This window comes from Artibeus jamaicensis, unplaced genomic scaffold (assembly GCF_021234435.1).
Source record: "Artibeus jamaicensis isolate MK-2021 breed Jamaican fruit bat unplaced genomic scaffold, CSHL_Jam_final scaffold_369, whole genome shotgun sequence".
NCBI classification, from domain to species: Eukaryota; Metazoa; Chordata; class Mammalia; order Chiroptera; family Phyllostomidae; genus Artibeus; species Artibeus jamaicensis.
Window position 1 is genome coordinate 13415202 of NW_026522042.1, and position 52263 is coordinate 13467464.

A 52263-nucleotide genomic window follows, 5' to 3' on the forward strand; every position below is an offset into this window, starting at 1 on the left:
ACAGGGTAGAAATTTAGCTTAATAAAGAAGCTTAGACTCAAATAATTTTTAAATTATCATTCATTTCATCAAATTAAGGAGTAACAATCCTATTTATTTTATAGTCATTTTTCTTCTAGTAATATTGAGTTTGAAAAAAAGGGACTATAAGATGAAAATCAAAGATTAAATAAGTAGGTGATATTTCATTGTTTTCCTGATTTGTTCTCTCTCTCTCTTTTTTTTGTTTGTTTGTTTGTTTGTTTGATTGGTTTTCACTGAGTGTTGACACTAAAAATTTGCACCCAAAGTCTAATTGTAACTTTGCTACCACCTTCTGGCAAAACAATGAACAGCTTATGATTTTTGAGGAGAATGAGTTTCCACCGTTTTTTGAATGTCCTGTTGTGCACATTCGAGCTGCATCTGCTGTGGCTAAAAACAAAGGCCGGGAAAGGACAAAGACGGCAAAGTAGGAGCACAGTCCCCTTTCTGCAGTACCTGAAGAAATCATTCTTTTAACATTCGTAACGCCCAATATTCAGCAGTGACAATAAAATAGCAAAATGGCAGCCAAGAAAATAAGCAGAAAATCTGGAAGGAAAATTTCTAAGTGAAAACCCATATTGTCGGTGTACAGAGTAATGAAGGGAAAGCAATGCCCAGCCATCCAACTGCCATTCCAAGGGAGCCAGACAAGTGGGTCCCAGACTACACAAGTGCCTCTTCTCCAAGGACTCTAATCCTACTGGATCAGGGCCCCACCCTTATGACCTCACTTAACCCTACTTGCTTCCTTAGAAGCCTCATCTCCAGGCACAGCCACCCTGGGGGTCAAGGGCTTTGACATGTGGATTTGGGGAGGACACCTTCAGTCCATAGCAGTGAGGCCAGCTCGTGGATGGAGTTCTATGGACTCCAGCCCATGAATATGCCTCATCCCATTCCTCAAATTCCCCCACCTCTGCCCACCTCCAGGGAGAAGAGAGAAGTTGAATCAATCACCAATGGTCAGTGGTTTGATCAATCTGATCTACAGTAATGAAGACTTCATTTTAAAAAATATATAAATTTTTTTTAAAAAAACCTTAACTGAAAGAGTATGGAGAGCTTCCGGGTCAACGAGCAGGTGGTACAGGTGCTGGGAGGGCTGCGCACCTGGAGAGCACACGGAAGCTCCAGGGCCCTTTCCCCACACCTTGCCCTGCGCATCTCTTGCATCTGACTGCTCCCTGGCTGCATCCTTTTCTAATACACTGATCATCTGCTAAAGAGTTTCCCAAGTTCTGTGAGTCATTTCAGCAGATTACTGAACCTCTGGTTTCTAGCCAGTCTGAAAGAAGCACAGGTGACCACCCAGACTTGCCTGCACCTGGGATGGGCGGTTAGTCCTGGGGGACGAAGCCCTTACTTAACCTGTGGTATCTGATGCTACCACAGGTTACCATGGGTAGCAGGCTGCTCTGGGTAGTGTCGGCATTGAACTGAGCAATATGACACCTAGTTGGCATTCGCAGAGAACTGGAGCAGTGCTTGGTGTGTGTGTGTGGGGGGGGGCGGTGGGGGGGGGGCGGTGGGCGGGAAGCCACCCGTCCGGAGACCACAGCGCTGTGTGTAGAGAAGGAAAACAGGAGAGTTTTTCCTCCCAGTCCTCTTTACAGCTGCGCCGGTCAAAGTGTGCTAGGGCCCAAAATGAGTTTCTCACGGAAACTGAGGGCAGGTATCTAGGGACACCTGCGGTGACCTGACACTGGCACAACATCCAAGCACGGGGTCTGTTCCGAACTGCACGGTCCGTTCGGGTGCCGGCCCTGTCTCCCGGTACCTGCCGCCAGGGGGAGTCGCGAACAGCAGGGCCTCCCCGCAACTCGCACTGTTGAGCATTTCTCGGTCAGCTGTGACCTAAAGCGCATAGGAATCTTAGAAAACGTAAGCCTTTCTTTTTATAGCCTGTAATTTTCACATTTATTTTAATTCTTAATCAAGTTGCTTTTTCTGACTTATGGTTTTATACGACCAGCTAAAGTACAGAAGTAATTTATATTATTTGTTTATTTTTTCTGTATTGAAGTATTTAATAAAGTTCACAATCATGATAGTGGACAGAGCTTTCGGCAGTTTGGTGACTTCCCAGTGGAATATTCATCTACTTTTACTTTTTCTTCTTTTTAGTTTGAAATAACTTCAAACTTTCAGAAGAGTTGCAAGGATAGTACAAAGAATCCTTATATGTCCTTTACCAAAATTCACCCATTTTTAACATTTCACCAGTTTGCTTTATAATTTTGTCTGTCTGTGTGTGTCTATATACGTATATACACTTACACACAGTTTCCCCTAAGTCGCTGGAGATCAACACCTCTTTATCTCTTATCCTCTTATATGTCCCTTGCAAACCAATGCAATATACTCCTCCCTTTATTGAGAAGGTCTTCCTATTTTTTTTAGAGTTGGATGATCATAATGTTTATTGGCTTACTGACATAACAAATATTGTGAGTGACATGACAGCTAATGCTTTGACATCAAGAATATTCCTCTAGCCCTGGCTGGCATAGCTCAGTGGGTTGAGCACGGGCCTGTGAAACAAAGGATCGCGGTTCGATTCCCAGTCAGAGCACATGCCTGTGTTGCAGGCCAGTTCCCAGGAGGGGACACATGAGAGGCAACCATACATTGATATTTCTCTCTCCTTCCCTTCCCCTCTAAAGATAAATAAATAAATTAAAAAAATAATATTCCTCTAATATGCACTAATAGAGAAGCTGATCATAAACAACCAGTCTTGCATTCTCCATTGCATGTTAAGAATGTTTGAAATCAGGAACAAACTCTTGGTTTAAAAGTTGGTTCCTCTTTTGCACTGTTGGTGGGAATGCAGACTAGTGCAGCCATTATGGAAAGCAGTATGGAAATACGTCAAAAAATTAAAAATAGATCTGCCTGTTGACCCAGCAATCTTACTTCTGTGGATATGTCCGAAAGAACCCAAAATACTAATTCGAAAGAACATAAGTACCCCTATGCTCATTGCAGCATTATTTACAATCGCCAAGATATGGAAGCAGCCCAAGTATCCATCAATAGATGAGTGGATAAAACAACTGTGGGACATTTATGCAATGCAATTCTCCCCAGGCCATAAAAAAAAAAAAAGAATAAAATTTTACCCTTTGCAACAGTATGGATGGACCTGGACAACACTGTACTAAATGAAATAAGCCAGTCAGAGAAAGACAAATACCATGTAATTTCACTCATATGTGGAACCTAATGAACTAACTAAACTAACAAGCAAAACAGACACAGACTCATAGATGGAGAGCAGATGGCAGCTAGTGGCGGGGGAAGGTTACGGTGTGGACGGATTGAGCAAAAGAGAAAAGGACTCGCGGACATGGACAGCGGCGTGGTGATTGCTGGGGGGGAGGGAGAATAAGGGGACCAAATGGTAATGAAAAAAGCAATAAAGATTATATATTTAAGGGGAAAGTTGGTTCCTACTTTTTAGAGATGTTACTTAAACAATTGTATATTCTCCAATGGCAAATAAGATCTAAGGGCAAAAACAAAGTTATAATTTGGGAAGACACAATTTATACATGTAGACTGTAATAAAAGTTACCATAATTACCAATACTTTCAATATAAGATAGAATGTTTTGAATTTTATTTTCTATCAAAACATGGGGATGGATCTGAAATTCACTTCTTTTATCAAAAGATCATTTAACTATAACAATACAAGATAAATGGTTAGAATTGACTACTTCCGAAAGATGAAAGATGACTTTTGAAAATATAACCCCACTTGCTTAGTTCTGAATGAAAATTTAATAATACTGAATGTGCCAAGATTGCTTTAAACTGTCTTTTTTCTCCTCCGCTACTAGGCCTCTGTGAGCTGGTTTCTCTACTCTGCATGTTATTAAAACAAGACATTATCCCTTCTGAGTGACATTTTCATTAACCCAATCAATATCAGGTGTTTTAACAAGCAAGAAGTTTGTTTATCACATTTAAAACGTAAATTTTTACATAATTTAAGTGTTGGTACGTATTTGTACAAATATTTGGTACAAGACTTAAATATTGGTACATGTGGTGTTTGTTGAAAACTGTGTTTAGGCATTTAATATCAGGAAACAGCTTTTTCACTCTAACTTTTCCTTGAGTGTTGTTTACACTTGCAATGAACGATGGGCAGTTTTTATTTCTTTTTCCCTACAGGTTGTTCTGATTATATTTATTAAAATATTATTCTTTGTCCGATGAACCTAATAATAAAATTGAGACTTATATTTCAGGTGTATTTATTACATAATTTTTCTAATAATTGTTTGGTGTATGTTACAAAAATATTGGTCTACCATCCTTCAGAAACAACATGTCTTTGACCACAGTTTGAGCAGCACTGCTGCTCCCTAGATGGCCAGCAGGTGGTGCCCAAGGATGCTCTCCTGGATTTTGCAAGACTTTGGAATGGCATCTCCATTTGAGAGTAAGGCACTTCCTACTCTACAAATTTTTTAGAGTAGTCTGGCAGAACCGTCATACCTTTCCTATTTGTCAAGCCCACAGAGAAGGCGATTCAGTCTCCCTTGTATGAGACATTTGTAAATACTGAAGTTGATTTATACAAATGAAGATGTTTTGCTAATTGTTGATGGGTTTCCCCCATGAATGGAGGCATAGCTCTACTCCAGAGCCGTTAGCACTGCTGCCATCAAGGAGATTGTGTGAGATCCTTTCCCAATAATAACAACAGGAACCAACTTCATCCAGACCAAAGTACAAAGGAAGTCAAAAGTCCCTTTCAATCTGGCCCACATCTCCCAGAACCTGCAGGGCAGTGAAATGGTGGGATAGAGTTCTGAAAACTGGCAGAAATCCGTCCATAGAACAGACTCAATCTGTTCTGTGGTGCCTTGTAAGGACCTCTGCGTGAGACCCACAGCTAACAGAAAGACCGTCTCCCCAGGCTAACATGACTGGTTTCGGAGGCCACACAGCACGAGAAGAGCAAGCACACTAAATAGCTGAGCAGAGTTCTTCGCAAGGCCAAAGGCAGGTCAGAAGACACACTCAGTTGATGTTCCTTTGACTTTAATTTTTAAGGCCAGGTAAAGGTTTCTCATCCCAATGATAGTTCTCTGCTAATCCTACTTGCTCATTACTAGTCAGGTCCCCAATTTGAAAAGACATACTCAGATTAAGCTAACTCAAAGAGTATGTTTATTAAAATAGATTTACAACAAGGTGAGTGAAAGCTTAGGCAAACCAAAGAGCAACCATGCTATAACCCTGGGGTAGCAACGGTGGAAGAACTGTTACCACCCCACAGCCCAAAGGCAACGGGAAGGAGCAGGTACTAGAACCCCAAAGAAGGAATTTACACAGAAGTCTCCTTGCCTGGAGCGGAGATGAGAAACACAGCCAGCCTGACTTGACCCCGGTCCGCCTCACTCTCTGCCAACCATGGACCGAACCCAGAAACATGAGCGCACAGCCCAAGGATACAATCCACATGTGCCAGGCTCCCAGGACGCTGTGTGATGGATCTGGAGGGATAGACAGAGTATATACAAGGCACCCAAGCCTTTTTGCATTCAGCATCTTCTCTCCTCTGAAGGGCTGAGTCCCCATCACAGGGTGGGCATGAAGTTCTATCACCCACCATGGCATTGCAAGTTGCTATCAATTTTCTCACACTCTCACCTAAGCCTAAAAACTTAGCCAACATCAGTGTTATCCATATAACTTATTTCAAAGAAAACAGAGGGAGACAAGAAACAATTACGTTACATAAACACGGCCGTGACCTCTGGGGGGTTGGTGCTGGTTGCTGTGCCTGCCTTTTCCCACTGCCCATCCCCCGCCCCTGACTGTCTCCAGCACATTGGCTGGACCAAGGCTCTTTACCAGATGGCAGTCCAAAGTCTTCTTGTCTTCTTCGTGAGCTGCTGTAGTTTCTCACTCACCAGGACAACTGATCAAGGGAGTAAAGGAGACCTCCAGTAAACCCCCTGGTTCCTGAACATGCTTCTCCACAGCCCAGGCTCCTGTGGACAATCCAGATCGATCATCCCCGTCCACAGAGAAACCCTGCCTGGCGGCTCAGTGGCCTAAGAAGTCCAAGGTGGCCAAAGGGCCATCTCCACTGCAGATTCATTGGGACCACTCTTCTCTTCCATCCTGGGTCCCAAAAACTTACATGCTTTTCCAAGAATTAAATGTAAAGGGTGAGGGAAGGTGTCTTTAAAATGGAGAGATCTGGCAATCACCACCTGCCGGGGTCCAGCCTCGGCAGGGTTCAGGGTCCCTGAAGGATGGACAGCACAGGCGACAAATGATGAGTCAGACACCCAATTGGATGCTGGAGAACAGCCAGCCTCTGTGGGTCTGACCAAACTCATAGAGTTTGATTTAAGCTTTATTTTTATAGAGATTGTTATATAACATTAAAGGAACAGGTGCATGGTGTGATCAGTTAAGCAGATAAAACCAATACAGAGGTAACCAGGAAAAGTACGAGAATTTCCATAGTTTCAGTTATGTTAAACAAAAGTTGTTTTGACCAGGAGAACCATTAATCAGACAATTTGAAATAGCTCTATGTACAGAGTTTTAAATGTCTTATTGTTTATTAAAGGTCTTAGAATTTGACATGGGGCAAAAGACCAAGCAGAGATTAGGAAATTCATTATAAGGCCTTTGTGATATCTAACTTAACTATCTATCTTTCTGTCTAAAATGTTTATGTACTTTGGACTCTAACTCCTTGGTAATTGTTTCAAATGCTTAGTTTGTAGTATCTAACCAGCTTCTCCCATTTCTTTGCCTGTCTAATTCCATTAATATATATTCCTGTCCAAGGTAGAGGAGGGGCTGTTACTCCAACAACTTTTAGACATTCAGGGGCTACTTCATTAGGGGGGAACTTTGTTCTCTGGCAAGAAATCATTTTGTACAACATCATTGGAATTATTTGGATCATTGGACCTGAAATGCAGCTGTCTAAAAATCCCACCACCTATGAATCACAAAGACAAACATGCAGGGAGAGATAGACAGGAAATCCAGCCACAGCTGCCTCTGCTGTGCAGATGCATCTCATCCATCCCGACTGTGTCAAGGAACGGCTGCTGCTGAGCTCCGGACAACCACCTTAGCTAACCTAGTGATCAAACGCAATGAAGCGGCCTGGCCTGATGTGCCCCATGGCGTCGTGCAATAAGAACCTCACCTCCGGCCGTGGCCGGTGTGGCTCAGTTCGTTGAAGTGCCATCCCATTCACAGAAAGGTTGCAGGTTTGATTCCCCATCAGGGCACATACCTAGGTTACAGGTTCAATCCCTGGGCTGGGTGCATAAGATCCCTGGTATGTGCAGGTACAAAAGTCAACCAATTGATGTTTCTCTCTCACGTCAGTGTGTGTGTGTGTGTGTGTGTGTGTGTGTGTGTGTGTGTCTTTCTCTTCTCCACTCCCTCCCCCCATCTCCCCTCTCTAAAAACAATGAAAGAAATGTCCTAGGGTGAGAATTTATTTTTTAATTAAAAGAATAAAGCGCACCTCTACAGTAATTCTTTCATGTAACCTGAACTGAGCCATGAAGAAACAGGCAAACCCAGAACGTGGGACACAGAGCTGGGCTTGGACTCCTATAAAAAAGTCAGTGTTATGAGAAACAAAAATAGTAACCATTTTAGATGAAAAGAGACGAATAACCAAATGAAGGGCACGGACCTTGATCAGATACTGTATCAGGGAAAGAAACAAAAGACATTTAGGGGAACAATTGGGGAACTTGAAATATGAACTGAATATTAGGAAAAATGACTCGGTTTTTCTCCCATTGCGATCATTGTGAAGTTAGGTAGGAGAAAGTCTTCACTCCTGGGAAAGGCACACTGAATTTCAACGGCTGCCTCAGGAAAAGCATAAGCACAGCTGTTTGGGGCTGTGAACGAACTATCGCATTCTTCCACCAAATGCCATTTTTACCTGTAGGAACGATGGGCAAACTATGGACACGTGGATTTGGCAGGCATTTCTCAAAAAGGGACAAACCAGCCCTGGCCGGCATAGCTCAGAGGATTGAGTGCAGGCTGCGAACCAAAATGTCTCTGGTTCAATTCCCAGTCAGGGCACATTCCTGGGTTGCTGGCCAAGTCCCCACTTGGGGGCACATAAGAGGCAACCACACACTGATGTTTCTCTCCTTCCCTTCCTCTATCTCTCAATATAAATAAAGATAAAATCTTAAAAAAAGAAAAGAAACAAACAAACCGAGCCTGTCACTCCAGGAAGACAACTGACAACTCGTTGTCGGTGGTGGAATTCTACCTTTCGAGCAAGTTACAGGGCAACTAATCCTTAAGAAACTATCACTTGTCAAGTTTTGTGGTTGTTATGAAAAAATAACCACGATTATCTGAGAAGCCTATTTTAAAACACTCCTCCCATTTCTAACTAAATGTTCCTGTGAGGCTGTTTTCTAAAATAGGTCCTTCAAAAAGTTTTATATGCCCTGGCTGGTGTAGCTCAGTGGATTGAGCTCGGGCCTGCAAACCAGAGGATCGCGGTTCGATTCCCAGTCAGGGCACATGCCTGGGTTGCAGGCCAGTTCCCAGCAGGGGACGCACGAGGGGCAACTGTACGTTGATATTTCTCTCCCTTTCTCCTTCCCTTCCCCTCTAAAAATAAATAAATAAAATCTAAAAAAAGTTTTGTATATTATGTACATAGGTGTGAATGTTTATATATATGTATGTACATATGTGTATATGTATGTATGTATCTGTAATTTACTTTCAAACAGTTCAGCAAAAAAAAACACAGAATGTTGTAAAATAATAGGTAAAAGATATAAGGGTGTTCCTTTCACTATTCAACTTTTCTGTAGATTTGGAATTTCTCAGAATAAAACATGTGGTGGGGAAAATCAAGTTAAAGGTCACTGAGACGGAATGTAAACATTCTTCAAGTGGTTACCAGATTGGGAGGCCATGCCCATCTCTGACCCCATTGGTCTGACACACTTAGGAGCTCCTCCCACAAATGTTCTCCAGGCTCCTCCAAGAGGTTGGAGAAGTCCTAAAATCCCATCCTTTGTTTATAGGCTCTCCTCTTGGAAGCCTGCTGGCACCCTGACAGGAAACGTTGGGATCTCATTCTGGTCATGGAACTGAAGGCCATAGGGAGAGGCATGGCTTGCCTCTGCAAGCAGTGGAGGTCCAGGGAAATGCGGAAGTTCAAGTTCTCTGTCTAAGTGTCATCACACCCTTCCTCAACTAGCACCCTCAGAGATCTAGCGGGACTGAGCATTTAACTGGTGCTATAACTGTGCAGCCCTCACAACCCATCACGGGCTTGTCCCAGAACTGCCGTGACCACAGATGAGACCCCATGGAAGCTGCGATGGAAGCCGCAGAGGAAGCTCTCTAGCTCTGTCTTTCTTCTACGGTGATAGCTTTTACTTTCTTTCCCCACCCACCTTCCCTCTCCAGGCTGTCAGAGGAAGGTCTGGTAAACCTTTAATCACAACTTGCCGTAATGATGAAGTGCCACAGCCCATTGGTCTTTCAAAGGCTTGACCTTCAACTGTACTTCATGCCATGCTGCTGCACTCTTAAGGACTTCTGGCACCGCTGTCTACCAGTTTACTCACGTGCCATTGCCCCCACACTGGCATTAGCCCCGTCCTCTCCAAATATGTGCCACCTAACCCCGGAACACAACCTTCAGGGCGGCTTTCCTGGGGCTGTTTCTGGTTCCTATTGCTGTAGGGTTCACAGTGCCAACAGGAAGCAGACGGCATACTCATCATAATTTGAGGAGGGTTTAATAAAGACCACTTACAATATATGAGTGTAGGAAAAGCACACGGACAGTTAGTTAGCCCCCTCGGCCCAAAGGGACAAGGTTAAGGGAATGACCACTGGAAAGCAGGAGAAAACTGGGAAGAGGGGCCCTAAGAGGCCACCTTTAGTTGAGCAACACAGAGCCAGGCCAAGGTGACCTTCAAGGGAGAGAGGGAGCCAGAGGAATAAGTATCTGACCTCTGTTCTTCCTCACTGTCCAATTTGCTAGCAGGGCTCTGCATGGCCAAACCCAGGGAGGAGGAGCCAGAGAGCAGAGGAGCCTGCAGCTGCATCCCTGCCGCCCTCCCAGACCCGAGGGTGGGGCGTCGTAGACCTGGAGGGGCCCAAGGGACCCCACGTCCAGCACACTCTCGACACCGAGTATCAGGAGACACTTGTCCAGTTCGAACTTCAGTACACCTTTAAAAAGTTGGGAAGAGGGATGGTCAGATTTTATATAATTCTTTTTTCCCAGTATTATCTTCATTACTAGTTAAGTTTTCCTTACACAATCACAAGGCCCACCCATGGCGCCTGGAAATTGGTAGAGATTAGGCCAAAAGGAAATCTTAGTCCCTACAGCCAAGAATAAATCAACCTGCCCCGGCAGGTGTGGCTCAGGGGATTGAGTGCCAGCCTGCGAACGGAAAGGTCGCCAGTCCCATTCCCAGTCAGGCCACCTGTCTGGATCGCTGGCCAGGTCCCCAGATGGGGGCATGAGGGAGGCAACCACACATCGATATTACTCTCCCGCTCTTTCTACCTCTCTCCCCCTCTCTGAAAAGAAAGAAAGAAAAAGAAAGAAAGAAAGAAAGAAAGAAAGAAAGAAAGAAAGAAAGAAAGAAAGAAAGAAAGAAAGAAAGAAAGAAAGAAAGAAAGGAAGGAAGGAAGGAAGGAAGGAAGGAAGGAAGGAAGGAAGGAAGAAAGAAAGAAAGAAAGAAAGGAAGGAAGAAAGGAAGGAAGAAAGGAAGAAAGAAAGGAAGAAGAAAGAAAGAAAGAAAGAAAGAAAGAAAGAAAGAAAGAAAGAAAGAAAGAAAGAAAGAAAGAAAGAAAGAAAGAAAAGAAAAGAAAAGAAAAGAAAAGAAAAGAAAAGAAAAGAAAAGAAAAGAAAAGAAAAGAAAAGAAAAGTGAAATAAGTCAACCTCTCTCTTTCAGGAGTTTTGGCCAGTGGCTCAAACTCAAACTGGTAAAACCAGCACAGACAGAGTTGAGCCTTGACTGAAGGGTTTGGCAGTCACTGACACTAGCACGCAGCCATGTGCTGGGGACTCGAAGTGGGAACCACTGCCCCCCCCCACTGCTGCTGGGAACGGGGTGAAATGGTTTTAGGAAATTCTGAACGAGAGGCACTGGGTCAGACACGAGTCCTAGCTTATGATGCCAGTGAAAATCAGGGTGAGGAATACTTCCACGGAGTCCATTGCTTAATGAACCGAAACCGTCCACCAAGTCAGCATCATGGGCACACACTAGGTGAGGTCACTATGGTCTCAGGGTTTGAAGTTGGCCAGATGTGGATTCTGATTCTGCTTCTGCTGCTCGTCCTGCTGCAACCAAGTCAACTACTCTGTGGGAACATCCATTTTCCACCTGTGAAGTATGAATGATGGGAGCGCCTTCTCGTGGAACTTGCAGCAGAGTGCTTCTGCCTTTCCTAAGACAAAAAAATCCCCAAAGATGAAGAGTGTAACCCAAGTTCTTTTCAATACTTACAGGAGAGCTGTAAGTACTTGAGTTTTTCCTCTTGCAGAGTGCTCGAGTTGAAAAGGTTGCAAAACCAATTTCGGGGTATTTTTAAATCTTTTAAAGGTGCCACGCCGATCACCCTTTTTCTAATGGCTTGCTGCCAACACGGCTTTGAATACCTGTTAGAACAGTAGCTTCCCTTCTACTTTGAAACCCAAGAACCCGTGTTACAGGACTTCAGTGTTTTAGAAACATTCTCAACTGTCCCTAAGTGCTCACTGTGCGTGCCAGTTAATGACTCTGCGGTAAGAAGCCTCCCCCACACTCGGAAAAAGTCGCAGATCAGAAAGAGCTATTCATGAGTGCTTGGATACCAAGACGTTTGTTTCTGAATCAAGAATTTTAAGGAAAATCATAAGGTTTCTGAAATTATTTTTCAGTTAATATAAAGGGTCAGTCTTCAAACCTGGAAGCCAGATAAATTTTGATCCTAGACTGAGGCTAACATCCGCAAATTCTTCAAAAATCTTCAGACTTCTGCTACAGATCTTTTCACTACCTTTACTCCTTTTGTGTCACTTAAGTGTAGATAAATAAAAATGTTCTTTCTCCTTTTCATCTTCCAAGGCCAATAGTGAGCAGGAAACAGGGCTCATGCCTCAAAAAATAAACCGGAGGCTCATGGCTGGCCTTGCACACGCATGCACAGCTGCCCACACGCACTGCTGGACTACTCTCCATGGTCTCACCTCGAGAAGCTCAACTGTAGGAGGGAAAAGTGGTTTGAGAACCAGTGATCCAATTCTTGATGTTACAATGAAGTAGGTACATTATTTTTTCTTAATCATCAGAAGTACTCCTAGTTCCAGGGACACTTAGAAGTCACCAGAAAGCAAAAGTGGGAAGTGACTGAAACTGTAGCGAACACCAAGGTCAATTGAAATAGGTACCAAACACAGCCAAATTTGCGCTGTTACTGAGACGTTGCACACTGCGTTGAAAACACACCCTCCGGTCCAGGGACCCAACGTCCCTCCATAGCTACCACCTCCTTCCTCTTTATCCTCCACAACCAAGCTACTGAGTCTCCACTCCGCAGGCAGACTCTGCCGTCCCCACCCATCAACATCACCAGTGACTTATGTACGAATCGCTGAACTTTAGAAATGTGAAGGTTGTAAAAGTCAAGGGAAAACTGACAACCTGTGTCAGACGAAGACTAGGGACATCACAATCAAATGGGCTGCAAGCTTCTGCTCTAGTCACCGTTGGAACAACCGGCAGTTTGAACGGAGCCTCTGGGTGAAGAAATGCATGCGAGTTCTCTGTACCATTCTAGCAACAGCTAATCATTTATAAGGGTAAAATTAAAAACCAGAGCGGGAGCTATCAGAGGACTCGGGCAAAAAACACAAGTGGAACTTGACATCCCTTTCCGAGACGCGTGAGCTACCACCTACACAGCTCTAGGTGAGGTCTGACCTCAGTGGCAGCAGAAGCACTCTGTGTAGTGTTTTCCATACTCGGAAAGGTTGTAATAGTTACAATATCCAAATGTTGGAATTCAGGGTAAGTGGTTTATTTTCTGGCAGTTACAAAACAGAAGTGGCCTACATCACTTCCAACCTAAAGTTAGTGATCCAGCAGAACAATTTAAAATCCTCAAAAGCCAGAGTGAAATAAGATGTGTTTCACCTTGTTCAGAAAGAGCAGGTCACTGCTAACCTAGGACTAAAACGGCTGCAAAGCATGTCTGGGAAGGCTGAAACTCTTAACTTTTATCTAAAGCAGTTGGGCAGCGGGGGGAGTCAAGAGTCTCTTTATGCAGACGGACATTAAGTCTTGGGTGAACTGTTGTACAGTAAATATATAAACTTTTAAATGCTTCATGCTTTTAAAATGCCTTTTCTAGACCCATTACACCGGTGGGCTATACTATAAAATTGTAAAGTCGGTGCGTTGGAGTACTTTTTTTTACTGGATTTTTGAGTCGTTTCCCAGTTCAGTGGGTGGGGCAAAATAAAACTTGTAAGTGGTGCTCCACTGATCTTTCTAATCCTGCGTAAGTTCCCCTGAACAGGTATTTAAGCAGTAAGCCCTGGCTGGTGTGGCTCAGTGGGCTGAGTGACAGCCTACAAACGGAAAGGATGCTGATTCAATTCACCATCAGGGTACAAGCCTGGGTTGCAGGCCAGGTCCCCAGTTGGGGGCTTTCAGAGGCAACCAATCCATGTGTCTCCCGCACATCAATGTTTCCCTCTTTTTCCCTCCCTTCTCCTCTAAAACCTTTAAAAAAATGAAATTCAAACAGTAAGAGATCTCAATATATAACTAAGCAAAAGCACTAATCAAGAAAGGGAAAACAGACACTTTATAAATGTGAATGGAGAAATACACAGAGAAGTCCATTATACAATTAAGTACAACACCAAGGAGTAGTCACGCTGCAAATCATTCGCAGGGGGAAAAAGCAGGCTGTGTACACCCTTAGTATTTGCATTTTCCATGTGGATGGGGTGGGCCATCCAGCACCAGAGATGCTCAGAAGACTCCACACGCTGAGGCTAAGTCCACTCCCAAAGCGCTCGCACAGAAAGGCATCCTATTGTGAATGAAGCCCCTTCGACAGGTAACTCTGCCGTTCATCTTCAGGTTTGTGAAACTGGGATGACACAGAGAGCACATTTCTTATCTTTTATTTCGACATTTAAAAGATTCACAGGTGGAGTATTGTAGTCATCGACGTCTCCATGGAAGACGTACCAAACAAAGCATACAGGTATCCACAATTACAGAATTACGTATTTGTGACTGTGTAAGTGTCTAACCCCTAGAATTATCTGGAAAACCGCCACTTAAAAAAAAACACACACACACCCCCCAAAAAACTTTTGAGTATTTCACTGAATTAATTTCCATAAAAAGTGAATAGCAAGGAATAGCAGGAGAAATATTAGCCAGCACTTCAATGTCAAGCTTGTAGTATTCGGCTAACATACCCATGTCAGGAACATTTAATTCTTGGTTATTTTTCTTTTCCTCTCAATAGCCAAGGCCAAGATGTACCTACTTTTAATTTTCAGTCTTTTTTCCAAAAGCATTATGTGGAATAGGCTGACCATCACAGAATCTTGACTAGCTAATGAGGTAGGAACAGTCTTCACAAGTTCTTCAGCATTTATGAAGCAAAACAAAACAGAATAATCAAATTATATACAGTATTTGTTCAGAGGTTGGTTGTTCTTTTACTAAAATGCCAAGAACATTGGGAATTGGTCAAATGCTGCTTGTACTTTAAAAGACAAAGAGTAAAACCCCACGAGAAAGGCCCCGCGGCCTTGAACAGGCAAGGGCTGGCACTACCTCAGTCCGCTCTGGCAGGCCATGCAAGGAGGTGGCTGCCCCAGAGTGCCGAGCTTTCTGCCTGGAGAAATCTCACCAAGAAGGGAAAGTTAAAACAGGGGGGGAAGTACTCTTTTCTTTTGGTACAAGCTAATTTGGCTATTATTTTAACCCAATTTTCACCCTTCCCTACACACAAAAAAAGATTAATAACTTCTATATATTGCATATCCAGTAACATTATTTAAATGAATTTCGTAGTCAATGCACCAAATTCTGCCAGAAAAACATTCCTTATAGGAAGGGTTTAAGCTCAACAGCTAGAAAATGCCTAGGGAATAAAAGACTTAAGTACCATCTCTTTATTAGCAGATTGTTTCAAAATGCATACACCCCCTTAAATTCATATAAACCTAGGAAATTCAACCATTACTCCCTCTCTATCTACAGCAAAATCAATGTTCTGTGTTCTAACTACCCTTTTTGTATATATATAGGGAATACTTTACAATCTACCCAATTAAGCCAATAGGACACACGCTTCCAAAAATGGGGAAAGTTATCAATAAAAAAGTTATTTACACACTTTAATACCTATTATTTGATGAAGGTCAAAATACCAGAAGAGAATTTATTACCCCAATTACACAACAATTATGGTCACTGCTAAAAACACTTTTTTAAAAAACCCAAAAATGCAAAAAAATATTCAAAATAGAATAGCTGCCAGATCACTGGTAACTACACAGGGCCTGGCAGACGGTTTTGAAATCAAATCTTTGATAATTCTATAAAATGTTCTAGACACAGCAAACTTGGTATAATAGTACAACTCTCTGATACAGCAGTAACCACTTTAAATTTTATTTTAGCTTCCAAAAATAACTTGTCAACAAGGAATTTTTAATGTCTAGTCTAAACTTTTCTTTTTATTATTCTATCTAGGATTGTGTCCTATTGGAGTGATCAAAATATCATTTAGCTTGAAGAGGACTGCGTCGCCTTCACTGCCTTCTTTAACTGCAGTGACAGTCCCCTCACACCCTTTCCTAAGGCCACACCATGCCCCGTTTATTGCTGCCAAGCCCCTGAAATCTATGCTTCTATCTGTGTCTGCTTTGTCATCACGGTTCATTGAAAACTGTATCAGACCACCTGCTAAAACTTGGTAACATTTAAGTCCAGTAGATTAACTGCAAAAGCACTAAGGCTACTGTAGCGTAGGCCGAAAACCACAAGTATATACTTTCCCCTAAAAACTGATCACATTACCTACTATTAACAGTAAAAGCTCAGTGGTATCTCAGCTATATATAGTCCATACTCAATGTTGTAAAATAAAATGTTAGGCCAGTAAGCTTTCACAATCTTTATTAAATCCTAGTCTAATTTAACAATTTCTGGTTCTATAGACATCATCCTATGGTGAACATGTTCAGTAAGTGAAAATAAATCAGACACCTAAGAAGCCATCATCCTCTGCAGACTAAAGAGTAAGATAACTATCACACAGAACAATACAGGTAATGACACACACTTGCTCAGAGTTTTCATACAAGCCATGGTGTTTATCAAACTATATCTCCTAATATTTAATACAGTAGAATTAGTGATTGTAGTTTCCATATAGCATTTTAATTACAAGTACCTTATTGAGATAGATAACTAACATTTCGAGTTTCACTGACTTTCCAGATTAGCATAATATATTCAAGAACAAAAAAGGTGAAAATTGAACACAAGTTATTCAAAGAAAATGAAGATAAAAAAGGACAGTGAAGAGTCAATGGACATTTGTGTAGAAGAAAACACAGCAACTGTGGATTCACAAATCAAAAGTTTATAAATTCAATACAATACAAATCCTTTTGAATGTAAAAGGTTGAAATTCAAAGGTCTATAACCTTTTGGCCTTAATTAAACTGTACCAATTCTTCTGATCAAAGAAGGGCACAACAGTTAAGACTGTATTCCTTGATTTTATTTTACACTAGTTGTGGGCACAAAGCCATCCTCCTCAATGAAGTTGACAAGGAGCTTCATTCAGATCGTTTTTAATAATGCACATTAAAAAAACATATTCTTACAAATTGTTTTGCAATCCAAATATACAACAGCTTGGGCGGGGGGACGTTTAGAAAACAAAAGCCAATGTAAAAAGACAGATTAAAACAACTAGACCAGTTACAAGTTTTCTATGGCTCTGATTTTACAGTTTTCTTACTGCATCATCAATGTCAGAAATCTGTTCCTTCAGCTGGCTCCACTGCTCAGGATTTAAAGAAATACCTAAAATAAAGTTTCAAAAACAAAACACTGAGAATCGATTTAAGCTTTCTTGAGGATTTTTATACTTTCAACTAAAATTCTGTTCTATCAAAATGACCGTTTCTGAATGGTACAATGGTATAGTATTGATATAAAATACTCAAGTTGTTAATTAGAGTCATCACGATCACCCGAGGTCAAGTTTATGTCCAGTTTCACTACCAGACACAGCATCCTAGCTGACACTGGTACATTCTCCCCCAGTGAGAACAATGATCTCCGGCCGCGTCTCACAAACGGGTGCAAATGAGCAGCCAGTGGCCAGGCCTGGATTCGATGTGTGACGCCTACGTGCTACATCCGCTTGGTCCCAGCTTTTGCTCGATTTCCACAGGAACTCAAGGTGCATGCCTTCTGTCCTGGGCTCTTCCAGGAGCATATGCATCTCCCTTTGGGAAATCCCTGGGATCCCATCCACACAGGGCTTCTTGGAACACACATTCGGAAATCATGCCATCACAGGGTTCGAATCCCAGCCTCACTAGCACTAACTTTAAGACCTTAAAACAATTACATTACCTCTGAGCTTCAGTTTCCTCACCATTTAAATGGTTCTTATACATCCAAGGGTTGTTGTGAATGATTAAATTAGCTAACCTGAATTAAAAGCTTAGCAGATCACTGGGCACAAGTAAACACTTAAAAGGTTAGCTTAATGACACTGTCCTATGTAAGTCACAAAACTATGACTGGAAAGAACTTTGTACTTTAAATTTTCAATATTCTTTTTTTTTTAATCTTTTTTAAAAGATTTTATTTATTTATTATTTATCTTTAGAGGGGAAGGAGAGAGGGAGAGAAACATTAATGTATGGTTGCCTTTCGTGCGTCCCCTCCTGGGAATTGGCATGCAGGGAACTGGCCTGCAACCCAGGCCTGTGCCCTAACTGGGAATTGAACCGCGATCCTCTGGTCCGCAGGCCTGTGCTCAGTCCACTGAGCTACACCAGCCAGGGCTACACTTTCAATATTGTAATGCCTGACCCAACAAACCAACAAACTAAACTGAAGAATTAACACATCTCAGAAAACTGCTGGGAGGCCCCGAAACTGAGAGGACGGGAATGCACTGGGTCAGCCCCTAGGAAGGGCTGTAAGGAACTCATCCCACTGCTGCAGTGCACCTGTGCAGGAACGGGAAAGAAATCTGGCATCAGCCACCGTGAACAACTGGGGTGGCCGCTCCAGAAGGAGGCTGAACAAGAAAGTACAGATTATAAAAACACAGAGGGTTAAGTTTAACAAACCTAAAAAATACATGAAGCAAACTGCCTTTCAAAACTGCATGCAGGCAGAGTAGAAGAAAATAAGGAGGTAATTTTTCATCAGCTAAGGATTAACCTAAACCAGTTAACTACTCAGTATATAAAATTTATGTTGGTGCACAATGCTCTCTAGCTACTGGGTGAATTAATCAAGTTTGCTTCTGTGGTGCTAGATGAAGCGAAAAGACATAAACCCATTTAAATAATACCACCCTAAAGACTATCCAAAAGGAAACTGTGTGAACCAGGATTTTCCATTCCTGATTTGACAACTTCCCAGATAGTGCCCACTCTACTTCAGAATTAATGTTTTAAAAATTTTTTAAGTTACATTCAAGTAAATTAGCAGCCAACTGAAGTGATATTAAGGGACCAATTGTCGTACCCAACAGACTACAGAAGATAATGCATCAACCAGACGAGGATCTCTCCCCAGTACACTGCAAACATCATTTCCATTTCCACCGAGATGGGTCACTTAGATCATTTCTGACTCAGTCCAGTATCAGGACCAAATTCAAGAAATTAAGTCTCACCTTTTCTTCCTGGTTTCATTTCACCTTCTGGATCCATCCAATATTCTCTAATATCAATAAGGACTTTTCCTTTGAAGTCCCGAACACTGACGTACCTCATTTTTCCAATCTGCAAAGAAACAAAACGTAAGAAGGTATTCGCTTCTACGGTCCATATTTATATTCTAACTTACTGCACACTCACTCTTTTTAATCACAAAAACAACTACTACTCTCAGTATCAAACGATAACCAAAGGAAGTATCGCTATTAAAAAGAAATCTTTCTACAAAGATGGAACTAAACAAGTACAGTTCACATTTCCGATCATTTCGTATTAGAAGAATCATTAGTAAAACAGTGCAACTGCTACGGAACATAGCACGGAGGGTCCTCAAAAAGCAGAGCGTATGACCCAACAGCGATCGGAGGCCCCGCCCCACTTCTGGGCATGTGTCTGGAAGAATTAAAGCAGGAGCTTAAGATAATTATTTGCACACCCATAACTCAGATAAGAGTTACTCACAATAACCAAAACATGGGGCAAGCAAAATGCCCATCTTGGAATAAGTGAATAAACAAAATGTAATATATACATATAGTGGAATATTATTCAGCCTTAAAAAAGGACTTTCTGGCATAGGCTACAACATGGATGAGCCTGAGGCCATTATGCTAAGTGAAACAAGGCAGTCACAGAAAGACACATACTGTATGACTCCACTCACACGAAGCCTAGAGCAGTCAGACTCAGAGACAAAATACAGAATGGGGACAGGGGGCGGGGGATGAGGGGTGGGGCTGGGGAAGGGACAGAAAGCTGAGTTATGTTTACCTGTGTAACAGTTCTGCAAGATGAAAAAGTTCTGGAAATTTGTTTCGCAATAGTGTGAACATATGATCAAGGCAGTAAATTTTTATGTTGCATTTTTTTACCAAAAAAAAAATCATTAGAAACCAAACTCTTGCAGTATAAACTACCATCAAGGAAACCACAGACCTTTGCTTTAGCAACCATTCTGAATGTAAGACTCCAGGGACCATAATAACATGAGAAGGCTTTCCCCTTAGACATTCACTTCAAATTAACATCTTTTAATACACTTCACTCACAGTCTGAGAACTTAATCCTACTACCTACAGGAAACGTTTTTTCAAACTTTCTTAAACACAAACTACAAAGTCCAAAGGAATGGAAAACGCTTTACTCCACAAAGTACAGTGAACACGCTCCACGCAGTCCTTCACTAGTGTAACGTGCTGTCTAGCACTTCGGCTACAAAATCACACTTTCTGATGAACACCTCAATACCTCTACCTCTTACTCATTCTAAACCTACTCTTCTTCACTCCTACTGACTTAAACTAGCTGTGGCTATTGTGCTTAAAACACACCGGCATGTGACAGTTCTGTGTCTGGCTGGATCCAGTCATTAAATCCTCCCCTTTATCAGGCTGCCACAGGAGTTAGAGCTGCGCAGTGACACAAGCACACGTTCATGACCTCCACCTTGCCCTCGTCCCCTTAGATGCTTTTGTCTCAGTTTGGTCTCATTCATTTTCCTTTAGCTTCCCATCTCAAGTAAGTTTCTTGTCCTGCTGGTGTGTCCCCTACTTCCAGGATATGCCCCGTGCTTCATGGAGAAAATAAAGTCCACTAGGTACGAGGCACAGATAAGTGCCTTCAAATCTTTTTTCTATTTACCCACATCATTATCAATTCTTAAATTCTTTACCTTCCATAACCCATTTCTTGTGTGTGCATTCTTTCCCTTTCCGATGGCTCTTATCCACCACTTCCAAACATGCCTCTCCTCTCTTTATAAAGCACTTTATAACTTTCCCCATGCTTCCTTTTTCCCTTTAGGGCTAAATTCTGAAAGAAGCAAACTTCTGTTTCCACCAATTAAATTCCCACAGCCTACTCTAAAGTCACCTGTGATTTTATTGTCAGTTTTATAACTTTTTAGAAGATTTTATTTATTTATTTCTAGAGAGGAGAAGAGAAGGAAAAAGAGAGGGAGAAAACCATCAGTGTGTGGTTACCCCTCATGTGCTCCCTACGAGGGACCTGGCCCAGGACCCAGGCATGTGCCCTGGACTCAGAATCAAACCGGCAGTGACTTTTAGGTTCGCAGGCCAGCACTCCATCCACTGAACCACACCCACCAGGACTACTGTTAGTTGTACCAGCTCATTTTTCACTCAGTCTTCTTTGTGTCCCCTTAAGCCTATCATACTGGGTTCCCAGTAAATGAATTAAGTTCAAAATAACTGTCACAGTGAAACTGTCGATAGTGACTTATAATATTGATTTAATATTTTTTTTAATTTAAGTTATCTTAAACAGCTATAGCACTGCACTGCACATTTTCATTTTGGTTTTTACAATAAGCGCAAAAGCCTGTTGAGCAGATAAAATATATTAAAAACCTACTAAAATAATATTGACTATATAAGTCAAGTTTAACGTGGGCTTGAGGAAATGAAAGAAACTTTAGGTGGTGAAATTTGACCTTGAAAAACGACTAAGCATTAGTTAAGTAAAAGGGAGAGCACGGTGACAAAGACGCAGAACAGAGAAGCAGGAAGACACGGCACTGACGTTCAAAGACAGGCCCAAGGGACTGAGCTTTCCCGAAGAGGACTTGGAGTACGGGAAGAGAATTCGGGAACCTTTGTAGGTTCCTGAGCAAGAACAAAAAAACAAAACAAACAAACAGAAAAACCAAGCACACGACTACCGCTGCTGCTGCTTGTCTTCTGCAAGATTCGTACTCCTGAGAAATCTGAAAACAGGATTAAATCTTTAAAACTCTCACTAGAAAAAGTTCAAAAATCAAGACTAAAGGGAAACCTATTTTAAAGAGACAAGCACACTGTAAGTGTATTAATGCACATTTTACCAATCTTCAATTAGAAACAGCAAGTACTCGATTTATGTAAAGTGCACAATGCAACACACTAAACACAAGAAAATCAGCTACTTTAATCTCTGCCCTTGCTCTCTAGAAACGTCTCAAAAGTGCCCTCATCCACAATGTCAATGAAGTGTGTTTAAACATTTCTGTCTACTGCAGGTTAACACAGTATGAGGCATTTTCTTTCTCCCAAACATGGCTGACCATCTATGTATTCAAAACTTTGTGGTCCCTAATCACTTTCAAATGACTTGTGTCTGATACATAGTAAACAAGGAACTACTCAAAGTAGAGAAAAGGTATAGGTTGGTAAAATTTTACCTACACTAAAATTTGCTAACATTTCACAGACTAGCTGTGGGTTCAGAAGGAAAAATCTCGACACACAAACTGCTGCTCCATCAAAATCTGAGTCACTTATAAACTAAAACTTACTGTGCACTTTGCACACTGTCCCTCAATATATCAGTGTTCACTTTAACATAAAAAGCTTTCATGCAGTAGATTGAGTGCAGGCTGCAGACCAAAGGTTTGCCATTTGAGATTCCCAGTCAGGGCACAGGCCTGGGTTACCGGCCAGGTCCCTGGTAGGGGGCGCGTGAGAGGCAACCACACATTGATGTTTCTCTTCCTGTCTTTCTCCTTCCCTTCCTCTCTCTCTAAAAACAAAGAAATACCTGGCTGGTATAGCTCAGTGGATTGAGCAAGGGCCTGCGAACCAAAAGATTGCAGTTCAATTCCCCGTCAGGGCACATGCCTGGGTTGCAAGCCAGTTCCCAGCAGGGGCCAGTTCCCAGCAGGGGATGCACCAGAAGCAACCATACATTGATATTTCTCTCCTTCTCTCCTTCCCTCCACTTCTAAAGATAAATAAATAAAATTTAAAAAAATAAATAAATAAAAATAAAAACAAAGAAATAAATAAATCTTAAAAAAAGTTTTCCTGCAAATCTCCAAATGAAGATGGGCCTGTGGAAAGATGCACAGTGTCTACCCCACGACTCTCACGCTCCCACACCAGAGACAGAGCCCCAGCAAGGCGTGGGCTCCCTCCAGAGTGCAGGGAGCAGTGGTGCCGAGGAAGGACCCAGGAGGGCTGGCCCTGAGACCGGGGACAAGGCACGGATGCCCGTTCTCACCACGTCTCTTCGATACTGTACTGGAAATAATAACAACCAAGCAAGAGGAACAATGAAAAGGACGATATAAAACTCAACAGACATAATCATTATCAACAGAGAAAATTCTAAGAAGTCTCAAAAAAATGCATGTGTAACATGTAATATAAAGTAAATATGTAAATAACATGTATTTTTACATGGTACGTAATAGGCACATTTTTCTAGCAATAAACTGGAAAATGAAATTAACATTTACGATACAATCAAAAAATACAAAATACTTAAAAATGAAGTTAACAAAAGATGTGCAAAACTCTAGAGTGAAAAATCACAAAACAAAGAAATTCAAAAGGATCTGAATAAATGGAGAGAGTGTACATATTTAAGCAGAAGACTTGATGCTGTCAAGCTGCCTGTCCTCCCCAAATCAATCTTCAGCTTTACCCAATCCCAATCAAAATCCCAGTAAGCTATTTGGTAAAAACTGACAAGCTGACTCTAAAATGTATATAGAAATACAAAATACAGAGAACAGCAAAAAGATTCTAAAGGTGAAGAATAATGTTAAAGAACGTATCCTACCTGATTTCAAAAGTCACTATAAATGCACGGTAATTATGACAGTGTAGTACTGAAGACAGACATAAATTAATGGAATAGACTTCAGAAACACTTTGTTACATATTCACTGATTCTCATTACAAAGATCCAAGATAATGCAATGGAAAGCGAACGTCTTTTCAACAAGTGGTACCGGAACAATTGGCTATCTGTGTGCAGGAGAGAAAAATGAGTACCCACCTGGTCTCAGACCAGACCCAGAGAAACTACTTCTACATGAAGCTAAACACACAAAAGTCAGATCTACAAAAATTCTAGGAGAAAAACACTGGCAAAATTTTTGTGGCCTTGGGGTGAAAAAATATATCTTCATAGGAAAGGAAGTATTAACCAAAGGGGGAAAATTATTAAAAACTGACTTAATCAAAATTAAAGCTTTTTAAAGATATTTAAAATAAAATGGCAAACCACTAAACCAGAGAAAATATTCACTTTACTTATGTCTGTCTGACAAAGGACTTGTATCTAAAATATATAAAGAACTCTTACAACTCCATACATCAAATGACCCTTTTTAAAAGACCTGAACAGAATCTTCGAAAACAGGTACATGAAGCCCTAGCTGGGCAGCTCAGTTGGTTAGAGCATCACCCCAACATGCCAAGGTCACAGGTTTGATCCCCAGCCAAGATGCATACAAGAATCAACCAATGAATGCGTAAGTGGAGTAACAAACAAACCCACTTCTCTCCCTCTCCACCCCCTCCTTCCTGTCTCTCTCCTAAATCAATAAATTTTTCAAAACAAATTTTAGAGCAAGTATGTGACATTGAGGAAATGCCAAGTAAAACTACAACGAGCCATCACCGCTACACATCCATGAACTTAAAGGAGGAAAAACTAAGAAGACTGACAAGACCCACTGAGAATGTGGAGCAACTGGAATCTCGTCCATGGCTAATGGATGTGTAAAATGGAACGGCTAATATGGAAAACAGTTCGACGGTTTCTTATAAACTTAAACATACACTTACTTATGACCCAACAAATACATCTAGTTTCTACCCAAAATGGAAAAATATCCACAAAAAACTTGTTCAAGAATTTGTAACAGCTTTATTCTTAATAGCCCTCGAGAAATAACCCAAATGCCCATCCAGGACTTCCGCCAAGATGGAGGTATAGGTGGATGTGCCTGCCCCCTCACACAACCAAGTTTAGGGACAACTAAATATTAGCATCAGAAAACACAACCAGAACACGGAAAACTGAACTTTTCGGAAGTCCGCTAACAACAAATTCTTCGGCCCGACCGGTAAGGGGCGAAACCGGAGTCAGGTGAGGAGTTACAAAGGAGAGCTCCATCGACCTGGGCGCGGAATCCAGACGCGCGAATCCAGTCGCACGGGTTCCAAACCCAGGATTGGACCTAGTGAGCGACCGAGCGGCCCACCGGGTGAGCGACTACGGAGGAGTCAGTGGGGAGGCGGTGGCAGCGAGTTGACTGGTTGCCCGGTTGCGCGCGGGTGAGGGAGTGAGCGGTCGGACCAGCGGCAGCGGAAGCGGCATTTCCCCGCTCTGACCACGCCCCCACATACAGCGTCACAACCCAGCGACCTGGGACTCCAAGGCGCAGCTTCTCTCACTTAAAGGGCCAGAACAGACCAAAAATGTCGCAGGGGGACCTCAAAGCCCCGGAGATAAATCTAAGTGACGAAGAAATAGCAAATCTCTCAGACGCACAGTTTAAAACACTGGTCATCAGCTTCCTCACAGATCTGGTGGACTATAGCCACAAATTAGAGAAACATATGAAGGCTAAATTAAGGGAAATGAATGGAATTCCACAGGAAACCCATAGAGATGAAAAAAAAACTGGGACTCAAATCAATGGAGTGAACCAGAAGGAAGAAAAAAATGATCAATCAGAAAGGAATGAAGATATAAGAATTCAGAAAAATGAGGAGAAGCTTAGGAACCTCCAGGACATCTATAAACGCTCCAATATCCGAATTATAGGGGTACCAGAAGGGGGAAAGACACAACCACCAGTGGAAAAACTATTTGAACAAATAATAAAAGAAAATTTCCCCAATCTGGCAAAGGAAACAGACTTCCAAGAAATCCAAGAAGCCCAGAGAGTACCAAAAAAGTTGGACTCAAGAAGAAACACACCAAGGCATATCATAATTACATTAGCCAAAATTAAAACGAAGGAGAGAATCCTGGAAGCAGCAAGAGCTAAGGGGACAATCACCTACAAAGGAGTCCCCATCAGGCTGTCAGCAGATTTCTCAAAAGAGACCTTACAGGCAAGAAGGGGCTGGAAAGAAATATTCCAAGTCATGAAATCTAAAGACCTACAACCAAGATTGCTCTACCCAGCAAAACTTTCATTTAGAACGGAAGGACAGATAAGGTGCTTCTCAGATAAGACCAAATTCAAGGAGTTCATCATCACCAAGCCCTTATTATATGAAATGTTAAAGGGACTTACCTAAGAAAAAGAAGTTAAAGAAACATGAACAGTGAAAGGACAACAAACTCACAGTTATTAACAACCACACCCTAAAACGAAAGCAAACTAAAAGGACAGCTAGATCAGGAGTGGAAACATAGAAATGAACATCTCAAGGAGGGTTAGCAACAGGGGAGTGGGAGGAGGAGACGGGGGGAGAAGGTACAGAAAACAAGTAGCATAGACAGTAGATAGAAAATAGATGGGGGGGCAAGAATAGTATGGGAAATATAGAACCTAAAGGACTTGAGACACATGGACATAAGCTAAAGGGGGGTAATGGTGGGGTTGGGGGGGCAGGGTGGAGGGGAATGAAGGGGGGAATAGAACAACTGTAACAGCATAAACAACTCAAAAAAAATAAATAAATTTATTTTTAAAAAAAAACAAAAAAAACAAAAAAAAATGCCCATCCAAAGTGAATGGATAAACAAATTGTAGTATAATCATGCAATGGAGTACCAGTCAGCAATAAAAAGGAACTACTGATAACACAGAAATGTTAGGCTGAGGAAAGAAGCCAGACACACAACAATACACACTGCACGACTCCATTCATGCGAGTTTCTAGAACAGAACTGTCAGCCTCCCTTCAGAACTGCCCCTGCCCCACAGGGGGGATGTTCTGGGGTGATGGAAACGGCCTTTCTACGAGAGTGTATACATTTATCACAGCTCATCAAATTATACTGTGTGTGTGCATTTTATTACATGTGTAAATTATATCTCAATTCAATTTATTTTAAAGAAAGAAACTTATCCAGTGGTCACCTCCTCTCCTCCTTGGAGGAGAAAACTGAATAAAGCTAAGAAACTTTTACAACCCGCCCCAGGTAGTATACGGATATAATTAAAGTACAAAGAAGAAAGGTCACTACGATCACATGTGAAAGAAGTAACAGAATGCATACAATTTTCATGCATATAATCTGGAAGTTAGCAGGAAAAAAATATCACATACACCATAGGAAACAGTGATTCTTAAATTTTTTTGATTCCTTGTCCCCTTTGGGGATTTGATAAAGGTTATGAATAATCCTCTTAGAAACAACGGAAAAGTTCAAATAAAAAAAATAATTCCAACAGACTCCCTAAAGTACATTCATGAAGCCCCCCACCCCACGCTACTCCTGCAGATTAGGAACACTTGACTGGATAATGACCTAATTTAGAAGCACCAAATCAACTAAGGTGGTATCGCTAACCCTCATGGCTACCTCTGAAGAAAAATATACAGGGTCCAGAGGTAACGTCTGCTTGAACGTGGTTGGTAGGGTAATAATAGGTGTAATAATTTGTAGCTTTAATTCAAATATGTCACCTAAAATGTCACACGGTATGCTTGAGTGTGATATTGTTATGTTACGGAATTACAAGCTTATGGTTTTTAATAAAAGATTTTGTAATATAAAGGGGTGTTATTTGTGTCAGATCCTATAGATCAAAGTCCCCTACGTCTCAACCATTCTGGCCCTTAAGACACTGAATAATCACGAGCTGGTTCCCCAGACCATCTTTAATATCACAGAAGTCCTACCTTGGGCAGGTTACATCCCTGCGGAACCTCGCTCTTAAAATTCAGTGCCGACGGAACCAGACAAAGGCAAGCATCTAGTAGCACTTCCTCTCCAGCCAGAGTTCTGCCCAAGTCACTCTACAGGTTCAAAGATCAGTGAGTGCACCGTTCAGAGAGCTGCTTACGTCTGCAGGACACCGCTCTACCAACCGACAGTTTACTTCATCTAGTTCTAGTCTCCAGAGAAATAGTTAAGTTAAAAAAAAGTGCCATATGGTTACTAGCCAAAGAATTTTAATTTAAGATTTTAGATCTATCTGTTTCTGGTAAAGTAGTAACTGATAAGCTGGGTCCTGAAAGCTTCCCAAAGCTTCTGGGAGCTGTCTTCTAGAAGTGTAGAAAACACATACTGCTATTTTTTTTAAAAAGGAAAAAACTACTTTACAAAGCACAATGAGAATAACTGATTTTCCTTCCCAAAACCCCATCCTTCATCTTATAAAACTATCAAACCATTAGTATTAATAAAGTCCTGATTTTATATTATATAGTCAGTGTACTCTAATGTGCTCTTAAGCCAATTAAAATTCAGTATTATCACCTAAATACTTTTCTATGCCCAAAATACCATTTCAAGGAAAAAGCTACAATGAACAATAATGAAATCAATATTATCTCTTACAAGGCCTTCACCACCAGGTCTGTGAAAAATTACTTTGAAAGTAAGGCTTATGCTCCTCCTAAAGGCATTTTCAGAAGGGTGAGAAGTGTAACAGCCATATCAGGTATGAGAAGATTTCCAAATTGAGTTGGACTCACATTTTTTGGTGAGATAATAACCACTCCTAAAAATAGACCTCGTTTTCCTGAATCCAGTAGAGTAAGAGCTCTAAATGTGTGTCCTGGTTTCTTTTCATATAAAATTACAGGCTGAATGACAAAATAAAATTCACTAATCGGCCATTAATAGGCCAAAGGTGCTCTAGCTATCATAGGGGTATAGGCAGGTATACGGTGAACAGAACTAATCAGAGAAAAGCCCAACAGAGTTGCCCAAATACCTGAAAGTGTTTTCCTACACCGCAAACATTAAGTTAAAATATCCCAAAGCAGCCCTTCATTCTACACAGGAGGAAAGTGTATACAAAGGATACTTTTTTGCAGGTTTTACATAAAAGGAAAGGATACTCTTTTTGCAGATTTCACATTTCATTCTGCCTTTTAAGACAGCTTCCCACTGCACTTTGAATAAAACGCAAACTCCTAAAAACGGCCTCTCAACGGGAAGGCCTTGCCGCACCTGGCTCTTCCCCCTCCTTACCCACTAAACCCCCCAGCTGCTCTCCACCAGACTTTCAAGACTCCAGCCACCAGGGCTTTGTAACTCCAGCACAATCCAAGTTCTTTCCCACGTCAAGGTATTCGCACATTTCCTCTACTTCCAACATGAGTCCCTCTCCCCCACACTTCACAGGACCGGCTCTTCCTTTCCTCCATCTTTCTTTTGGTAGGGGGAGGTGTTTCTTGTATAAGCCCTCACCAGAATCGAACCCTCAACCTTGGTGCATGGGGGCCACACTCTAACCAACTGAGCTAAGTAGCCTGGGCTCCTCCTTTGTCTTAAGTGTCAAGTGCCAATTCCTTAGAAGATGACCAGGCTCCTTCTCTCTCACAATAATCTACCCTTTTACTTCTTAGACCTTATCATTTTACTTTATTTTAAGAAAGGGAGAAAGTGAAGGGGCAGAGACAGACAGAACCCTTGACGTGAGAGAAAAACATAGGTCAGTTGCCTCCCTCTCGTCCACCCCCAACAGGGGATGGAAACTGCAACCTTTTGATGCACAGGATGATGCTCCAACTGAGGGACCCAGTCAGGATACCGATGATTTATTTTTACGTTTATTGATTTTAGAGACAGAGGGAGACAGAGAAACATTGATACGAGACAAATTCCCTGACCAGGAATTGAACCCACAACCTAGGTAGGGTATGTGCTCTGACCAGGAATTCAACCCCCAAACTTCAGGTGTACAGGACAATGCTCCAACCAAGCCAGGCCAGCTAGGGCAGCTCTTACGATTTTATTTAACAGTGGTACCTCAGTACTCATCGTTCATTCACTCCAGAACTCCTGATGTTACCAAACGATGAAGCATTTTCTCTTGGGGCAGAGGGTCATGACTCATACAAGTTCTAGCTAGCTTGATGAGTCCCAAACGAAGTACCAAATGCTGAAACATTTTTTTCTCATCAAAATGCAGTAAGTACACGGTCTGACGAGTTCTGAAGCTGACAAGTACCAAGGTATGATTGTATGTATATTTGTGTGTATAACTTTTACCCCCATAAATCCCATGAAACCAGAGACCCCATCCCCTTGGTTCATCAGTGCATATCCAGAACTTAGCAAGGCCTGAATGAAACACAGTGAGCATTCAACTTTTCATCCAGTCACCGAAACAGCACCCTTTCCTAACTCTTACAAACAGCAACTTACCCATATTTTTTGGACTATAAGACACACTCCACTCCGCCCCACCCCCATTGGGAGCAATGATAGTTGTTAATGCTGTTGAGTTCTGTTTACATTTACATTGGTGAAATATTATGTTATTTATGTTATTAAATATTTTACCACATTTTTTCAATTTTTTTCCTATTTTCCTCCTCTAAAACCTAGGTGCATCTTATGGTATGAAAAATTCATTCTATTCTCTATCCAATTAACCTAGTCTGTTCCTACTTCCTCTATAGGATACAGAAATCAAAGAACTAAACCCATAACTAAATCATTTGTCTGCATTTGCTTATTTTCTTTTTCTGTGTATTTTAAATCAAAATCGTATATACTTGAAGTGTGCGCCAGGATTTGACATAAATGTTCACAGTGAAATGATCACTACAGTCCAATACTTAGCATACCACCTTCTCAGTGTTACCATTTTTGGTGTCTGATCAGTGCACCTGAAACCTTAGCATGCTTCCAGCATCCAGTATCAAGTACAGTAACTATGTGGCTATCTACCTTCTTTATCCAGACAGACAACAAAGCAAAAGCAAGTAAAAAAATCAAACTCCTATCTTCCCATTTGCACCTTAATCCTGGCACTCGAATTTCAAGACTTCACTCAGTCAACTGTGTGTATAATGACATAAATATGTACTGTGTGTGTGTGTGTGTGTGTGTGTGTGTGTGTGTGTGTGTGTTGGCCTTGCTTTCTAACCAAATGTTAGCACTCTCATTCTGCCCAACATTTTGGCTTCAAATACACAGACCTCCTGGGAACACTCCCTCTGTGCTTGCCCTCCTTCCCGTTCTCTTCTGCTCCCCTCACCTTCTCTGGCCTACATCCCTCTTCCTTCCTCCCTGAACACCGACCAAGGAGACAGGTCCTCAGCCCCTCCTCCCCGCCCTCCGACTTACACCCACTTCCGTCCACCATGCCGACCATCGCCCAGGAACATCCCCAACCACGCCCTCCGAGGGCCACAGGACACTCTTATTTCATCACATTTACAATCAGGTCCAAGAAGCCAAACCTAACCACCTTTGCCATTAAAACTAATTTCTTTCCCTCATTTCTATTAATTAAACCTGTGTTTCTATGGTCTCTCAAATTTACAATCAATCTTCATTGACTGTTTCACTTCTCTAGTCCGTTTTTCCTCATCAGTAATTTACAATCATCATTTCTCCTTTGGGAAAAACCATTTAAGCCCCTATCACCTCACTCACAGATTAAGGCCTACAATAAATTACCCGATTCACTTAGCCCCACTGCCTCTCCCCACAAATCCTTATACTGTACAATGATGCCAATAACAGTCCCCCTAAAACAAGATATGACACCCAAGAAAAGAAATTTCCCTCCCGTTACCTTACTATTGCACCTCATTCTCGACAACAGAGGGCCTATGTTAGTAAACCTACTGGCCTTTTCTGTTCTTGTCCAGCCCAAACCAGGCAAATCTTATTGCTGTTCCCTCTCCAACATCCTGTACGTACCGGATACTTCACAGCCCAAAACTAGACCTACCTCCTCCAACTACTTTCTAATGTGCAACCTCAACCTCTTCTTTTGGATGTCTATAGTTTTTACATCCACATTGTTTTAAATATAGCAAAACTACAGTCATCTGGATTTTAACAATAATCTAGCATCATCACAAAGGGAGAATTTGAGATCTTGCTCCCAGGCATGTTTTCAGTTTGACTCCAATTAAACTCATCAAGAAAAATTCCAGCATCAGCCCTGGCTGGTGTGGCTCAGTGGATTGACTGCAGGCCTGCGAACCATAGGGTCACCAGTTCAATTCCCAGTCAGGGCACATGCCTGGGTTGCAGACCAGGTCAGATCTCCAGTAGGGGGCGCACAAGAGGCAACCACACACTGACGTTTTGCTCCCTCTCTTTCTCCCTTTGTTCCCCTCTGTCTAAAGAAAATCTTTTTAAAAAATTTCCAGCATCTTATAAATTACTTTCGTTTCAACTAACTTGTTCTTATATTTCAATGAATATCCTCAGACAAGAGGACTATAACATATATAAAAGATTATGCATTCCAGTATTAGATTAAGGCACTTCTATGATTCTTCAGATGAAACCGGATAATAAATCCCCTGGGCCTATGACAATAACCAACCTGAAACATGTTGTCGTCTCTGCTGCTGCTGCTCTGCTTGGAAGATGACAGGGCTCTTGAAGTTTCACCAGTCTTTTGCTTCTTTACAGGTTTTTCTGAAGTAACTTGCTTTTTCCTCTTTAACTTGAAAAAAAAAACCATGAATATGATTAAAATTTGCACACTAAGTAATAAAACACATCTCAGGTTTACAGACAAGAAAGGGCATATGTATGAGGTCAGTGACCAAGAGTAACCTCACAGGACAATCTCATCACAAATTCCTAACTGGGCAGGTCATGGTGAGCAGTCGCACCGCAGGCCTGGGGCTTTCCAGTGAAAGGGGTGTCTCTGCACTAAGCCCAGTCCGCCGTTCCTGTGCATCTAGGTGAACACACGTTTTACATGTCTTTTTCAGACCCTGAAAAGTTTAAACAATCACCCTCAAGAGAATACAAGATCTGGTTAACTACCCAGTAATCCAATCCCTGCCTTGCTTTCTCCCACCTTCATGCACATTCTTTACATTCCCTTCCTAACTCCAAATGTACAAGATAAACTACAAACACAAACTGTCCTCCAGTGCATTTAGATCTTGGTTCCCAACAATGTTATCAGTTTGACTCAAATAAACCACAAAAATTCTCTACAGGTTTGGACATGTCTACACTGCCAGGTTCAAAAGATTCCATTACTTTTTTTTTTTTTTTTTTTTTACGATTTTATCCATCTATTCTAGAGAGGGGAAGGAGGGAGAGAAACAATGATTGGTTGCCCCTCACGTACCCCCCCACTAGAGACCTGGCCCACAAACTAGGCACGTGCCCTGACTGGGAACTGAACCGGTGACAGATCCATTGGGCCACACCAGCCTGAGCAAGAGTCCACTACTTTTTATGATTTAAAGGACCAAAAGACTACATTTATTACGTAAAAAATCATAAATACAAACTTTATCAGGTTGCACATGACAATGAAACTTTGAAACTAACCTACCACTGATACATAACAGTGTTTTCAAACTGTTCTCAGGAGCCCAAAAATACTTTAGCAATTAAGAGTGGCATTAAGCAGAAAAGTTATTTTGTAGACCAGGATCCCACATCCGGTTTCTTTGGGAGAAACAGTAACAACAAAAAGATGAGGGACCTGCTGCTTTCAAACTTTTGGAAACCAGTCTACTAAAGCTACAAAGGGAATATGCTAACTATGAATACAATGATTTACTCCATTTCTAGGATATGATATGTATTTATGCTTTGCTGACTCCAAAAGACTTAATCTGGCTCAAGGAATTTATGAGCAGGCAAAGCTATGAAACCTACTTTGTACTGGGCACTACAAGTAACTAACTCGAGAACTTCCTCATCACAAAAAAACCACTGAAGATAGACAGTGAAGTGTATGACTAGCACTCAAAATCAAAACAATGCCTTAAAAGTAGCCCTACTGCCAAAGTTTTTAATATAGCCCCGTTCTCAAAATGAGCCAACCACCCACAAAAACCAGTAGAGGGCAGTCATGTTCTTCGGTGGAAAGCAAAAGCTAGTATTGTGAGCAAGAGTAGCTTTACAATTGTAATACAAATAACAATAAATTACAGAATAAACTGTTTTGTGTTCTACAACTATAAACTGACTTTTTCCCACCTTCATAATTTAATGTTTTACTGAATTTGGATGAAGGTAGGTAAAATATAATATACATATGCAAGAAAATGCTAAGTCCTTACAAAATTATTAGTACTATTTGGGACAAATAGCCTAAATTAACACAGCTCAATGAGCAAAAGCAACTATTCTTCACAACAGGGTCTGTCTAGATGTTCCCTGTGGGCTGGCATGTAAAAAGTTCAATGAAAATGTTAAATGAACATATTCAAATGCTATGTTACATGTGAATTAAAAAACTGACAGACTTCCTACTACACATATGTATGTTCTTTGAAGTTTTGTTTCAACCTTCCAGATGATATTATATTGTGTATTTCCCCATAAAGGTCCATCTTCTACAAGATTCTCCCTTATTAAGCTCTCTTTTAACTGTCAGGTTAACTAAGCTCAGAGACACAACTATGGAAGCTTCTAGAAGGACAGGTCTGCACAAAGGAAGCCCTGAGTGAAGTGTGAGGTGCTCAGTTAAGGGAAATCATGTACCACTTACAGTGCAGTTGTCAATTAATGCAGAAAAAGACTATTCTGTCTAAATGGGTAATTTCCTGTCAGCTTCGCTGGGTGTTGATTTAACTAAAAGGAGGGGACCAGGGCAAATAACATTGTAACTTAAAAGGTACCAAGCTTACATTTGAAGTAATACCTGTGGACTCAATAAACACCAGTGGCTGAGAAGGCTGTCAAAATTGACATCAGCATTAAAGGGGTTCAGATCACTTGGATCCACTACCTCATATAATAGCTACAGACTTCTAAATAATGGCAATCAGTGGCTTTGACCTTATTCTAATGCTATTCCCCTGGGGTCCATGGCAGTGGTCCTGCAGCTTTGGGGTTCCTCATCCGAGGCTGGCCAGTCTGACTCAGAGGCTAGGAGTGTGCGTATACCAGCCAGCACCCGAGGCATTTTCGTGGAGTGGCCCCGGGGCCATATGCACTTTCAGAAGCAGCCCTCCAGGCTTTCACTGGGAGATTGGCACACCTTGCTGTCCCTCAGAAGCGGCTATGGACAATCCTGCTGAACTAAGTACACAGAAAGGACTTGGTCCAGGAATAGTCACCTTTTTGTCAACTTCACTGTCAGAATCACTGCCAGAAGAGCTCGAAGAAACAAGTTCCTTTGATTTAGGCATTCTGAAAGAAAACACACTGTGTAAGTAACGTATAAGCTGTTCTATTACCTTCAATTTAACTCTCTCCCACAATCAGAAATGTAAGAAGTTCCACAATTCATTCTACCACTTTGTGATACTGGAGTGCTTATACTGAGCACAATGCTGTAAGTTACAGTCTGATCTATGCTCTTTCGAGTTGAAAACATGCAGAGTATAGTGTTCTGACCCACCAAGGAGAAATGTCACACACATCTCCCTCTTACACCAATGGGTCTTTTTCTACTTCATTTTAGGGGGTTAGATGTTTATGAGCAGGTCACTTTGCAAGAAGCAGCTTACAAGCAACTGTTAAAGCCAGGGAAAAATATGAATCTTCTCAGTACTGCTTTCTACTTCTCCCTGACAAAACCTAGCAGGAAATTATTCTCTGTAAGCAATGACCATAACATTCACACAACACAGGGAACAGTTGCATTTTAGATGTTGATATAATTAATTTGCCATTGTAATACTATTTTTCATATTTTGTCTGTTCTTAATTTTATTTGGCTTTTTAACCATGCCATCAAATAATAAGTACTAATTCAGAGTTCACCAAGTTACACATAATCTACAGCTTGTTACATTTTACGCTGATTTTCTAGTTGGAATACACCAGAATTTTTAAAACCTGCTTTTAGGAGAAGCAAAACCTTTCCTCAAACTCCCACTAGGACCCTACTTCTTCAGGTTCTCCAAGACAAAGATACTGGGTTGGTCAGAAAGTTTATTTAGTTTTTTTCATACAAGGCTCTAGTAATGCCTTTAACTTCACTCAAAGCAATGTTGTTACACTGGATTGTGACAGCTGTCATATCAGCATGCATTTTTTAAAAATCGTAATTGGAATTTTTGTGCTATTTTAATATTGAAGATGGGAAAAGATACACAATGTGTCTGGCATATTATACTTTATTACTTCAAGAAAGGTAAAAATGCAGCTAAAACACAAATACAGAATAGTGCAGTGTGTGGAGAAGGTGCTGCAAGTGATTGAACCTTTCAAGTGTTTTGGCAAGTTTCTTGGTATTACTGACACTTTGGCCAAATAATGCTTTACTGTGGGGCTGTCTTATGCATTGGAAGGTGTTTAGCAACACCCCTGACCTCTACCCACTAGAAGACTATATAGCAAGAGATAGACAACATAATCAAAATACCCAAGTCAATAAAGCTATTGGTGAAAATGAAAAATGTGTCTTTATTCTTATGGAAAATACTGAACAGTTTTGGCCAACCCAGTACACAGCCCGGTGCCTTCGAGTAGGTGTTTACTGACTGAACGCAGCAAGGCAGGGTACCTCGTTGCATTTACTTTTAGGGGTTTGCTTTTTTTAAGGCCTAAACCCCCAATTTCAAGAAACTCCAAAGCATGCTATACTTATTTTCAAGGCACTTACAATACCAGGTGGTAAAATGCTTATTATCAAAGTATCTCTAGCTCATTCCATCTCCTTCTCTGCCTAGACTGAGCCATTAATTTTTGTAGGCCCTAAAGGGCCCAATACACACAACACAGACTATAAATGTTTGGATAAAAAGGAAAAAAGGACTTCATTTTCTCCTTTAAAAAAATCATAATCTAGCTCTAGACTTAACTTGAACTGGCACTGGCATTCAATGTGTTCCACAATAGGAGGTCAAGGTAAAAGAAGTGGGCCATCCCAAACCTAGCCACTAAATTCTAAAAGCTGACACCAACCCAACCCAGCCATGTTGACTTTCCTGGTAATTTCTTGAAAAGTAACATTCTTGGGAGGAGCAACATTCATAACCACGTTTTACGCATTATCCCTGTTACTGCTCCATTTTACAATCTCATCTCCAAATCAATTCAATTTTGTATGCTAGATGCTGATAATGCCAACACACATTTTTTAAAGGTAATTAAATTAAACCCATTTTTCGCTTTGGAACAGCCTAGCATAACTATGCCATCTGTTAAAAGCTGCCTGGGGGCCTAAGATCATTTCAGAAAACACCCTCCTATTTAACCCAGTTAGTCCTTTAAGAAGAAACAGGTAATTGTATAGCCAGCCTCTTAAGAACTTTTGACAAGATAGATATTTATATTTAATGTGCCTTTACTACCCCCCCGGCAAAAAAAAAAAAAAAAAGCAGACTCGTAATTCAGGCAAATGATACTAAAATCACTAGTGTAGAATATATACAAAACCCAAATTAAGAAAACTAAGTCTTTGGTCATCGATAGCGTGCTGGATTAGGAAAGACGATGTGAAAATAAACCAAGACTAAAGGGCACATGAACGAGAGTGACGAGCACAAGTCCCGGGCAGGGGGTCTCGCGGTGGCAGGAAGCCTGCTAGAACTCCTGGGCTGGAAACGGCTGGAGCCTCGCAGGGGACAGGTTGGTCGACGGGGGCGTGGGAGGTGGCGAAGTGCGGAGGAGACCGTGCGGGAAGAGGAGGGACTTGCAACAAGCGCCATTTTCTTCCCTCGAAGCGTTCGCTGCCCCCTGCAAACCAGCCGCCCCCCACCCGCCATGCTACCCCAATCGGATCTGCTCGATCCGAGCGAGCAAGCAAGCAGCTTGCTTCCCTAGAGCGCCCCCCACCCTGGAAACGAGGGTGGGGACTCCGCGAAGCCTCGGGAAAAGGCAGACCCTGCACGCGCCCCAGCCCGTGCCGGGCCGGAGACAGCCACAGCCACCGCTGCATTGTCCCGGGGGTGCCCCGAACCCCTCCCCGGGACTCCGCGCCCGGCCGCGCCCAAAATCCCAGGCCACCGTGCCCACCCCTGCTCCGGGCCATTTTCAAGGCCTGGCTTTTGACGCGCAAGGGTTTGCAGCACAAGGGCCACGGGGTCGTAGTTAGAGGAAGGGCGTCAGAGACGGAGGAGGGGTCCGTGGAGGCCGAAGCAGGGAAGGGGTAGGTCAGGCAGCGCCGCCATTTCCCGCGGCCGTCACCCCCCGAGAAGAGCGACGGGCCGCAGATGGTGCGCAGCCCGGGAGGGAGGGTGAAGAGGTCAGCAGGGTACGGGGTTCGAGGGCTGGGGGCGGAGTCCCGCGTACTCACGCTCCGCTCCTGCTTCCTAACAGCCCCGTGCTCTCTCGCTCAGGACTGACAGAGAACCGGACGTGACGGAAGCCAGGAGACACCGGCTCCGCCCCGCTGGGACACGTGACGGGGCGTGGCTTCGATGGTGTAACCTACACTGAGACCCTTTCCAGGGCCTTAAAGGAACCGCCTGTCGTCCTGAGCAGTTTCCTTGGGAGTGAGTTGCAGGGAAGATTGGGTCTGTGAGTGAGTGAGAGAGTGAATAAAACATTAAAGAAAAGGACAGAGCTTTGCACTTGTTCCATAAATGTTTCTTGTATGAAAGCGAAGTGTCCATACTAAAAAAGATCGACATTTCTGGCACATTTCTCCCAGAAATGATCCTCTTCCCCAAATCCCCCAGTAATTGCCTGGTAAAATCCAAGTCACAGTGTTTAATTACATAAAACGCAAGAATTTTTTGAGAGGTCGTGGGCCACACAAAATCCCTACGCTGAAGTCCTGGAGGTATAAGATAGTTCACAGAAGGCCAGAGGAAGCCATACTACAAACAAGAATATATCTAACAGATTCTTACAATGTATGTTTAATGAACGCCTAAGAATGTATGTGAAGTTATATTCACCCAACATACTTAGCAAGCACCCACTATGTGCCGGGCACCGTAGGAAGCACTTTACATATATCAGGAACTCAACAAGCACTTTCCAAAGGAAGAATGATTATTCCCTCCACCTTGTAGATGATGAAACCAACAAGGTTAAACAAGTTGTTGGGGGCTCATGCAGTGAGTCGTGAGGCCAACCCTGCAGAACCTGATTACAGGGCTGCAGACTGAGGGAAGGATCATACACAAGCTCTAGCCCACTCCCTCATGCAGTGTCAAGCGAGGCGGCCACTTTTTAAAAATTCATTTTACCTGACCTTCCAAAAAAAGGTGAAATAATCTGTAGGGACTAGGTTACCAGTAAGGGCTATCACTTGGGTGTGAGTATAAAGGAATCTGTTAGGGGGCTGAATATATCCCGGTCTGGGTGGTGGCTGTGTCACCAGGGAGAAACCCGAGCTAGGCCCCCACCTCCAGCTTGTTCTTCAGTTCTTGCCTCGCTCTCAAAAGACAAATTCAAGCAAGAGAAAACACGTATAGTGGAAATAAGATAGAAAGGTTATTTATGAAACACACTAGTATGAAACTACAGGCAGGCACCCAGCTAGCCTAAATGCCCCATGTATAGAGGGGAAAAAGTTGTAAGTTTGTTCTATACACTTAAGCCAATGCTACAAGTGGACACCTGGCTAATCTGAGTGAGCAGACTATTGGAGTTCAGGCGTTATATACCTTAGTCAGCTTCTTGGTTCCCTTTCCTACAAAGGCTTTCTTTCTCAGCTATTAAAGGCTCTTTGTCTTAGTGAAATTGTCTTAGTGAAATTCTCAGTACAGAGTCTCAAGGACTTTCCTCCTGTGCTACCCCTGCTTGTGATGTTTGGAATGCCCACAATCTCACTGGACCAGGCTCAGGACTGCTAAGTAGTGAATGAAGCATGTCTCCCTCCTCCTCCGGGCCTTAGATTGCTACCTATCCTACCTAACGCTGGCACAGATATATACAGATGTAAAATTTCACTTCATATTTGTGCATTTTACAGTATATGAAATACACTACAATGAGAAAGTTGAAAAAATAAAAATACTAAAGATAAATTGTCAAAAGATGAAATGCACTCAATAATCACTGTTCTAGCATGATAGCTTGCTAGGCTGAAGTCTGCAAATGCAAAGGCAATTAGGGACACCCCCCAACCAACACTACAACCAACTGAACAGAGTTCCTATGCGGCCAACAGGGCCAGAGGACTCTGTGGGGGGTGTCTGGTTGGGCCGAGTCATATTCTGGGATAACTAGAGGATCACCCAGCTGCCTGAGTCCTGGGAGCCATGGGTGGAGTTCTCCTTCAAAACCTGGGTGCTTCCTGAGGAGAGACAGGGTGCAGAGCACTGGTTGAAGTCATTTGACATACATCCTCCCCTCCCTCTCCTCCAACACAGAAAGAGCTACATATACTGCTATTTACTCAAGAGCAGGAAGCTCCCCAAAGGTCCTTTCCCAGTTATTCACTCATTCAATAAACATGTATTGAGCACCTACTATATCCTAGCATCACTCTAAGGGCTGAGAACTCAAGAATGAACAAGACTGATACAGTCCCTGTAAGCTCATAGAGCAAAATAAAAGCAAGTAAAAAAATAAGTGGTAATTGAAAAATAAAATTTAAAGTTTTTTTTTTAATTACCAGACCCTGTAAAAATATCTTTTATGAAAATTTAGAAAGTTGTTGGAAACTACCTACCTTTTATCTTAATTCAAATAAAAACCTGGAGTAGGTAAAAGAAAGAGCAATGCCATAGAAACTGTTGGGTTCAGGTTAATTTAGATATAAAAGGACTAAAATGGGAATATTTAGACAGGTAGCTGCATTAAAAGAGACAGCCACACTAAAACTTTGGCACTAAGGGGATTCCAAGCAGTGCAAGAAGCAGGCACTAAGACCCTGAGGTCCAGATACATGAGTCTGAAGAACAGAAACCCACTCAACTGTATGTAGAAGGCCACTGGAGACAAAGGGCTGCACACAGGTGGGGCCCACACATCAGCCCCCCAGGCTCAGAGGCAAAACTGCCCAAGCCCTCAGAATTGCTGGCTCCGCAGAGCTGCAGGAGCCAAGTTCTGGTCTTTTTCCAAGATCCAAGGCAACACCATTACCTCTTCTTCACGGATCACTACTACTAATCAGCACCAAGGAATCCTGCAGCTTCCCTTCAATGGTATTTGCACCCAGAGGAAAAGATCTGTGAAAGCCAGAGAGGCAGGGTGTTTTTTGAGATCACTACACATGAATATGCATATCTGTATAATTATCAAGTGAAAGCTGCAACCACAAATACCATAAAATTCTGCAGAGAGCTAGGATTGGGATAGGGAATGCTTCAAAAAGGAAGACAGCCTTGACCTTGACCTAAGGACATGAAAAGAATATTTGGAGTGGGAAAAGAAGACTCTGACCTAAACATGACCACATTGAGAAGCTGCAAGTAGTTAATCCAATGGGAGTGGAGAACTGGCACAGAGGAAGAGTGAGAGATTCACCTGCAAAGGTAGCATGAAGCCAGATAATAAAGGGCCCCAAATGGAGTCCAAAGAGGTCCAATTTGAGGCCTTTTGACTTTAGTCAATGTGAAAAAGAAAAGTGATATATGGAAGGCTTTTGAGCCAGGGCAATGAAATGTTTTAGGAATGTCTGGGGTGACAGAAGCTGAAAACACCACTGAGGAGGTTGTTCTAATTGCCAGGGAAGTGATATTTCCTAGAATATCAAAGTGATTGTCATTTGGGCTTGGCCCCAGCTGAACTGTGCACATGTCTGGTCCAACAGAGGGAGCACTAAGAGTAATGATAAAAGAGATGTGTTCTAGGACCAGAATCATAAATATGGAGATCATTGGGAAGGTTATCTATCACCTGGGAGGGCGAAGGAGGAGAATGAGGAGAAAGGTGCAGGAACTAAGAAGCATAACTGGTAGGTACAAAATAGACAGGAGTTCTTTAAGAGTAGTATAGGAAATAGAGAAGCCAAAGAACTTACATGCATGACGCATGAACATGAACTAAGGCGGGGGCCGGGTTGCTGGAGGGAAGAGGTATACTGGGCAGCACAGGACAAAGGGGAAAAAATTAGAACAATTGTAATACCATAGTCAATAAAATATACTTAAAATAAATAAATACAAAAATAAAAAAGTAAAAAGTAAAAAAAAAAAGAGAGAGAGAGAGAGATGTTCTAAACTTAAACCCAGCCGGTACAAGCAACTGTTTGGAGACCCATTCGCCAGTATTGAATGCAAACAGGAGAGAGTCAGCCTTCTCTCTGCCACTAACTATGGCACTGCTATGGAATTGTATGGGCTCCATTCCAAGATAAATTCCTAGGCTTCCATGTGCAGCAAGAGAAGAGGCCTCACCCAGCAGAGGAAGGAGGCCATGGACTCCAACAGAGCAACATTTGTAAAACACAGCGCTCAGTGGTGAGCACCAGCCCTGGGTCAGTCTTTCTCCCTGAGTGGAAGCTCTGAGAACGTGTTCACACGGCTGCACAGAAGAGAACGTATGTGCTACAGAATCCCAAATCATGAAGAAGGACGGCAAGTGGAGGAATGGTAAGGGATCTGTATAGCAAAGTCAAAACAGAATTCCACAGACGTTCAGAATTACAGACCTGGCTGCCATGGAAGTCTGGGGGGTGCAGGTGAGGGATGGTGAAAACAAGAGGAAATGGCTGAGTTTCCCTTTACGGAGCAATCAGATCCTGGCTTCCTGTGCACCTCATCCTTATAGGAGGAGGGGGTTATAACTTCTCTGGAAAAACTGCAGGAGGGATGGTGTGCGAGAAGGGGTGGAAGGGCAAATAGAATACCGGACACGGGATCAAAGTCTGGACCCTAATATGAAAGCACGCCTCCCCAGACCCTTTCCCCTTCTAGCACTATTGGAGTTTTTTTTTTAATTAAATGCAAACAAAAATATAAATTAATTTCTTTTAAAAATGTTTTAACTGAGTCATAGTGAAAAAAATTAGTCAAGAATATATGTGCTGACATAGCTGCTCAGCTGGGTCCCCCTGCACACCCCTGCCCCTCCCTCACACACACCCCTGCCCCTCCCTCACACACACCCCTGCCCCTCCCTCACACACACCCCTGCCCCTCACACACACATCCCTGCCCCTCACACACACCCCTGCCCCTCAAACACACCCCTGCCCCTCACACACACCCCTGCCCCTCACACACACCCCTACCCCTCAAACACACACCCCTGCCCCTCACACACACTCCTACCCCTCAAACACACACCCCTGCCCCTCACACACACCCCTGTCCCTCACACACACCTCCCTACCTAAGGAAAAGGCAGGAGATGCAGAAGTTTACCTCCACCTTCTTTCAGTGTTTGCTAGGCCTCAGAATTAAATTGACATAAGACAGAAAAGCATACAATTTACTTAATACAAATTTTATATGACATGGGAGGAGCCCCCATAAGGAAATGGAGACCCAAAGAAGTGGCGAAACCTAAATGCTTTTATTCGCAATTGGACTGGAGGTAATTGTGAAAAAGTAACTGAATTATGTGGAGAAACTAAAGGAAGATAAGAATTATCTGAACAAGATCTATTTGCATGGAATTCTCTCAGTCTTAACTTCCTGTCTTGATGATAAGAATGTTAATTTCCTTCCCGTAAAGAAAAAGCCTCTTCTATAAGAAGATTTTAGCCCCTGATTTTAGAGAGAAAAAGGGAGGAAAGGGAGGGTCAAAGTGTCCATTCTATACCTGCTTTTTTTTTTTTAAAAGTGGCTTTAGCTCAAAAATAATTTCGATGTCAATTTTGAAGCCTGTTATATGCCCGCATATTCTGATCTCCTTCAAAATCATGCTTATCATTCAAGATAAATCAAGCACAATTAAATAAATATAGTGTCCTTGGCATCTCTATCCCTTCCCCCTTCAACAAAAGGTGTCATTCAGTTGCTGCTTCATGAGGGAACTGGGTGGTGTGCCTGCGGTAGGGTTGGGTTTCGATTCTCTAAGCCTGCGAGGTGAACTGTTAAGGAAGCAGGAATTTTTAGAAGCAGGGCGATGTGCTGTTTTGCATGTAAATTTAGTTGGCTCAGTTGCCTTGAGTGGTGATGCTTGGTGAAACCATTAGCAAATCCATGATCATAAGTGATTTTCACATTCAAACAAAAAAGTAAATATAATTCAAAAATAAAAAAATTAATTTGAGTGAAAGAGGAAGGAAAAGTTTTATGCAAAGCAAACTTGGATGACAGATGCTTTTAGGTAATAGAATGGGAAGCATTTCAACATCCCTTCACACAGCATGTATTGTTTACATGAGGGAGACAGGCCAAGGTGTCTGACTTATGTGTACAGGTGCTTCAGCACCTTCATTATAGATCAGTTTTCTCTTTGTTCCAATGTGCACTGCCTGGGTAGCCCAGCTCTCCTCACTGTGTGTACTTGAAATACAATCAAATCTACTTCTTTGGATAGTGTAGTACAGAAAGGCAAAAATAAATAAATAATAGGGGGAGGTGTAATTCACAAACATTTTTACAGGATGGGGTGGGGAACTGGTCCTTTTACAAGGAAATTTCTAGAGGGACTCTGGAAGAAATGGACGATACAAATAGGAAGCTAAATAAGTGAACTGAATTTGGAATGTTTGTAGGTAGACCAGAAAGGGAGGCGGTCTGGGAAGCAGGGAGAGGAGCAAGAGAGAGGAAACATCCCAGTTACCGGGAAAGACCGAAGCTTCAGGAGCAGCCAGCCAGTGAGAAACTCCTGGAGTCCTGGTGAGGTTGGGGGACTTTTATGTAGTTCCCCGTGATGCATTACGCTAGGAACACCCTCCATTACTCATTTCTTCCAACACTTCAGAGTAAGTTATCCACGTGGTAGGACATGATCTTGGGAGTTCCATTCCCAGTGCTTCTGCTTCCCCACCCTTACCTTCTCCCCACTCCCTGTTTTCTCAGCCACAGCATTCCACAAGGAGAATAGGGTTATAGAAGAGCAAAGGGGTCAGATTCTTGGCTACTGACTTCTAAAATCTCATCATTAGCCGAGTCCTGTTCATTCTGCTCATACCCCACCACCCTCCAGATGTTCTCCAAACCAGGGAAAGGGAGAGAGAGTCAGAGAGAAATGGGATGAAACTTCTCTTTAGGGTCTTTGACACACACTCTGCTCTCTGTCCTCAGACCTGCTCTGGTGGAAGATTGGAGATCTGAAAGCAAAGCAAAACAAAGCAGCATCTTGCTCTGCAGGTAGGCAAGCTCCCATAGGATATGGGTAGAGATGTCCGATGCACATCAGGGATAGCAAGCCTGGGGCAGCTGTGTTGAATCCGAAGACTCCCAGGTGCTTCAGGACACAGCAGAACATCTTCCTCACCGGCCACGCGTAGTACAGATGTGGCCCTGCATGTGAGAAGGCCTTGCCGTCATGGCGAGGATTATCTCCCCGGCCATGATCTGAATAGAGTGGACCAAATAAAGGACACCTCAACAACACCAGTGTGAAGAAGGAAACGAGAAGCATGAACTTGTAAGTGAAGACCAGCATGGGCTGTTGGGGGGAAATAGGCTGGACCTCCACCCTTGTTGCTCTGACACCATAAGAGCCCACACCACCCCTGCCCAGAATTTAGAGGGGCAGAAGTAGGGAAGGGGAGAAATTACGAGTGTAACCTGAAATTGGCTGAGATGAAGCGTCTGCCACTACATGCAATGGTGATCACTAAACACAATCATAGAAAATCAAGATTTCTCCCGAACCTCAGCTTATAGCACAAGAGCCATCCCTGTAATGTACAAAGAAGAGAGAACAAGAAATAAAGGAAAAGCAGCCATGCTATGTGCCAGGATGGTGTGGGCACAGAGGAAGGGCAGCAACACCCAGACCAGCAGCCAAACTGAACAGGATAGCAGACCACAGCCGGAATGACTAGAACATAAAGCCTCCAGAAAAGTTTTGGAAAACTTAGGGAGAATGCTGGAGGTCCCGTGGCCCGTGGAATAGCAGCAGCCACCATTCCACTGACGATTAAAGGACCGGTGGCTCTGGATGTCAAGATGTCTTGGGGACACCTAGGATGGGGCCGCTTGGATCATACATGCAAAAGGGAAGACAAGCAACAGGGAGCCCTGGGCATCCCTCCAGTGCCACGATTCTGGAGCGTCGGGAAGGGAGGGGTGACGCGTAAGGGGGTGGTATACCTCCTCCCCAAGAGGAGACGGAGGAAGCATGTTATCTTCACAGTTGTGAGTTATCACCCTCAGACCCAGGGAATGAGAAAAAGCTAAGGGAAACTAGTCATGCTTCCTAGGCTCTGAAGAAGATGGTAAAAGTAGTTTTCTTCCTCTTTTCCTGTCCCATTCAGTGTTGGGAGAGTTAGGCTTAGAGACAGAGATGGAAGGAGCCAGCAAGATATTCTCCTGACTTTATATGGGCCTGACTTTTTTTTAGTTCGCTGGTCTGTTTGGGGTTTTTAGTTTTGGTTTTGGGGGGGTAGAGAGAGGGGAAGGAAGGAGAAAGAGAGGGAGAGAAACATCGATATGAGAAACACTGATTGGCTGCCTCTTGTACACGGTTGACCTACTTATACATGCCCCAACTGGGAATCGAACATTCAACTCGGGCATGTGCCCCGACCAGGTATTGAATGGGTGTCCTTTTGCTTTGCAGGATGATACCCAATCGACCGAGCCACACCAGTCAGCACACATGGGCCTTACTTTAACAGGACATAACACCAGATCAAAAAGTCACCATCAATCAAAAGTAAAGAGAACAAAATTCCTCTCTCAGCCTCAGTGGGTAATGCTGGCAATCCAGAGACCAAAGAGGACAAACTGATATAAATGTAGGGAGAGGAGGAAAGACTGTCTTTGCTTGCCAAAGGGCAGGGCTATGAGCTACCTACTAAAATGTTCTTCAACCCGACAAGCTACTACAGGCCTCGTACTTACCTGCTGAAATTAATTTTCATAGTACAACATTAAAAACTTAATCATTTATAATTCCAAAAGTTTAATGCACCTTCTCACTCAAGTCACTACAAATAAAAAGGAATTCTTTGTAAAGTCATATGCAACGAGTTACAGGAATACATTTAAGGAAGCTATTTAAATACAAAGTGCTCACAGTTTTTCCCCTAGGTTGACTTTTTTGAACTTGGGGGTAGAGGTATTGTTAGATCCAACTTTCATCAGAAACACTATCTCACCTTTTAGAGAAGAATACACTTTAGAATTGCAAAAATGTATATTCTATTTTTACTAGGTGAATAGCATAACTCATCATTCTCCTATACCTGACTTATTTAATCTTCTATAAAATAGTATGATTCGTTTCTAGTAAATATGCCATAACTTACATCTTCATGAGTGCTTTCCCCTTCAAAAGCCATCTTCTTTGAAGCTGTAGAATCATTATAATGACTCTGACATCAGTCAAAGTTAACTTTTAGAACCGCATTTTCGGAATTGCTGCCAGAGCTTGAGGCTTGGCCTATTAAGTCTCCCTAGTGACAGGAAATCTTTAGCTTTTGAGGTCAATTTCCACTAGTAAAGAGCAAAAGAAATTCTCAGATCCATGATGAATAATTAAGACATTCATAAAATGATAGTCTTAATGGATCACTAATTGGCCCTGGTGGCAATTTCCTTTGAAGGTTGAATACAAATGGGGTATCCCTGTTTGAGCAAGTCCATAACATTCGAAGGGGAAGTACCACAGAAGACATTCCTTTAGGTGTCCTATTGTTTAGGTAAACTTTTTTGGAGCGTTCAATACTTAACATGCATCTTATGGTGCTATGTCTTTATTTGGTCAGTGAAACCAATAAGAATTCAAGCCAAAAAGTGTTTTTCCATTAAAAAAAAAAAGAATTCAAACCCAGCAGTCTCCTCTTTAGCTGGGTTCCAATGCTAGGATCCATCTGAGTGGCTGACCATCACACCCTAGGGAGATTGTCCAGAAACACAGCATGAGTTGTTTCAGCAGACAGATTAGGTATAACAGTCGAACAGATTATCAATTACTGTCCTGGTCTCTGATGAAACTAGAACTCAGCCCAACTACAGCCCTGCAAAGCCGCTTAACCAGAGACCCCAGTGCTGAGTGATGTTTTGTGGAGAAACCCAAACACAAACCGTCCAGTCTGGCAATACCTCAGAACACTGGAATTCAGGATAGCCATGCAGGTAGGCTATTTGGCTCTGGACCATCACAGAAACCAACAGCCCAGCTCAGGATCAAGACGACAAGGCCAGCTTTGTCTCATTCAGAACTGGGGTCTTTTCACATCACAATGTCTTTAGTAAACGCATGTTTTTCAAAAGCAATCAGCTTATTACTTTCAGTTTCAAAAATTTAACTATCATTAACGGACCAAAACTGGTTTATAGACTCTGTTATTTTTGTTTTTTAAGAAGTCCATTTTTTAGTGATACCTTATGTGGACATTCCTCAGTGACATCTGCTGGAATGTCAGGCCAAGATGGCAAGAAATAAATAGTTTTATTTTTTCACAGTAGCACCTAAGTTATTGTTGACTTTATGTCCCCAAATATGACAATACTGCATTTGGAAAGTCATGTAGAATTGTATCTAACTAAGTTAGACTGGGACATGGAGCCAAGTAAGGAAAGCGTGGGCCTAAACTCAGAGGGACATAGCAAAGTTAATAAGCCAAGCCATCATGGATGAGTAATTTTCCTCACCCTATGCAAAAGACCATTTTACATGATTTCAAAAGTTATTAGTAAGTGATTTCTCTCCAGATTTTTTTAATGTATTCTCTTAAAAATTCAGTTATTAGAATTGTTAAGCAAATCCCTCAACAATTGTTTCTCCTCCCCGTTGGTTTACTTTTCTGCTTTTTCTTGATTTGAGCTGTTGCTCAAAATTTGCCTTTACAGAAACTTCTAGAGATGCCACGTTTTGATTCTGCTAAAACGTATTCTCAGTTTACTAATTTCTCTGAAGATCTAAATTTTTTAATCAAGTTTATTGGAGTGGCACTGGTTAATAAGATCATACAGGTTTCCAGCATGCACGTCTGTGATGCTACATCTGTACATTGCAGCGCACCCACCACCTAACCACACACCATCTTTGTCACCATATGCGAAGCCCCTCCACTCCCCACCCCCTACCCCCACCCCCTTTCCTCTGGCCACCCCTTTGCTCTGTGTCTGTGAGCTGCAATTTTATATCCCACATATGAGTGAAATCATATGATTCTTAGTTTTTTCTGACTGACTTATTTCACTCAGGGTAATATTCTCAAGGTCCATCCATATCGTTGCAAATGGCAGTATTTCATCTTTTCTGGGCTGAATGGTATTCGATTGTGTATTTGTAGCACATCTTCTTTATCCAGTCCTCTACCAAAGGACACTTTGGTTGTTTCCAAGGCTTGGCCACCATGGATAATGTTGCTATGAACATAGGGGTGCACATATCCGTGTGAATACATGTTTTCGAGTTTTTTCAGGTAGATTGACGATCTAAATTTTTTAATGAGGTATTTCTTCTATGAGTCTGAACCATTCTTCTCTAGAGAGTTTTTCTAATAAAACTTTTCCATTTTAAACATTCTATACAAATTCATAGTTCTTAGGATATGGATGCAGCTTTTATTAATTCTTTAGTATTCTGACCCAACACTTATCTATGAAGCTGAACTAGGAGGCCTGATTCAAAAGTACAAATGTCTTTATCTCAACTCTACAGAGAAAGTAAACATTTACTCCCCATAAAAAAAATGCAAGAGTTGCTGCTATATCTGAGTAGAATGCTACACGAGCAGAAAAGATTTTATTTCATAGTAGTTTGTGGGACAAAGGAGGAGGAACCAGAAAGTGCATCTCAGCAGTGATTCTTCCAGGGGGACTGGTAGTCATGCTTTGTGAAGAGACACGTAAGGAATGAATAACTGCTCCTTCTGTCTACCCTCTGGTGACAAGCCTAGCAAGCATTTATCCCTCTAATTTGCAAAGTCTATCACTAATAAACTCACTGAATAGTTACTATGTGTAAACCACTGGGCGTCACTCCAGAAACAGAGAGGTCTGATGGGAAGTTGGCATCATCTATAAACCACCTACAATGTGCCAGAAACATTAGTGTCTCATTGAGCGTTCACATCAACCCCAAAGGAAGAAACTGCAGCCACGTTGGCAAAGGCAAGTTTCCCAAGTTAGTGGGTTGAGTTGTGCCTCAAAAAAAGATATTTGAAGTCTGAATCCTCAGTACCTGTGAATGTACCCTCATGTAGAAATAGGGCCTTTGCTCATATAATCAAATTGAGATGAGGTCATACTAAATCAGGGTGGGCTCTAAATCCAATAACTGGTGTCTTTATTAAAAAAAAAACAAGCCCTGGCTGGTGTGGCTCAGTGGGTGGAGAACCAGCCTGTGAACCAAAGGGTTGCTGGTTTGACTCCCAGTCAGGGCACATGCCTGGGTTGCAGGTCAGGTCCCCAGGATGGGGCACGCTAGAGGCAACCACACATTGATGTTCGTCTCTCTCTCCCTCTCTTTCTCCTTCCCTTCCCCTCTGTCCCAAAATAAAAATAAGGCAGTGAGGGACAAATATCGTATGATCTCACCTTTAACTGAAGCAGAATCAACAAAAGAAAAAAGCAAACAAAATATAACCAGAGCCATTGAAATTAAGAACAATCTAACAATAGCCAAAGGGGAGGGGGGAGGAGATGGGAGGGCAAGCCAGGAAGGGTTTTCAGGAACTACTATAAAGGACACACGGACAAAACCAAGGGGGAGGGTGGAAGCAAGGGAGGGAGGTGGGTTTGGCTGGGGTGGGGGTGGGGGGAGTAGTGGGGAGAAATGCAGACAACTGTAATTGAACAACAATAAAATAATTTTAAAAATAAAAATAAAATCTTTTTTAAAAAACAAGAAGGAAAGGAAGATTTGGATAAAGAGACCAGTGCAGTTTGGAATGGAGGGTCTACAAGCCAAGGAATACCAAGGATTGCTAGACATCACAAGAAGCTAGGAAAAGCCCTGGCTGGTGTAGCTCAGTGGATTGAGCACGGGCCTGTGAAGCAAAGCATTGCTGGTTCGATTCCCAGTCAGGGCACATGCCTGGGTTGCAGGCCAGTTCCCAGCAGGGGACACATGAGAGGCAACCACACATTGATGTTTCTCTCCCACTCTTTCTCCTTCCCTTCCCCTCTCTCTTTATAAATAAATAAATAAAAATGTTTTTTTTTAAAAAGAAGCTAGGAAGAGGCAAGAAAGGATCCTCCCCTGAAGGTTTCAGAGGGTCCATGGCCCCTGCTGACACCTTGATTTTGAACTTCCAGCTTCCATAACTGAGAGAGAATAAATTTCAGTTGTTTGAAGCCCCGCTGGTTGTGCTCATCGGTTTTGGCAGCTCTACAACACTCATACAGCAGCAGCACGCGGCCGGTGAATAGCAGTGCTAGGGTTTGATCTCGACTGCCTGCTTCTTCAATACCGAGCACAGCACATAGTCCCTGCTATCAGAAAGGGTGGGGGTTTTTGCCACCTGATTCCCAAACTTATTCATGGCTGTTCCAGACTTTATTAGCTAAGTAGAAGCATAGAGCTGGCTAAATTCAAGGTAAGAGTTACAGGTGCCCAAATTCTGCTGTTACTCAATCACTTAGGGGACTGATACATGGAGAACTATACAGAGTGGCAGGAAGAATGCTGAAGAGCTATATCCAGACACCAACAGTGATGCTGAACAGGCCAGGGTTTGAGGAAGACATCTCACCTGCCTGGGTCTCAATTTCCTGCCCCGTTAGAGATCAGACTGAGCATTCCACGTGCCCCCCGACAGCTCTCCCCAGTTGGCTGCACCCCACCATCGGCTGTTTTTTTTCCACTTTTATTTCTTTGGTCTGTAAGTTCCATTTTGATTGTTCATTTTTTAAAATGTTTTGCCAGTAGATTGGTCACATCCACATTTAAAGGTTTCTTTCTAGTATCTGTTCACTCTCGGGCATCAGTAGTTAAAACACTGGAACTATTTTGATTTCAGTGCAGTGTGCAGTATTTCTTGTGCCTTCTGAGTTGAGAGCAGCTCACACCTTTAAAGAAGGACCCAAGCTGAACGACGTCCTCATTTAGCCACAGCAGGTGCAAAAGAGAACTGGGCTGTTTCGAAACAGGACCAATGAACCATCTCCAATATAAGTATAGAACCTGACTAACCTTTTGAAACCATCAACCATGTAGAGTAACGTAAATACTAAATTAGGTTGCTTTCCAGGATGACCTTGAAGAATGTAAAGCAGGCAAAAAAAGCATATGCTTCTACAGCTGCGTCTCTGAACAGAATCGGGCAACCTCCTAGTGACACATCCAGTCCAGTTTGACGACAGGTGTGGGAAGTAGGCATTCTAGCTAAGAGGAACTAGACCATTTTCACTTTGACTTGCCCTTCTTTTTGTGTGTCCAAAACAGTGCTATTTATAAAATGTCCTGAAATCAGAGATGAATACTATAGAGGAGCTTTCAAGGCTCCCTCCTAAACACTGTTTCGGTTTCCTGTCTT

At 42.4% G+C, this 52263-nt stretch overlaps 1 protein-coding gene across 1 annotated transcript; it reads right to left on the reverse strand.

Moving 5' to 3' along the window:
* Positions 1-16225: 16225 nt before the first annotated feature.
* SUB1 (SUB1 regulator of transcription) lies at positions 16226-38212 on the reverse strand. Its single transcript, XM_037128998.2, has 5 exons — positions 38104-38212; positions 34976-35048; positions 32263-32385; positions 19001-19109; positions 16226-17160 (listed from the first exon to the last, which is right to left on the reverse strand). Exons 2-5 carry the CDS (start codon positions 35045-35047, stop codon positions 17081-17083), a joined length of 384 nt encoding a protein of 127 aa, XP_036984893.1. The 5' UTR covers position 35048; positions 38104-38212; the 3' UTR covers positions 16226-17080.
* Between the last annotated feature and the right edge of the window lie 14051 nt (positions 38213-52263).

Coding starts and splice junctions, on each gene's coding strand:
- SUB1 (XM_037128998.2), bottom strand. CDS start 35,047: ATGCCTAAATCAAAGGAACTTGTTTCTTCGAGCTCTTCTGGCAGTGAT. Junction 19,110..32,262: donor GAGACGACAACATGTTTCAG/GTTGGTTATTGT, acceptor GTTTCTTTGCAG/ATTGGAAAAATGAGGTACGT. Junction 17,161..19,000: donor AATGAAACCAGGAAGAAAAG/GTGAGACTTAAT, acceptor ACTTTATTTTAG/GTATTTCTTTAAATCCTGAG.